A 71,610-nucleotide genomic window follows, 5' to 3' on the forward strand; every position below is an offset into this window, starting at 1 on the left:
ATACCAACGTTTTACCAATTTCTTAGCCTCTAAAGGCTGAAACAGACTCTTTCCGCGTTCAGGAAATCGCATGCGAGAGCCTATTCAAATACATTATATTTCTTCTCGCATCAATCGCTTGCGGGAGGTGCGTGCGATTGATGCGAGCGTGCTTCCATGTATTTGAATAGGCTCTCGCATGCGATTTCCTGACTGCGGAAAGAGTCTGTTTCAGGCTTTATACATTAGTAAGGTTTCATAATGCCAACAAAATACCAAACACATTAGGATTGAAATACCAAATACCAAGTTGGTATCGGTTTGGTATCGGAATACCAAAAAGTTGGTATCCGATTGACATCTCTAATAGGTATGAATGTTTTGAACTATCAAACCACATCCTAGAGCGTATGCTATGCAAAAAAAAAATGACGCATATAATTCCGCTCAACTAATTTGAGTAGGTCATTTATCCTTTTTTGTTCATTGATTTGATGATCATCTGAATCTGATGAATGTGTCACCGAGAGGGATTTTATTTTTGCGTTCCTGACACTCTATATGCGCATTTTCTGTGGTTCACTGTAAAGAATGACCATTAGATTTGCTATCTTTTGGACGTGGCCCAGGTCCACACCTTTTGGATTATAAAACACACAAGTTACAAGGGGAGGATCCAGGGAAGGGACTTAAGGGGTCAGAGCCCCTAGCCGAAAGAAGTGATGTGTTGACCTGCAGAGCCGGGCATTGTGTTGGAGTGCCACAATACAATAAACATCCCCATCAACCTAAACAAACATCAGAGGAGGGATGACAGATCTTCAATTTTCATTAAAGGCCCGCCAATCGTATAGCCTACATTTTGCCGCCCGTGGTAGCTAAACAACATGCCGCTCTCATACCATTGGCCCCTAGCCGAAGAAAACCTCGGATCTGCGCCTGCAAGTTACCATATAATTACATATGTGTACACGAATCTCTTTCACAAAAGAGACACTACAACGATGACATTGAAATTTAAACAGTATTTCATTCTCAAACTTATCAACACGCATTTCCATCACCAGACAAACGGTCGTCGGGTGTTTGTCCCATCCTACTGAAATTCGGAACATCAAAGCATCGCATATTCGCTGAGAATTTGTAACTCACTTGTGAACATGTAAGCTGTAACTGACTAGCTCTAATCTCACCGCTCAATTTCGCTGTTCTGGTCCCACATCTAAAGCTCATGTTTAATTGTTTACAGTAGTCTTGAGCTATATTCTGCAGTTAATATTTTTGTACTCGTCCACTTCTACCACTCACGCCTTTCGGCACAACACCACAGCCCAACCCGACCTCTGCGTCTGGGAACGTTCCACTCTGCTAAGTGCGTCCGGTCGGCGCCTCGGCCCGGCACTTTGACAGCAAGACAGTGTTCATTTACAGACGTCACAGCATTTCATTCACGTAACAGCCGTCCTAATGGGGCCTGATGGGAAAATGACAGGATCAGACGGTGACATTTATTAGACTTGATAGGTGGTGCATGTGGAGCAAATTTAGTCGGAATTCACATCATTGTATACAGTAAATAACACATGCTGTTTGGTGAACTCAAACTTGTTACGCGAGTTCTACATTGTGACATTGTAGTGATCTATACCGTGACGCCAATCCATGTGGAATGAAAGGACCCTTACATCATACGATGGGCACTTTACGGCCCCAACTATTGTATGTGTTTGTATATTTCTTTTTAAAATAGAAACTCCTATGCCTTTTCGTGCAACAACATATGAACTGATGGAACTTGATGAACCAACAAAGACCTGATGGTTTCATGTGGGACAAAATTCCTTTTGACTGAAGTGTCTCATATGCGTAGCGTATTCTTATATCCAAAGTAGCTTGAGAATTACATATACAATTAGCTAGCCAGCCTCTGCTGTAAGAATTCGCCGACCCAGCGATGACCCCTCTTGCGAAAGTCACACATGGTCACACCCGTTGAAATGCCGTTCCAGACATGACCGTAAATTATCTCATCACAACTGGAGCGTCACAGCTATCGTGACTTATTCAGCTCGGAAGAACACGAACACAAGCACGCCAAATTACCACTTGATTGGAAAATTTCTGCCCGAATTTGACGCACCGCTTCACCCGTTAGTGCTCCTATTTTTGGACAATAGAGTCCCAGTCGCGTGCAAATTGCCCCGTCACACAGCACGCAGTCCAGTGTTACGATTGAACTATTGGTGGCACGCGCGCAACGAATTCACGTGCGTGTGTCTCTTTTTACAGAGTCATCATATCCGGCGACCGGATTGACCCACAAAGAAGACGTCAACTGCCGTTTGTGGACCCTCGAGCGTGACCAGAACACGAAAACGAAGAAATTGGATTGGTTCGTCTTGCGTGGTGATTACTGGTGCTCACGCGAAGCGTTGACATCACAATCGACTCATGGATATTGTGTAGAAGAGAGGAGACGACACTTGTATTGGTAACTAACAACCAGTCTACGCAAAAACTTCATGCATGTTTCCCAAACTGTCATCGAAGCATTGCTAACCGTCAACCTCCTCAGCTTCATCTCATATTCCGTTACAGTATATCCATATACTGCTAGGAAGTTTTCTAAACTCACTCGTACGCAGTCATACAACGTTTTTTTTTCAATCACTTACTGATTCGACTGACCTAAAAAGAGAAGAGCGTAACCTGTGACAAAACAACTCAACTGGGGCATCGTCCGACCCTTGCAAAATAACCGGAACGTCATCGAAGCAGTTTTGTCACCAGAGGCCGCCCGCGGTGCGCCCGCCCATCGTCATCGGGGCGTCATCAAACGCCGGCGTCATCGAGCGGGCGACCACCGAATCAGACCGGGAAGGCAGCGTCGGCGTCGGCGGAGCGTGCCAGTCTGGGTCAGGACTCGGGGCGCGTGACGACGGAGAGCGTCCCGCGACGGGCACCAGTGAGTCGACAGCGCCGCGCCGCGACGGGTGCTCGACTGGTGAACAGTGGTGACTGGTGAGAGGTTGGTGGTGGCAAACAGTGGTGAGGAGATAGCGAGAGACGCGCTGGGGTGGAGAGGTTCATCAGAACGATACACAGAGTGGTGTGGTGAGAAGTAAAGCGAAACGATCGAACGGTGTAGATAGAAAGTGCGCGCTCTACTGAGAACGTAAAGTGAACGGTGTGAGGAGTCGCGTTCGTACGTTTTTACGATGCCCTAAAAAGGGCAATCTGTCGTGTTTTAAAGTGGTTCTGGGAAAAACAGTCAGTGTTAAAACACAAACAGCTAGATAGTGACGTGTGCCTATCCTGAACAGCTTTTTGAAAACTGACAATCGTAGGCAATGGAGCCTATGAGCCGGTGATCCAGTTCGCCCACCATGAGGGAGCCTAAGCTCCTATCTGACCCTTCTGGGTCATATGCTTCTGCCTATTATCCTGCTAGTGCCGACATCATGCGGCCTCACTACAGCCAAGACGACGATCGGCCGCCTTCGCCGCTGGACAAGGACGAGCGACGACTCGCGGGCCGGCGGCGGGTTGCTATAGAGACCGACGGCTGGAAAGGTGTCCTGAGGGATCCCCGCACCCGTCTGCGGATCCGACTCCGGCCCCGGTTGCGCGGCCCGCAGCCGCAGCCTCAGCCTCTCAGACAGCCCCCGCCGTGGGACTCTCCGTCCGCCTGGCGCCCCGACCTGCGTAGGGTATCGCTGGGGGCCGAGTCCGCCGGTGCGCCGATCCCCATGGACAGCGAGCAGCAGGAGGAGGTGTATGACAGCGTGCAGGAGATTCAACAGGAGAGCCGAGTGACAGGCAGTGATGACTTGAGTGTAAACGCCAACGCTGCGACACACGGGTACAGCGCTGCGCAGCCGCCACGAGTCTACGAAATGGACGCCTTCCAGACCAGGAAAGACGTGGCTGGGACGCAGGACTCTGCCGTCGCCGCCGACAGCTCTTACGCGAGCTATGAAGACGCCCCGAGTGGCTCCAGTAAAGGAAAATACCCAGCAGCACAACCGGGATCCAAATACGGTGCCCCGTCTAAGGATGCCGGGAAAGCAACTACCGCGAAACCGAGCAAGGAGAAAACCGAGGGGAAGTACCCCGCTGCGGTGCCCGGTTCGCACTACGGCGCTCCGTACGAGGACGAGGAGCCCTTGTGGGAGGAGCACCCTTGGGTGCAGCCTGTCACGCCTCTCCCTTTCGCCATTCACCCTCCGCGGCTGCATTTCCGGCCGCGTCCCGTCATCATTGACAGATGCAACTGCGCCACGTATAACACTCTCGGCGCCGCGGCCAGCTCGACCGCGATCATCCTGAACGCGGTGCTCTTCATTCTGCTAGCCATCGCCAATGCGGGAGTCGGGAGGAGTCAAGTGTCCGGGAGAGACAAGAGCAAGTACGAGGCACATTTGGGTGAAGCTGCGGCACAGGGCGTGATGGCTGCTCTGCCACCACTAAGTCCCGAGATTTCACACCAGGCGCTGAGGTTTGCGTGCGATCTGATGGGCTTCACGCAGCCCGATTACGGTGGCCACGAAAATTTTGTTTTGTCCAGGCCGACCGATCTAAACGCTGCGTTGCATAACATCACAAATGCTGCTCTAGGGGATGGCTTATACGGAACTCACCCACAAACGGTTGGTTCAGGTTATGGTACTTCTGGAGGTGTTCACGTGATACAGGGTGTGCCAGAAGAGAACCTGGTCATTCAAGAGAAGCCTGGAGGAGTACATGTGATCACCGCAGGAAGCAGTGTCAATATACAATCTCCTACATCTGGAGTTAATGTCCAAACTCCTTCCGGCAGCGATACTCGTCCAGAGCCAGACGTCTCGGTTCAAGTGTTAGGTGGAGGAACGACAAACACAAACATAAACTGCAATGGCCTCTGTATAGAAACGGCCGGCGGTGTAATCCCAGTGGAGACGGGTCCAGGTTCTTCCTCGGGCTCTTCCCAGACCGTTCCCACTCACTCGGGTCTTGTGACCATGACAAGCTTCCAACCCAGCGTGCCAGATGAGCAGACTGTCTCAAGTGGTGGAACCCAAAGGCCAACGGTGCCCCCAGGTGAGGTTCTAGCAGGCATAGCGACTTTGCCCGTAGCGCCGCAACCTCAGCCTCCAGGCATTGCCGGCTTGCCAGTGTTGCAAGGGATGGCTAATGTTGTGCTTGCAGGTGGACCTACAGACGGTGCCTCTGGCGAATCGGTCGTTTCTCCATCTACAGTGCCGACAGCGAGGCCGAGTCAAGGTCCTGGCGAGTCACCATCCTTGGTCGAGGATTTGCTGCAGAATCTTCTGTCTGCCACGGGCATAACAAATAGTATCAACCAAGTGACGCAACCTGGTGTAATCGGAACCTCTCCACCGCCACCCAATCGGGTTTCTACTCCATTACCGTCTCCTCCGGCTCCATCCCTCGCTCCATCACCACCTCTGCCATCTCTTCCTCAGGTTCCTCCACAACTGCCACCTGGAAGTCCGTCGAACCAGTCGCCTGACGTAACAGACAATATCATCAGCAACATCAACTGCCTGGTCTCCGAGATGGCTGAAGGAGGCGGACTGGGAGTCGTGGAGCGCCCATGCGTAGTACCCAGTCCGCCAGCGCCACCCTCCTCCGGAGCTGCAAGCCCAGAAGCCGCTACTCCTCCACCTCTTGTTCCTGTTCCCGATGGCCCTCCGCTATCACACGTTATCACCGATGGTATCATTACTATCAACAGTGATGGTGTGATGACGACCACTCACGTTGGAGAAGGGACGTGGTTCGAGCCAACGGAAGCTTCTGATCTCACGGCAGGTGCACTGCCGACAGGTAACGGAGATCAGACGTCGGAGGGAGGCGGTGGAGTTCCCGGAGATGGTGACATTCTCATCGATGACATCACTGGAGGCATCACAGATGTTCCCGAGAACGCCGAGTTGCCAGACTTTCCTCCAAATTTTGTCTTTGAGACTCTGGGAGGAGAGGATGGAGCCAATGAGAATGATGGGTTGATTGGTGCAAACATCACACCTGATAGCGTTAACATCAGCTCCACGATTGAGATCTTATCGACCCTCGGAACCGTAGAAGACATTGAAGAAATTCCATTGAAGGACGGTTACTTTGAACTGCACATTTATCCCACGCAGCCAGTGCCTTCACCAACGGCCAGTGAGCTGGAGTTCCGAGTTCCGCCGTTTACCATAGTCACGACGACGTACCCTTCTTTGGCGACAGTGTCGTCCGTGCGTGCCGCGTTGCCAGCGCCAGTGACAACCCTGCAGCTAACACCAGTCGCGACCAGATTCACAACGACCACAACGGCACCGACGTACGCTTCGAAACCTACGCCAAGTCCCATCGGGCCAACAACTTCCTGGGGAGATTTGATTGTTTTCAATGAACTTGGCTTCTGGAAACCGCCAGCCAAACGGCCATCCAGTTTATTGACGGTCAAAAGGCTGACACGGCGGCCGAGCAGCAACGTCTATCAGAGCAACTCACAACCAAGTGAGGGCAAGCCAAGCACGCCTCAGCCTAGCATCCTCTACAGCCTCAAACCAGAAGGTAGTGTGGAAGCGAGCCGACCAAGCGTGCCGAATAGCAATCCGTTCGCTGGTGAGCCAGAGCCAACAGAGCTCGCCGACATCTTCAGTCAGCTGGAGCCGAGTGCGCCCGTCGACGACAGCCCAGTAAACGTCATCAACATCCAGCAGATTGATCCAAGCATGCCCATGATGATGATGATGTCCGCGAGGCTTAACTACTCTGATTCACCAATCATCTCGGTATTGCCTAAACCGCCGTTCCTAGCACCGCAAAGGGTAACAGCAACAACGACAATCATAACAACAATCGGTAGAACGTCGACGTCTGACATAGGGTCTGAATCTGTGGGATCTGGATCTTCAGAATACATTCCGCCAGGCTCTGGTTCGGAAAGCTCAGCGTTTCCAAATCGTGGAAACCTTGTTGAAGGCTCACCAACAGAAGCCAACTCGCAACAAGAACTGTTCATTTCACTTCATGAAGAAAATGGTGGATCTCCCAATCACATTACAACTGGAGGCTTTGATACTCACTCTGGCGGCAGTGTTCCGTTTCAATCTATTTCGGACGTCCTTCCAGTGAGCAAGAAACCTGATCGCTTCTCAACATGGACTGATAACAGGCGTACTTCGACCACTGAAGCTCCGCATGTCTTGCAATCTGGCGGATGGCTGAATCTGTTCACAAAGCCGACAACCACTTCAACGATCAAGCCCAAGTTCAACAAATATGGCTTTTGGAAGCCCACACGGCGACCCATGGTGTTCAGCAGGGTGAAGTACAAGCAGAACCGCAAAGGAGGTTCTGCGAAACCCGGGTACCTCCTCAATAGACACAGAACAAAGGGAGAAGTCACGTCAACCACGACTAGGCAGCCAGCCACGCCACTACCGACTCGAAAACCAAGCACCTCAACGTACCCACCGAGAATAACGACGCTGGACATCACCAGTGCTGCTGCGGACGGGACACTACCAAACCTGATCATGTCGCTGTTCGGTACCACCAAAAGCCCGCATTTCAATGGTCCTGACCCGAATGGAATCTTTAAGCCTCACCAGCCTGCAACCAGGCCGTCGACCATTCCTTCGACTCCCAGCACCAGGAAACCTACGGTTACAATTCCTACTTTGCCTACTACAACCTCACGACCCGCACCCACACCCAAATTCAACAAGTACGGATTCTGGAAGCCGACAAAACGTCCGTACAACATGCTGATGCGACGGCTGAGGCAACGAATGAAAGATCGCACGAGGATGCCGTCGACGACAAAGGCTCCTGCACCTCCGCCCGTTGGCCCTCCAATATTACCGCCTCGGCGCTCCTACGTCAACGGCAACTTCAGGGCCTACCAGAAGCGGCCTGCTGGTTGGCGAGGCAGGCGGGATGCTCCCAGCCCGCCGCCTCAGCCAGTACCTTCATCTTCATCAGCATCTCAATCAGCATCAGAACCGGAACCGACACCAAGTCTCCCGGACCCACCAACAACATCGATTGACCTCCTCTTAGACAGCGTCGGCCGCAGCTTTGGCGCAGCGCCGGCAGGTGGCGTGCAGGCATCACCAGAAGCCCGCATGTTCCGGAATCAGTTCCGGCCGGGTGGCAGGTACCGTCGCCGGTTTTCCGGACGCTGCATCACTCGCTGCTGGCTGGGAACAGTGGGGATCCTGGGCGGAGTTGGCGGCCTAGCGGCTCTCTCCGTTCCTGTCTACCTCCTGCTCGTCGGCTCGCTAGGTGGAAGTGGCGCCGCAGGGGGAGTTTCAGGCGCAGCTGGCGCTGCCGCTGGAGCCGCTGCCGGTGGAGCTGCCGTCGGGGGAGTCGTATTCAACGAACCGATACCAGACCCGGTTACGGGTCCGGGTACGGGTACGGGTCCGATCCCGATCCCGCTACCGGTTCCGGATCCGATTCCACTGCCGATTCCGGATCCCATACCGCCGGATGTGCCCGACCCGAAGCCTCCGGGTGAGCCCGGAGACCCGAAACCTCCTGCGCCTCCGGACTCGGGCACTGGACAGCCACCGGGACCTCCAGAGGAGGAATCGGTGAAGCCGCCGGCCCCGCCGACCACCGATACAGGAGGACCGGGACCGTTCATTGAAGGTGAGGACACGGGATGCGCTTGGGGGAATCTAGGGGAGAGGAGGGATGGAAGAAGGCTTCCTTCCTATAAACTTCCTAATTTGCTAGCATTTTCACAGTGTAGGGAAGAAGAGGGATGTGGGATGGCTTCCTTGTAGTGGGCTTGCCGTCTTTCCCGTGACTGACTAGCCTTTTTTTGGACGATTAAGTTATTGTTTGCGTTGGTGGCCAGTACAGTATTTCGTGTCGTATCTGATCTATAGAGAGATTGCTGTAAATCATCCCGTCTTTTGACATCCATGCCGGAATCAAAGTTGTATGGCCAATATGCTTTCTGTAAGCATTTGCTGGGTTCTTTACGATATGCAGCCCTTTTGGAAATCTATCGGTATGTAAAGTTACTTGCAATATGAAAAGCTTTTTTGACTACATGGATAAAAAATTTCAGCCTTGGATTAATTCCCATTCAAAATGCGACCTATTGCCATCTTATAACTATAGATAACACAGAGCTGCAATTTTCATTCATCAATCCTATCAAAATGTTCTAATCGTTCAGGCAGCTGGACTGCTCGCGTGAATCAGCATAATTTCACGATGACAGCACATGCAGTAAAACAAAAGACGCGAGCTAGCGGCGTGATTAAATTGTCCGATGCTGCTCTGCGCACCAACAATGACGTATTATGCGGACGCAACGTCACAATTAAACCTTGTCCCTTTACGTCCTGAGCTCGAGGCGGAACAATGGCATTTGGTGTTTTGTAGCGTCTGGGCGGAGGCTCACCTGCTTTTTACAACACGCGGCTCGTGTCAGCTCGTTTCGTGCGTAAGCATCCGGTGCCGCTTTTTAGTCTAAGGAGCTATGCTCCTTGAAAGCACAGGAGAAGCCATTACAAGAGCTTTTAGTATTGTAGAATTCTACGTCAGGGTCAGGGCTGTAACCTACAGCCTGTAAGACCATTTTTGATAACTGCAAAATTAGTCAGTCTGACTTCACATAGGTTTTCTTATTGCATGATTATCGCGTAATAATCGTGCTCTTTATTGGCTCCTCGGTACGATTAAACGTTAAATACCCTGCAGTCTTCGTGATTAGGTTGGTAGGACTTTTTGCGGAACATGAGGCCATTGAAATCATTTAACATTCACGTTGCCCGCACAGTGTTTCATGCCAGTCAATTACTTGTTTACTTGACCAGTAAATGCTCTTCTCGGACAGCTCCGGGACATGGATGTCTCGCAAATGACACCGCGTTGCCTCATTTCTTTCTGTAACGCTCCATGTTTTCACCCTCACCAGGTCCTGACACGATCGCCACCACGTTTGTGAATGTGAACCCCGCGGACGGCCAGAATTTGGACGGCACTCCCAACGACGGCCAGTATGTGCCGCCGGAGACCACTGTGTTTGGGGAGCAGATTACCAGACCCAACAGGAGACCAGGTTAGAGGGAGGGAGGGAAGGGAGAGGGAGGGGGCAGGAGGGAGGGAGGGATAGGGAGAGGATAGGAGGGAGGGAGGGAGAGAGAGAGAGATAGATAGATAGATAGATAGATAGATAGAGAGAGAGAGAGCGCGAGAGAGGGAGGAAGGGAGAGAGGGAGAGAGAGAGAGAGAGAGAGAGAGAGAGAGAGAGAGAGAGAGCGAGAGCGAGAGCGAGAGCGAGAGCGAGAGCGAGAGAGGGAGGAAGGGAGAGAGAGAGAGAGAGAGAGAGAGAGAGAGAGGGAAGAAGAGAGAAGAGGAGTTTGACAGGGTGGACGGGAGGGAGAAATGGAGAGGCCAAGAATGTGAGTGGGGGATTGGATAAGAGGTTAATGATAGAATGCAAGTTATTTGTTGGGCAGAATGAAATGGTCGTATGATTAGCATTTGTTGTCATCATGCACAATATTTCCATTACTTTACGCATTTTTTTTTTTTTTTTTTTTTGTTACAAAGACTATACATGACTCTGATTTTAATTCATTGGATAATAGCTTTGACATTTGTAAATCATCTCCCTTTCTGAAAGGATAAAAGTCATAGCCTTGCGATTCGTATTACTCCGAGTCTATGGTCCCCACAACCGCATCGCTAAAGAACCTGTCTATGCTCACAGGCCCAGTGCATTGTTATAGCTCATTTCTTTCTTCCACAGCGCCGGTGGGAGTGATTGGCGTGCCGACCGAGCCGGACCGGATCAGTGCTGTGCTCGGTCAGAACTTTGGACCGGAGACGGCCGAGTGTAAAAACTACAAACTCTGCATACTGCACGCCAAGACTCAGGACACCACTAAAAGGTGAGGCCATGACTATAACGTACTCTGATCTCATTTCAGATACAAATCTGCTTCTTGGTAAAGAAACACGATATGGGACTCCACCCTGATATTTATTCAAATCGAGACTGCATTTCGGCATAGGAACACAACGTTTACTTTCTTGGTGAGATCATTGCTGAACAGAAGCATAACACTATCCTTCCTTATTCACCTCGCTTCCTTACCGCAAAACAAAAGACCTAACTGTGTGTGGCACGTCATCCTCAACCGTAAATTGATTTGGATAAACGGGGATCATATAACCCTGGACCACACTCAGTTAGCTCCACGTCTGCTCATAAAACGTCCGCACGTCTCCGCTCGTTCCGGTCGTTTTATGACATAACGCGCTTCCCGGCATCCAAATGGCGACACGAGACAGCCAAACCGCAGTGTTCCCATCATTTTCTTAGGCCGACCGTTGTTTGAATGCGTACGATTCGATGATAGCGGACGGAGTCTGAGCTGGGGTCTGGATCGTGGCTAAAAAGTGGCGGCATTTGTTTGAAAATTGATGACTCCATAGTAGGCCATTTTATCTTGTGCCACGGGAGTGCATGGTTAGATGTAAGGGATTTGCTATCTTTTGTGTGCGAGTATCTCCTCATAGTTATTGGATTCATCATCGTTCAAGGTGCTAAACCCTGTCCATATATTTCTTTAGAGAACACATTCTTTCCTCAGATACACCCACCCTTATCTTCAGATGAGCCCATCACTGTCTTGATACACCAGAGCTTTCTTGGTCTGGACCGTCCGTTCCTCACCTATCCCTCCCAATCATGCCACACCACCAATGTGTCATGGTTTTTGCAGGACACCCACCCTCTTACGGCTACACCCATGCCTCTCACGGTTACACCCTTCCTCCTCCCCCGCCCCGCCGTCTTCCCACCCGGTCTCTGGCGCCGCGGCGGTCTCCACTGCCCCGCCCGGTCCGCTCCGCGTGGAAACCGTCCCACTGAACGCGGCGCCAGTGCATCCGTGACGACCGCCGTCACACCCGTGACGGTGACGCTGCACCGTGACGGGCCGTCGTGACGGGACTCGTGACGGCGGTGGTGGTGCTGTACTGGGCGCGGTCGGTCGGTCGGTGGAAGGAAGTGTAACTCAAAGAGCAGGAACTTACATTAGAATTATCGGGCTGGTGTAAGGAGTGGATAGGTGTTTGATGGTCTGGGGCTCGATGAAGGGAATTTGGGATAGAGTAATAGACGTCCTGGCGAACTTTTCAAACAGAAAGATGATAGCAAACGAGATAATTGTGATGATATAAGTGTTAGGTGTCATTTAATTGATCCTCTTCTCGAGAAGATGCTTTTTTGTTTCTGATCAACCCAAACTGGAATAGGATGACGGAAGATGAAATTCAAACCGTGAGCCGGAGGCCGAGATATTTGGCATCCTCCTGACCACTTCTCGCACGTGCAAACCACCGCCGCCGTTTTGCGGCCTGCACCGGACACAATCTCCCACTGTATTCTCCGTCTGGCTGCACAAGAAGCTCACCCTGCCAATATCGGTCCCAGTTCCCACCCCTCCCATAACACGGACCGCCACGCGGCCACCGGACAACCACAGGCCTGCAATCGAAACCCGATCCTGCAACCGAGAGACGGTTACACAGTTCGGCACGAGTGGTTATCCAGCTTCTCGAGATGTGCTCTCAGCGGCCGTGGCACGGATTTGGACTCCAGAGATGCGCCCGCTGCGCTGTGGCGGTTCTGGGTATAGCTATACCGGTGCGGGAATGGATGGGAGCAGTTGGGTTTTTATGCGGAGAGTGGCGTAGAGAACTGGGCACGGGATTCTCTCGGGCGGGATGTGTGTTCCCAGCGCTATGGAGTGGATAAATGATTGTAGATGGGACGCTTCACTCGTTCTGTTTGTCTTGGTTGTTGGACATTTGTAGGGGTTTGTATTTGTGTGTCCTCGTACGGCCAACGAGGCTCGAGGTTGAAGTTGGCTGGTTGAAGTTCTTTTGTTGAAATTATAACAGCAAAACAGGTCTATAGAAACACACCTATGAATTCGCCTGCAGTTCATCTCACTCACTCAGTCTGTTGATGGAGCTTTGACTGCCTCTTTGCTTCTTTCTGCTTTTACCATCTGCTGCTTAACTCATTTGCTGGGTCCTAAAATTCAGGACGCTAGTTCAGACTCTAATTTGGTCTTCCGCTTGGTCTGTTGACCCAAACTCGCTCTGTTTCTTGATCTGTCTCTTTCTTGGCAGCGAAATTCGGCCTGCCTCTTGCTGGGTCGCCGTCTAATGCCCAGTCTTTGGTTTGCTCTGTTCCTCAGCCTGTTTCTCGGAATTCTAGCTCGGTCTGCCGCTTGCTCTGCTGTCCAGTCTTTCCGCAGCATACCGCGGCTCAGTCTGTGGCGCGTCTAACCACCCTTCTAACCGCCCTTCTAACCACGGCAGCCGTCAATCACCTGTGGAATAACCATGTGTCAGCCATCTCGGCAATAACGGCAGACGGACGCACACACAGAGACATTGGGAGATTACTGGTCCGTGACGGGAGACAAAACTGGCGCTGTGACGGGAGACAAAAGTAGCACTGAGGGATGCTTGTTAGGCAGTGAACGGAGGCAGTGAACGGGTTAGGGAGCGAGTGATAGATTATTGTAGTTTGGCGAAGTTTGTCTAGCCTGTTGAATGCTGGCTGATCCCGTAAGAACTGCAAGTTAACAAGTTGGGTACCTAAGATACCTTTCGTCCAGCGAGGACCGCTTTCATGGCGGTGATGTGCAAACTCTCAATGTTCATCGTAATAAGACGCTTAGGTACCAAACTTGTTTGTTGAAATCGTCCGAATTAACCGCGCAACGTTGACAGCCTCGTCATTAGATCATCAGGTCTTTCGTCATTTACTCCTCAGGACCTTTTCACACAACAATGTTTACGTGATAGGCATAGCAAGTATGACACCACTCTTCTTCCAATTTTCACACCGCTTCTAGCATAAGAAATTGCGCCGCCCGGGAATCGAACCCGGAGCCTCAGAATGGGAATCTGAGATGTTACCAGTACACCAGCGGCGCTGCCGGGACGGGTCAGGTCAGGTCGGGTCACCAAAGTTCTCTAAGGGCATCGCCCGTTTCCATGCCACATTAGCATGACCCATACACGCCCTCATATTCCACAAGCAAGTCTCGTCAATTGACATTTTCCACCCTTCACCCATTTACACCTTTAACTGTCTCTATGCCGTTCCCTCCTCTTCCACGAACCGATCACGGTACCATGACCCACAAGTCACGTGACATGGTCCGTACGCTCCGGACAAGCCACCCGACTCCGCCTGTTAACGCCGTTCATAGTCACGTGACACGACCAGTACACCCCGTACGCAGTCACGTGATGGGGTGAGGCTAAACTCGGTCGTGTGTCACGGCTTCTGAGCAGAGTTCCCACGGCTTGAGCGGCGGCGGCGGCGGTGGCGGCGGTATAGCAGTGGCAGTCAGTGGCTTTGGCGGTGGCCCGGGCCGTGGCGGAGGATGTGCGGGCGGTGGCGGGGCGGGGGCGGGCTGGGCGGCAGCGGTGGTGGTTTCGGGCGGCGGAATTCGGTGTGGGGCAGTGACGCTAGCGGTGATGATGCTGTCCCGGGTTTGCGATATGCGATGTGCAATATGCGATATGCATATTGTATGTCATTGTCAGGTGTCAAGTCGAATTAATTCGTATTTCAAGTCGAATGCATGCGTAGGTGCAATGAATATAGCGCAAGCCGAAATTGAAGCTCTAATGATGTGATGCTGAGTTAACAGTTCCGCCTTTTCATGTTGCATATCCATCGCAACGTCCCAAACCACCTTTCTGGATCTGCTGTGCCTTTTTATATGACCCGCTGAACCTCCCCTTCCCTCTCTCCGAGTTCACTTTCCCCCAGCAGCGTACTGTAATCGTCCCGTGAGCGCTCCTCAGATAATTAGTAACAAATAGACCGGATCGACGACGGGACAGACCCGTCCAAAATCATGGCCAAACCGGCTTGGGCAGGCGACATAATGAGGCGTTTTAATTAGTCGCTGTCACGATGGACAGAGTGGGGTTTCGGGTGCCGGTGAATGTGATTATTTGGACGGTAGTTAACTGGAAGTGGACGCCTGTGTTAGCGGGGGCCCATTTGATGCTCTATTTGCGTGGTTAATGTTGACAGCGATAGTGACAGGGGAAGGGTCGGTACGGGTGTGAAGAGTTGTAATGTGTCCAGGCAGCGCTGGGTCGGTGTCGCTTTAACCTATAGGCTGCGGAGGGTGTACGGAGTCGGGGCAGTTTTGACACACCTCGCTGATGACAGAGTGGGTGAAACGTATTCATAATGAGCCTAATTCTTGAGCGCTCGGTGTAAGGGCTCTGGAGCGAGTGCACCAAATCGGCACGCAGCGCAGGGCTAAAAACGGTGCCTATATGGCAAGACATCACTGGGTGTCACTGCGGATATGTGTAAATGTGATAGAAATGAAATGTGAATAGTTATCAGGTTCACGGTACACGGTTACGATTGCGGCTTAGATTTATTAAATTATGCTACAAAATTAGAAGACCTTCGTGGATTATGATCAGCTTTAGGGTAGTTATTCACTACGGTTAACTTTTTAGCCTTTATCGTGTCCTTTTCTTTTTTCTCCCTTTTCATAGGATGCAAAGAACGTCTGGACTGAAATGTGTTCCGTTTGCAAATTACAAACGGCTGTAGGGCTTCCACCTATGACGTCACGTTAACACCAAAGACATCACCATAATGTTCAGTGTCCTGTCTCGCTACTTCGGCCACCGGGACAGACCAAACGACTTGTAGCTCGTAGACATCAAAACTACGCGACACGACAGACTGTTACAAATGACGTAGTAGGGCGCACCGTGACCTCTTTGCTCGTCGTGGTACGCGACTCTGTGGAAAATGGCAACGTTTGTCGGCTTGGCACCCCGCTGGATGTGAAAGCTACGGTTTGATACTACTCTTGATAGAGTTGACCCAATTTTGAACGGCTGTACGATAGTATTGCATAAAGTTATGTGCAGTTTTTGTCAATTTTTCATGCACCGGTGATGCCCGCCGTTTAACCCTATTAGTGGCAGGGGGGGGGGGGCTGTTTTCGACCCCCCCCCCCTTGATATCTCGAGATCTAACGGGCCGATTTTCAAAATTCAAACGGCATTCGATTTTGCTCAACGAGATCTACATTTCTAAAAAAATAAAATTAAAAAATGTCGATAGGGGGGGGGGGTAGAGGGGGGGGGGGGGTAAAAACGGGCAAATTGCAGATACATTTTAGACTGTTTATCACGGCCAGGTTTCTGAACCAATCTTAACGCAACTTTTGCCGATCGATAGAGAATGAACCAGGAATTCACATGGATCCTAAAAATATGCATTTTCAAAAATCATAGGCGGATACAGATCATTGAGATTGGGGGTACACAAAAAGTATAGTAAATAAGGTTTTAGTTGGTACTGTTTCTAAAAAGGGTGGCAATGGTCTTGTTATGTTACAATTTTCTTATGAGAGAACGACTAAAATTGTATTGGTCATGCATAGGCGGTGTCAGGGCACCTATGTTGGGAGGTAAAAAATAACCCCCCTTTTTGGACGCCTGGATCCGCCTATTATAGCAAAAACGTGTCAAAAGAGGATGCACAATAACTTTGTATATGTTATCACATGATACCTTTCATTCACTGTTCGTAAAACTGGTGCAGCATCGTGATCTTCGCCCAAATGACTCGCTTCACGAATAGGACCCCCCAATTCCCAGTGCTCTGGAGCCGCCCCTGGTAAAGTTATGAACTTGAAAGTTTCAGGGAATGTGCCCAATTTAGTTTTAGCAAAAGTCAGAAAATTTCAGCATCGTAGCTTCAGCAGTTTCGGAGATATTCCCGAAAAACCTGAGGGGTGGATAAAAACAACCCCCCTGCCACTAATAGGGTTAACCCTCGCCGGCCGAGGGTGGGGGGCGGGTGCCGCCCCCCCATAGGGTTTTTTCGCGATAGCTCCGAACACGCTGGCGATAGAGAGCTGAAACTTGGCATACCTGACCTTTGATCCAAGCCGCATCTTTTGACACCAACCGCATTTTTGGGTCAGGTCAGGTCACTGACCTATGACGTCATAAGTGAACCTCTGCACGGTCTTCAGATGTCGCAACTTCGCAACGCCCTCACTGCCAGAGGAGATGTCACAGGGAAATGAAACTTGCAGGATCTAGTATCCATTATGAGTCCCACAACTTGTATATCTCGGATTTTTCTTAAAGGTCATATGAGGTCAGGTCATTTTCGTGACCTCACCATTATAAGTCAATGGGGAAAAATGAAAACTGCTATTCTGGCGCCGGCAACGATCTCCAACTATCTCAAGCACACAGAATCGTGATTTGATGCACTCCTTGCAAGGTTAGATGCGTCACTTTTGCAATGTTGACCTTGCGTGACGTCATTTATGACGTCATCAAGGTCATATTAGTTTTTCGTCAATAACTCTTGATCAAATTGAGCTAGCGAGTCGGGAAAGCCACCAATGGACTCAGGAAGACCTGCCGAATCGAATGATATGCGACATGACCTCTTTCGACCAACTTCGTGACCTGGGGGTGCTGACCTGACCTTGACCTGAGGTCAACACCCCAAGTTGACCTGACCCGGACAAAAAGTATATCATTCGACGCGCCTGAGCGAGACAAACACGATGCTGCCAAAATCGGCGCTCTGCGGCCGTTTTTTGCGAAGTTATTCACCAAAAACTGAACCGTACCTTGGGGCACTTGACCTGACCTCAAAGGTCACCGGTTGACCTAGGACCTTAAAATCGGGTACCAATCTCTGCGTCTCGTAACGGCGCACACGCTCGTTTTTTCCGCGACGCGCTAGCTCCACCAGGGGCGAAACGGCGAGGGGGGGTCGTACCCGCCCCCCCCCCCCCTCGGCCGGCGCGTATGTAGAAAACCAATAGGTCCGGCGAGGGTTAATGTGTGATTCGTTATATGTGATAAATAATAATACTTATTTATGATAATGATGTTTCGATTTGAGGCAAAACTCAAGTTGTTTTGTCAGTCTATCGCAGCGGCAATATGCTCTTGTCACCATCGTCAGGGAGAGCGAAGCTCCAACTCGATTCATTCGCGCTAATGGCTATCAAATATAGTAGGGATGCGATGTGAAAAACTGCGCCACCCGGGAATCGAACCCGGAGCCTCAGAATGGGAATCTGAGATGTTACCAGTACACCAGCGGCGCTGATTGGGCGGGTCAGGTCGGGTCAGGTCGGGTCACTGGCTCCGTGTCACCTCCAGCCTTTGTTCGCGTATGTCCAGCATCCAGTTTTGTAATTAGAGCTAATGGGTGTTTTGTGCGACACTGCTCTTTAAATTCCTCCCAAAAAGCTTTACGTTGTAAAATATTGTAATTTGTCATTCCATTTTCAATTTTGTTTGAGAAATGGTAGGTATGGGATATTTTAGAACCTATAAGAGAAGGTTTTTATGTTGGCGCCTTGACCCAGCGGGGTTCGACATGTGATGATTGACATGTTAGGAAGAAAACCGTCACTTATGAAGGGAATTACCCTACCGCTCTCTATTTCGCTGAAGAGGCGGCGATGAAAGTGGGGGTGATTACCCAATCACCGGATGACATTTTGTCCTAGTCTCCCTTTCAATGAGTCAAGTGAGCTTTTCTATGTGATTCATTCCACTCTATGCCCGGTTGACTTGGTTAGAACAGACAGGGTTGTGTTGAAACCTCCTTCACACACATTGCGTTTCTGATGCGTAGAGTACCTAATTGTGTGAGGACCAGTGTTTTTGTTTTGCGGCTGTAGGCTTAACGTGGGAATTCTGAGTCACGCATGGTGACAGCTCTGGTTTAGGTAGGTACTCCCGATGGTATGGTGATTTCATGTTACATTATTTTAATTGCAAAGTCTCGCTAATAGTTTACGAGCATTGTGATTCAATTGTGTTAGCTGGACTCGTCTAGAACAGAAGCTTTGCCTTTCTTTCATCCGACGTTTTAAGCCCTTTCCCGCGACAGCCATTGAGAGTGTATCTCCATTTATTTCCACTTCAACGCTCCCAGTCAACTAAAATAAGGCCAAGTCACACGCCCATGTAAATTTTCGCACGACTACTAACCAAATGCCTCACAGTCACATCAGTCGCATTCCAAATATCAATCAGTCATTTAAACACAAACCTCTAATCATTAACCACATTATTCTTTATCAATCGCTCTTCACGTCAACCAGGATATTAATCGGATCTCACGCGAAAATACCATCCTCCATCAAATTTCCCCCACTGAGTTCAATTTCCGGTTCAGTTTACGTTCCGTTTTATTCTCACGCTCAGTCAAAGTCGCTGGGCCGAATGACAACCCCCCATTTAATTTGCGCGCGGTAGCGAACGGTGACCATTTTCTTATTATAGAAATATGCTGAAGGATATCAGCAGTCCAATTGAAATAAAAAAACGTCCATGAAGACAACTCAAAATGCCATCTTTTCATCCTTGTTTCTTCTTCTGACTTTTTCTTCATCTGCATGTGCGACTCATTCCCGGCTCGGTAGTTGCGGCGTTGACGTCACTCATGCGTGCCGTCACTGCCCGCGGCCCGCTGTGACGTCACTAACCGTAAGCTCGCTCGCACTAGACGCACGCACGATGGGTCATTCACGGTGCGTGAAGACGCACAATCTACTCTTACCGCGCTGTCTGCGTGGAGTCTATTCCGTGAACGAAGTCACGTCACGAGAAGTCCATTCACGTCACGTGATGCTGCGTAACGACACGTGATGCTGCGTAACGTCACGTAACGCTGCGTAACGCTATCTCGAGTCAGACTGTTTCACTGGGATGGTTGTCTTAATTACGGTGGATGACGGAAGAGATGTGGGATATGCGTGGATGAACCTTAGGACGCACCGCACTGTTTGCGATGCGGCTTTTGAATTCGCAGATTTGGGATAGTTTAATGGAAACAACTCAGAATTGGACTTATAAGGTGTGGCGAGCGGGGGTCTTGCTACATAAAACGCTTTAAATAATTACTTTGTTCTTGAGGCTACGCAAAAGAATCGTAATGCTGCTTGCAAATCATGACTTGTTTTCTGGGCTTAAAAGTTTCAAGTTCAGATTCTGTATGTGATCTACGTATTTTGATTACCGATTTTTTTCTGCCAACTTTAATAATTGTGCTTCTTATTATGGTGCATTCCACAAGCTCATGTCCTTATGTACGCCTCCTGCACAGGTACTTCATCGTTTGACATCATCAACACTTCCGTGTTCATTTATCATGCTGTTAAGAAACTCGGACTGTAACGATCAGCAGATAGAAGTGCATAACTCAGTTATGCAGTACGCTTCGCAGTGACACACTGCACAGCACAATGATCAATAAAAATTCACGATTTGATTCATGCTGTTTGATCAAAAACGTTTGGTAGCAAATACCTTTGGTAACCTCACGGCGTTACTGAGCTGACACCCAATAAGCTTCAGGCTTTCAGAAAGAAGCCTAAGTGCGTCCCTTCATATTACCAGCTTTTAAACGAAATGTTTCGCTTAATGTTTTTGGTTAAAGCATTGTTTCAATGAACAGTTACTTGTCCGCCTTTGTAATTTGATAGCAAAGGAATAACGGTTGACTTTGTTACTGGAAAAAGACACCGTATGCTTTATCCTTCGTTTTGTCACTGCCATGAACTCCCAAAGCGGGCCGACCGCATTCCATAAAACGACACCTAATGTACCCTGTTGTCAGCGCCGACTGCAGGCGGCCCGGGTCAAACAGTCGTCATTTGTGGGTCCTTTTTATGATGATGACTCGTGCTGGGCGGTCTTTGCCACGTGTCTGACTTCCCTACAACGAGTATCCGGCTCAGAAGCAGTTGTTTATTGTCCGAGGAGCGCTGTGGGGCGGCTGAACAGGCCCAGTTTTTTTTTGTGCTCGGGTCTTCAGGAGGTAATTTGTGTCGTTTGTGAACGCATTGTGGTTATAATGGTTTACTTACCGGTACGCTGGTGGTTTGGGAGGTCGTTTCAAGTCGGGTGTGGTTAGGGGTTCAGGAGCTGGCTCTGAATGATAGACCACTGTGTGTGTGGTATTTTTGTTCCGACGGGCTTTGTGATATTTACCACTGTTTGGCTGCTTTTATTGCAGGGTTGATGTAAATATCATGGATCAGCAAAAGTGACACATTTTTACAATATTTACAAACGCCTTTTTCAGCGTTATATTAATTTTACGGGATCGTCTATAAATATCATACAGATACCTACTGATAAACTAAATACCTTTTACCATGCACATTTAACCAAATACTTTACAGAATTTCATGTGTATGAATATTTTTGTCATTTCTTTGTTTTTTATTTACATCTCGTTTATTCCCTCGACAAATTGCGATCAAACACTCCTTTGATATCATTTCCTTTAACAGCTTGTGCACGTTTCTCACACGGTATTTAGTCAGTCATCTTTTGATAGGTAATGGGTCTTTGTCTTCTCACGCTGACCATTATCGCTACTAGTTAGAAGCTCTAACTATGCCCATTAACGGGTGATAACGTATCACACAGGTGGCACGCAAAACACTCGAATGAGACAGCATCATGTTCAATTAAAGACGCGAGCGCTTGTAATTTTGGAGCCATTGTATGGTGATTCAATGAATCCATTAGTGAACCCATCGCTGGATGTTTGTAACTAACCTGTGATAAATGTAGCTGTAGACGCTGGAAAACTGTACATTGATTGACCACGAATTAGCTTGAGATTTTCGGGAAAATTTGTGATGGGTAATATGCACCTGAGCTGCACCAACGAGGCGTGCTGAGCACAATGCTGCGCCACCCGGAAATCAAACCCGGCGCCTCAGAATGGGAATCTGAGATGTTACCAGTACACCAGCGGCGCTGATAGGGCGGGTCAGGTCAGGTCGGGTCAACCGAGGTCACCGTGTTCTCGAACACGGCATCTTGCTTATTTTGGGTTCTCATTTGCTTCCTTGCTGAAGTTTGAGTTTTGATTGTTTGAGATGGATGGCATGATGATGATTGCACACAGTTCTTGGATGGATAAGAATTACAGGTGATTAATTGTAAACAAATCCACCAATTATCAACATAAGTTCTCGTATTTTCTTGACATTTGATGCCATTAGAGAAACTCCACAGACAGTTTACATCCGACGCTTGCTTCATCCTTATTACCTTTCGGGTGTCTCCACCCCTGATGATTATACCCCACTTCACTACCGACAGCTACCTACCAGTATGTAGTTGACTCTCGGCGGTTTTTGGTCTGTGCCCGTATTGAAAACCATCTGTCGCCCCCGGCAGCGCCACTGGCGGCAGAAGTCGGTACCGCTAGTTAGTGTCTTTACTCACGCGTAGCGCTGCGGTCGCTCTCCTGACATTGAGCTCCGCCCAGCCGTGTAACCCATTTGGGACGGAAAACGGGACGGCTCACCTATCCGTGCTTCTATCCTCAGGATACTGAAATCCTTCTCCTCCAAGCCGCAACCGCCCTCCGGGCTGGACAGGCAACTTTATCTCATGCGGGCTGCTCCCTTGGAGCGGCACCGCTGCTCCTGAGGGAGCGCACCCCGTAGCCGGGTGCAGTGAGTGCCTTGGGGCTGGGTGGCCTGTCCTCTGGACGGGCTCAGCCCCGGCGACTCACTAGGGTGCCTGCCCAGACCAATGTCTCCCCCTAATTCCTATTATCCTTCCGGCTCTGCAATGGTCTTGTCGACCGAAAGGGCCTAACCCAACAAAACAAAAACAAACAAACAAACGGGACGGCTCACCGTTCCGTGTTTCTATCCTCAGGATACTGAAATCCTTTTCCTCAACGCCGCAACCCCCCTCCGGGCTGGACAGGCAACTTTATCTCATGCGGGCTGCTCCCTTGGAGCGGCACCGCTGCTCCTGAGGGAGCGCACCCCGTAGCCGGGTGCAGTGAGTGCCTTGGGGCTGGGTGGCCTGTCCTCTGGACGGGCTCAGCCCCGGCGACTCACTAGGGTGCCTGCCCAGACCAATGTCTCCCCCTAATTCCTATCATCCTTCCGGCTCTGCAATGGTCTTGTCGACCGAAAGGGCCTAACCCAACAAATCATCAAAAGGGACGGCTCACCGTTCCGTGCTTCTATCCTCAGGATACTGAAATCCTACTCCTCCGCACCGCAACCCCTCTCCGGGCTGGACAGGCAATTTTATCTCTTGCGGGCTGCTCCCTTGGAGCGGCACCGCTGCTCCCGAGGGAGCGCACCCCGTAGCCGGGTGCAGTGAGTGCCTTGGGGCTGGGTGGCCTGTCCTCTGGACGGGCTCAGCCCTGGCGACTCACTAGGGTGCCTGCCCAGTCATGTCTCCCCCTATATCCTATCATCCTCCCGGCCCTGAAATGGTCTCATTGGACCGAAAGAGCCTAACCCAACAAAACAAATAAACGGGACGGCTGCCGAGCCGCGCTGGCACAGCGGAGAGGCGGGATAAGAAGGGGGTGGAGGTGGAGATGGGATGGGGAGTGGAGGGGTGGGATTGAAAAAGGGTTGAGTTGGAGATATTGCTACATGTTTGGAAAAGGCTGACTGCTTGGACTTGCGAATAGAGGCATATGCTGGGAGACAGCAGCGGCATTTATTTTGAAATGACACTTGTGCCAGATATAACTTCACTCTCTATCCTTTCTGTCCTCGAAAAAAAAATTGATGTAGTACCTTGCCCGGACTGATGGACACCTCACCAGACAACCAGTAGAGGACTGCCCCGAATAGAGCATACCCCCGAGATGGCTGGCTGGGCGGCTAGTGGCCTAAATGCTATAAACCTATCTCAATTAGGTGGGCTCATCCGCTGAGGCGCACGAGTCAGCGGTACATCCAGCATGGCGTGTGTTTGTCGTGTGTCCATCCCAATCTGCGTTTGCTGAAAGTTGTTTCTCGTGCTTTTTTTGTTGGGTTAGGCCCTTTCGGTCGACAAGACCATTGCAGAGCCGGAAGGATGATAGGAATTAGGGGGAGACATTAGTCTGGGCAGGCACCCTAGTGAGTCGCCGGGGCTAAGCCCGTCCAGAGGACAGGCCACCCAGCCCCAAGGCACTCACTGCACCCGGCTACGGGGTGCGCTCCCTCGGGAGCAGCGGTGCCGCTCCAAGGGAGCAGCCCGCATGAGATAAAGTTGCCTGTCCAGCCCGGAGGGGGGTTGCGGCTTGGAGGAGAAGGATTTCAGTATCCTGAGGATAGAAGCACAGATAGGTGTCGTGCTTTTACCGCTGAAGCGAATGAGAACGTCTCATAATCTCTCTTACCGTGTCCTCTCTTTGTTTTGCCGACAGGAAGCCCCCGCGCTGGTTCTTTACCACCTACCTGTACGAGGGAAGTTTCGCCAGTCTCTGCCAACAGATGGCGCGCAAACCGACCGTGCAGCTCTGCCGAAAACTGTTCCCCCACTGCGTCAACACCACCAAGTTTGGATTCGGCTACTGATCTTCGCGGAACTGGAACTTGGAAGGGAAAGAAGAATGAGAAGAAAGTCGGCGAACGAGGGTGATATCGAGTGTAATAAAAGTGATTTAGCCAAGGGTTAACTCATAGAAGCCAAGAAGCTTTGAGCTACAGAGGGAAATCGTGCGTAGAAATCGCGATCGAGGTGCAAGCTGTGATAGTGGCACGTGCTGCCATCTGTGGTGACTTTGAGAAGCAGTAGTTTATCTGGTTCCGTGTGGTGGAGTCAGGTTACTGAGGTCCGGTGTGCGGCAAATCACTGGACTTCCTGCTTTTATTGGAACTTTGCCAGGCTTTGCAGGATTTACAGTTCTTGTAATGCGTGATGTAGCTCGCATTTTGTCGTATACGGTGAATGCCAGGCACGCTGATCAGCGAGGGAATCATGCAGTGGGCTTATTGGTAAGCACAGGGCACAATGCTTCTGAAGCATGTATGTCGTTTGTGGCTTCTTTTGCTCTCGTACGGCTCAGGCGACAATCATGCGAGCTAAGCTACTATGTGGGTTTGCAAATCATGCCTTACGGAACGAATTTGGAATAATATTTAAGTAACATTCGTACCGGTTATATTGCGAATTGTTCGTGGCCAAGTGTTGCGATTGCCACGTACGAATGAGCTTACGTAGTTCAGTGCGACTATAAAATCTAGCTGAGGTTTTCTCCTGCTACGGATCATCCCCTATGGACGCCACGTGGTTATGGAAAATAATGGATAGATTTTCCGTAAACGCGCGTGCCTTTTTGTAAATAGCTGCGTAGTTTGCAATTTGCATGTGCGATAAACGTGTTGTGATATCGCACACTCTGCGTCGAGGAAAGAGATTTGCGAAATAATGCAAGAGTCGCCAGGAACTTCATAGCGCTGGCTCGATTTTGGCCTCTAAGGCCGCAAAGTTGTCTGTTGTATGTGTGCGTGTGGTAGCGTGTTGTTTTTGTTTATTTATTGCTATTTATTTTGTAATTGCGAGTGTACTGTCAGACCTTTTTATGCAGCGTCTCTTTTAGGCTGATGCGCTGCAATTTCATAATAAAATTTGCGTGATTATTGTGAACTTATTACATTGCCTAAGCCTTAACTCATCTCTGCCTTAGATGCAAGCTGCTTTGAAATATTTTATTTATGATTTTATTTCTATATGTAACGATGAAGGGTCTTGATAATGCTATTGATTCTCCACAAATAAGAACTAATCGCTCTTCCTCACGATAATCGTAAAGTTCGACCGTCCTAGCTTATGCACTGTACCCTTAACCTACATCATGATCAACTTTCTCCTTTCTCAACGCAACGGCCAACACTTGGATCCAGCGTCTCCCGAAAACCGACGACGATGACGACGACGACCTTCTCGTTACCCTTTTGATCGTCAGGCTTGTGGGCGTACGACTCACACGGTTTCTCAAAACCCGGGCCGTTCTGTCTATGAGCCATACCTAGCGCAGGACGAGCGCCCTCGTGAGCAGCTCTTCTGGTTAGGTTGGCCATACCACATCTAATGTGTGTAGGATTCATGTTCAATGGCGTCTAGGGGAGATATTAGAGGCTGAAGTTTATTAAAACGCTGTTGATGACTCGAACGGACCTTTCTTCCCTGTATAGTCTTCATCTTCCTTGAACAGAGTCTGCAGGGCCGATAACTTGGCGAGGACCGTTCGTGCCACACTGACACACTCTGACACAGACTGCTACCTCATGACACGGATTGTGTCACTTGACTCGACACTGAGCAGCCACAAACGCCTGATACTCGCTGCACCATTACCTCTGAGCACGGCTTACATCGCTAATTGTCCAGTGACCAGCCACCACAGCCTGTGTTACATATAAACAGAGTGGTACAAATGTACTCGCTACTCGCTCCCAGCCCGGGCAATGCTTAACTGCAACACATCAATTGCAGCTTGGAGTGACTTAAGTGAGCTCAGCTCATGTTCACTGCATGCCTAGTCCATACGCGGACAGGTTTCGTGTGATGACGTAACATTTGCATCACTTCCTCTGTGTGTAAAGTATTGCATACGGGCCAGTCTCCTGTGATGACGTCATTCTGATGTCACATCCTCTGCGTGAAGCATGCAGGGGCGGTGGAAGAGCCACGTTCTAGCGGAGGAGGGACTAAGATGGTCGGTCGTCTCCGATCCCTGTAATTTATCTTTTTCTAGGCTTCTGATCCTTGATGCTCAATTCCCTGTCGCCCTGGTTTTCAGTTATGTTCTCTGACCTGCACCGTAAAACAATGTAGAACATGACCTATACGCGGCCGTTTATTAATTTCAAGGCGATATTGTCAAACATTTGATAAATGAGACAAAACATGACAAAACGTACATCACGGCCATTACGCTAAAAAAGTGATTGACAAGCGATGAGATCCCACCAGCATAAGCAATACGACTATCGCCTCTGAGTGCCGTTTTACAAAAAGCATTGGCACCACTATGACACGCAATACGCATGACGCACCCACACCTTTCCTATCCACATACCTAGGTATATACAAAGCGTACTTACACCGACAAAAAGACCTGGGCTGTCGCCGCAAACACCTTCTTCCACAGCTTGTTTGACTCGACACCCCGGCGCTGGCACATGTTCCGCATGCTGGCACCAGCACCTTCTCTTAGATTAGTACGCACCAACCTCCCTTGGCATCTCCGCCCTTGCCTTCATCAGGCTGGGAGGGGTGCTTGTCGCATGGTTTCGTGTGTCCCGAGCCGTCGCGTCTATGGTTGAGCCCTTTGCAAGACGGGTGAAGGGCATGGCTGGACAAGTTGAGACTTCTGTTGGCTTTGCTGGCTTCCAGAGCGCGCTTAGCATCCATGGTTTAGAGGCAAGTTAAATTCACCACCCGGAAGATTGCTAGAGGATGGATTCCTCCTCTCTACACATACAAAGCACGGCGTTCTTTTAGATGAGCCTTCAGTCCTTCAGGGTTGATGGGCTTGCACGGTAGGTACGCGGCTCGTGATACACGTTGGCAAGGACGTTGTTGACGCGGGTCGCCTCTGAGCGTGTCCCAGCGAGACACGAAGCGTACCACTCCCAGCTCCGACCACTTATCGACCACCTCTCAGCGAGATCTGAACTAGCATCAGCAGCCTTATAAACATGTAAATATCATATCTTGACGTCACTTCCTCTGTGTGATGAATGCTGCATAGAGGTCAGTCTCGGGTGATAGCGTCACTCTGGTGTTACTTCCTCTGCGTAAGGCATGCAGGGGCGATGGAAGAGCCACATTCTAGCGGAGGAGGGACTGAGATGCTCGTCTCCAACCCCTCTAATTTATCTTTTTCTAGGCTTCTTATCCATGATGCTCAATTCCCTGTCGATCTGGTTTTCAGTTATCTGCTCTGACCTGCACCGTAAAACAATGTAGAACATGACCTATACGCGACCGTTTATTAATTTCAAGGCGATATTGTTGATAAATGAGACAAAACATGACAAAAATGTACATGACGGCCATTACGCTTAAAAGCCCAGCCCATTGACAAGCGACGAGGACACAACCAACACGGTTAACATCTTTGCGTGTTTTTACCAAGAGCATTGATATAAATGGCACGTATCAAATCAACACCCTACGCATATGCATCCCTACAAAGAAAGCCGGCGTGTCTCCATAAACATACCTATTGCAGTAGAAGCTTCTTTATACAGCTTGAGACAGACTAAATGGTCTACACCCCGGCGCAGGCTAATTTTGTGTCCGCATGCTGGCACTATCACCATCGCTCAACCAGTCTGCACTGGTCAGTCAGTCTCATAATCAGTCTCAGCCAGTCTCAGAGCCTTCGCAGGGAAGACGGCCGCGATGGTGGCTGCCGGTGCCCCTCGCCGACCTTGCCTCCAGCTGGCTTGATGGGGTGCTTCTCGCATGGTTTCTTAAAGCCCGAGCCGTGCTGTCGATGGTTGAACCCTTTACAAGAGGGGTCAAAGTCGCTGGGAACTCTGAATTTGCTGGCTTCCAGCGCGCGCTTTATTGCCTCGGCATCCATGGTTTAGAAGCAAGTTGGAGCTGAGAATAGGCACCCTGGAGAAGATTGCTTGATGAACTATTCTTCCTCTCTTTACAAAGCTCGGCGCTCTTAGAGATGAGCTGTCAGAGTTGATGAGCTCTCACGGTATACGAGTCGTGTTACACTCGACTCTGAGCGTGTCACTTCCAGCTCCGACCACTTCCCAGCCAGCTCTGAACGAGGTCTGAACTTGCACCGGCGGATGTCTGCGTTATAAACAGAGCGCTCGTCGTCTACGGCGCACAAGCAGTGTGCACTGTGCGCGCATACGTCACGCAGGTTTATCCGACGGGGAAGCACCTTCACCACAGTGCAAGTGAGACGAGACGGGATTGGTGGAAGCTGCATCTCGCACCAATGTGCCATCAGTGCCAGCCGTCGCGGGGTTCCCCGTGGGTTCCCCGCAGCGTCGATGTCGACGGGATGGGGGTGGGGAGGGGGAGGGGAGAGTCGAAACCGACGACACTGGTGCTGAGAAAGGTGTGGGATTTGTGGTGGCGGTGTGCAGTGAGAGACTGGGACTTGTGGTTTGAGAGAGAGAGAGAGAGAGAGAGAGAGAGAGAGAGAGAGAGAGAGAGAGAGAGAGAGAGAGAGAGAGAGAGAGAGAGAGAGAGAGAGAAAGAGAGAGAGAGAAGAGAGAGAGTCGGGAAAGAGAGAGAAAGAGAGAGAGAAAAAAAATTGAGAGAGAGAGAGAGAGAGAGAGAGAGAGAGAGAGAGAGAGAGAGAGAGAGAGAGAGAGAGAGAGAGAGAGAGAGAGAGAGAGAGAGAGAGAGAGAGAGAGAGAGAGAGAGAGAGACCCCTTCCAGTCGGCAGTCCCGCCTCTTTCGGTGCACAAACCAGTGGGCTGAATTAAAAATAAAAACCATCAATTTAAATATAATTCACTTTTCATGAGCCGTATCAGTATGACTCGCCACCTTCCAACCCCCCTCTCCACGTGTTCTGGACGCGCCCCTGTCGCCAGATGGTTCACTTGTTTGGCTTCTTGCCAGCGCAGCCTCAAGGTCACGGGTACGGGCCTGTTTATTGTGGGCCGGCCAACGAGTGACTGGGATCGTGGTCCATTCTTGCCGGTTCTCTCTGTAGCGTGTGTGATCTGATCTAAGAAGTGTCATCTATTGAGTCACGGCTAAGCCACCTGCCGGTGACGTCATCATTGTCAGCTGGCCGGTGTCGTTGGGTGGCAGTGAGGTCTCGCGTCATCGGTGAATAGAGTTAGGTGAGTGCCAGGGGCGGAGTGGGCGGTGTCATCTTCGGGGGTGCTGACACGGTTAGGGGGGGGGGGGGGCGCTGTTCCAAATCCAGCTCTAGCTATGGGGTGTAGAGATAACAAAAATCGTCCCTGGCTTGATATTGGAGAATATCAGGCATTATGTAATAGTTCAATCCTCGTCAGATTGTATTTCAAATTTAATTCCACAGCAGGGCCTATTTTAACATGTTAACTGGGGGGGGGGGGGGCAAATGCCCCCACACTCAATAGCATTGCCCCCCCAGTCGTCGAGATTTGCCCACTATAAAAATGGGCATAAAGGAACAGGGTGACAAACATATGTACTACTGTGACTTGTTTTGCAATGGATGTCAAATGAGTCAGTCTGCAAGTAATGACCAGTGGTGGATCCAAGGGTGGGTCATATGGGTCATGACCCCCCGCCCCCTTGGGGCCCGGGGACACCACAGACCTGCCAGGGGCACCACAGGCCTGTTGGGAGCACCATCGACCTAGCAAGAGCACCTAGATCTGCCAGGGGCACCACAGACCTGCCAGGGGCCCCACCGACCTCGCAGGGGCACCTTGGGCCTGTCAGGGGCACCACGGGCCTGTCGGGGGCACCTCAGGCTTGTCAGGGCCAAGGGACACCACAGTCCTTTCAGGGGCACCACAGGCCTGTCAGGGGCACCAGAGGCCTAGCAGGGACACCACATGCCTGGCAGGGGCACCACCGGCCTCGCAGGGACACCACCTGCCTCGCAAGGGTATCATGGGCCTGTCAGGGGCACCACGGGCCTGTCGTTGGAACTATAGGCTTGTCAGGGGCACCACAGTTCTTTCAAATGCACCGGCGGCCTAGCACCATGGCACCATGTTTGGCCGGGATCGCGATTCGGCGTATGTCGCCTCGCATTAGCCGCGCGTTTGCAGTCTTTTCGTGGTTTCAAACGTTCAAACATGGGAAATGATGTTGCTCCCATGCATTAGGGTGGGTGTCAAGGTCACCGGAAGGTCAGGTCAGGTCATTTACCTTTGATGACCTGGGCTCACATTTTCGAGTTTTATATGTTTCTAGGCTAGTTTTTGGAGCTGTATTCGAATTTAGCAACCATTTGACCGTTTACGAAGTAGTTTTGGTGCCTTCGCAACATGTTACGAAGCTGTCAGAGGTGGTTGCCACCTACTACGAATACGCGGCAAAACCCCTGGTTGACCTGACCTGACCTGACCTGACCTGGCCTAAATGCATGAAGACATCATCTATGATCATAACTAACATGATATTCGTGATCAGCACCCCGGAAAAACCATAGCAGCCACCCTTTACGACGCTCTAACAGGTCCCGATTTTCCCGACTTTTGAGTCATTGACCTGACCTGGAAGGTCAACCGATGACCTAGGACCTTAAAATTGGGTATCATCGGTTTCCTTTCATCACGGGCAACACGGTCGTTTCTAGCTCGATCAGGGGCGAAACGGCAAGGGGAAGGGGTCCAACGGACCCCCCCCCCCTAATATTCGTTCGCAGCTGGAAACACCAATACGGGCGAGGGTTAATGGATTATTAAAGACAATTTTTCAGGTTGCCCCCCCCCCCAGTCAAATTCCCTTAAAATAGGCTCTGTTCCACAGAGAAGCAACAGAGCGGTGGTGAATGGTAGAAAAGAGTCCACCCATTGCCTCATTTATGTGCCCTCGCACGCAGCATTATGAATGGCTCAGTATGAAATGTAACTGACTCTTATTTGCCGAACGGAAAACATTGCTAAGCGGAATTTCCTTATTTTTTCCATAATACATATGTTTGGGTTTCCTTTTTTCGTTTAAACCGTTGGGTTTGCATTGCATTCACGACATCAGTATGCATCACCGTTCCGTTTCCAACTGTGTTGAATGCCTGTCTTGTTTACCGTCCCTTTCGCCTCTTCCCAGTGGCGCGGGAACCGGGGGGGGGGGGGGCTAGCGGGGGCTGAGCCCCTCCAACTTTTCGGCTGGGGGGGCTCGTAATGTATTTGAGCCCCCCAGCTGGAGGAATCGAAATAGGAAATCTACCAAATTCCAAAATAATTTCATAGATTCATACATAGGCGCGGAAACCGGGGTAGAGGGCAGTGGGGGCCTGACTTTTCATGAGGTCAGGAACCGTTGAGGCAGCTTGTCCTCCCCAAATTAGGGGTTGTGGGTCACAAAGGAAGAAAGCATGTAAGTGAAAAATCCACCTCTTTCACTGGCTCGGCAACTCATTTGGCAAATTAAAACCTTTATTCCAGGTTGCCAAAACGGTAGTTTCTTCACTCAGCTGAGACGGAATACCTGACTTTTTTGCAAATATTTTCGTTTTTTTTTTGTTGAAAAGGCCAAGGTCTGAAAAATAAGTGGCCTAAAACCGGTGAGAAAACTAGATTTGGGGGTACCCTAGGTTGATCTCTATTATGGTTCAGCCCCCCCAGTCTGGAAGAAGTTCCCGAGCCACTGCGGCTCTTCCGGTCTTACTTGCCGCCTTGCCGGTAGCTACCTGACGCCAATGATATTGGTCACCACTGGATCACCAGAAGGAAGAGCTAGAAACCGCCATGTCGGAAGTTTTAAGACCTTTGTGCCATGTGGGCCCAAAAGATTTCGTTCTCATTCCCAAATTTATGCCCCGGCACCTGGGACCTCTCCCATCCTTTGTGATAAAACCGGGGGTCCATGTAGGGCAGGGGTCGCAGCAACACACACTTAATTAACTGCAGACTTATTAATAGGGTTTTAAGTCAAACATTTTAACAAATCATTTTTTTCAGTAGCCCAAACACATGGTTTTCTGGGTGGTTATTCTAAAAGCCGGTTCTCTGGGCTGAGTTTTATTCTCGGGGACCAGGACCGTAAATAAAAATTTCAACTTTACTCACAACTCACCAGCCACCCATTTACAACTCTGACCGTAACTTTGGGTGCTGCCTCTGCGTCGCGAAAAGCGTGTCAATCGTTTGGCATCTGCCACCGTGGACCAGGCCTGTCAGTCCAATTCAGTTATACGCGGCCATAGCCTCAGCTGACAGCTATAGTCTGATGCCCATATTCATATCCAAATTAGGTACTTGATACGTGCTAGAAAATCTTTGTGCATAAACTTCCGGTTTCCAGGTACAGAGGTGTAGGACTGGTCTGGTACACTGTACCGATATTGTAACACTAACGCCAATCGTTGAGGTGGTGCCAAACTCACCTACCGGCCGAGATGAGTCATCGTCCCGTCACACCGGTTTGTCTAGCTCGGCCCAGAGCCTGGCCCGGTCTGCGTGCGGACGCGGGGGTTCCCTCATCTTCGTCAGTCAGTGTGTACGGTACAGAGGACTGGACCGCCGCACAGGCAAATGTCACGCCACTGTCTGCTGATCAGATCGATTTCATCATCAGGAGTTCCCCATCGCGTTCTGGAAATTAGCGACACGCTTACGCACCTTCAGAACCACAATCGCTCCTGCTCGCTGTATGTGTAATATCTTTTGGTATAATGAAAACTTAGCTATATGGACAGTTTCGTGACATGGTATAGGCTATTTTAGTATAGGTATGTTTCTTGAGAGATTCTTCGGAATGCCATAAAGCTGGGTGGTATTGCATGGGAGTGAAGACAAATGAGCCTCGACGCGTTGTTCAAAGGATATCCTTCAAGCCGATGATATTATTTCACTTCCAGTGAGCATCGATTGATCTTTATTGCCGCCTGTTAATACGAACAAAGCGAATTTTGTAATATGAGGAATCAGACATGTTTGCGTAGGGACTCTGTAACCGGAACGTCTGGTATTTAGAATTTTGTCGTCATCTTTGTTTGCATATAGGTGTGAAAGGAAGTTTAAATGTATTTCTTGTTTCTGGACAACGTGGATCATTTTATTCAATCATTTTTGCAATATCTGTTTAAGAGTTTAGACAAAATCCGTAGACCTTGATCAAACATTTTTGATGAGTTAGTTGCAAAAGTGACTTGCGACACTAATAACCTGGTTACCGACGGCTGATATCGGTACCAATTCTTTTGCGCTAATGCACAATCACACATTTTCATTGATGAAAAACTCAAGTGGTGTGTGAGCCGACTGTCTGGCCGTTGGATACTAATTTTATCAGTGACGTCGCGCTGTATTGCCTGATGTTGCTAGATATGACGTCATATCATGACTATCTTATCCGTTATCGTTATGGGCGCGGTAGCTGATTATTTGGTAATGCAGTGAAGATATGTCATATTAACATGCAAGAATGAATTCAATAGATAATCGTATATCTTTTATCAAAGAGCTCTTGTTGGAGTGGTAGTAAGTGTTGTATGAATGGGGATATGTCACCACGTAAATCACCCGCTCCTTGGAACATGAACGAGGAAAATGTGGCGACGACCTCTGCTCTTTATGACCCAGTGCCCTGTGCCCTGTGTCAAAGGTGAATAATTTCCGATGCGGGGATTCTGGAGTGCCGAAGGCTGAGTGGGAGCCTTCCCCTCCCACAGACAAAGAGTCCCCCCCCCCCCTGCCACCCCCCCCCATGCAAAGTGGCAGTGAAACAGCGACGAGGGGCGTCGTTTCGACAGTCCCGTGAGTCCCTTGAGTCAGAGTCGTGGCGGGCGCACCACTGCACTGGTGGCGGGTACTTTGTCCTTCAGTGCCATCTACCAGCTTCCTGGAGCGCCTTCAGATGTTCCTTGAGCGTGGAGGTGCCCACTTCGAGCACATGCGCAAATAAAAGAGAGAGACGTACGTACACATCCCATTTTTGAAATGACGATCGCAACGTCAGTAACGGTTCCTTTGAAACTTTTCCATAAAATAGGTATCGTATAATTTGTCAAACGATTTTTGAAGTTGTGGAAGTTTCTTCTTCGTATTTTTTTTACCACTTTCCAAAAATTACTGCTGAAAAGTTCGATCCAAATTATCACCGGTGAACCGGACGCGGGCAAGGGGTGGTGGGTCCGTGGTGTCATTCGCAACAAGCACTGCTTGGCGGGGCACCCGGGCCCATAGCCACCCATTCATCCATTCGGACAAAATTTCTTAAAAAAAAGTGGCTCATATTTTTGGCCCACGCTGTATATAGAGTCTTGGTAGCTAGCTACCGGCCCGTGACGTCACTGCTAATAATGTATAATTTACTAAATTCATGACAGTGCGCTGATTTTAAGGCCTCCGAGCGTCCGCCGGACGATACCTATATGAAGCATCATGTTTACATCGAATTGGACCCTCCCACCTTCAAAACAGTTAATGAATTGGCATACAAGTGATGTATGTACCGTGGTTTAGAAAAAGCAAACTAAATGAATATTTACCAAATTTCACCGGAAATCCTCCCGGTAAGTACTGCGGCGAGCCTGTGGCGGGGCCATACGGCTGCATTTGGACGTGGGCCGCAGGACGCGGTCTGGAGTCTGTACAGTGTGCTGATGCCGACGCTCGGGGGGCTGGGGCGGACAACTGCACTGCGGCTCCTCCTGGCTTTGGCCGCGGGCCGATGCTGTGTGGCCGCTTCCGGTCGCGCTAGGCGTCCCAGTCGGCGCGGCGTGGCGTCGTCTGACTCATGGGGGCCTCTTGACTGTCGGCGGCGACCGGCCTCCGCCCGCTGGGGACTGTGGCGGCCAATGGCGGGAACTGTGGCGGGGACTGTGGCGGCAAAGTTAGCGGCCACTGGCCGCGGTCTGGATGGTATGCGGTAGCCTGAAAAGAAGAAAAAAATGCCATCTTGATCGACTGGCACTGCCCAACATTAGGTATTTTATAAACCTCTAACATTAAAGGGACTATCCCACCTTTAACATGGGGTTTGAGTTGAGATAGCCAAGTTTGCGGCGAGGTTCAGAAACCACTATCTATCTAGGTTGCAACCCCCGCGGCCTCTTGGTGTTGAAGAAATTCGTTCCCTTCATTTGAAAATGGGCCTTGTACAAGGCCCTATCTTCAACATGGAGCGACCGTTAGTGTGACGTCACCTCGTTTAGTCGTTCTGATTTAAATGGGTTTGTTCGTTAAAAAATCGCTTAAAACCTGGTCTGAACTTTGTTGTTGTGCCAGTACAGAGTAAAAAGAATCAGCTTTATGACAGTAATGTGGCCTGGGGAGGGAGGTAATTTTGGCTGTGACGTCACATATTTGAAAGTTTGTGTTTGGAATATGGGAAGCCTAAGATGTTTAATGAAAAATAAATGCCAGAACCGTGTTCCTGGTCATCCAATCTATAAAGTCGGGCACAATTTAAGTGGTTTTAACAATATTTTAGAAGGTGGGATAGTCCCTTTAATTGTCCGTATTCTAACATGTGTGATGTGAATCCTTTTCCAACCTTTCCTGTTGAACAGTGCCATCGAGCAGTACGGGATGTGATTGTTCTGAAATGCTGTACCAAACCCGGTACCAAATACCAATATGATTCAATAAATACATTACCGGCGTGACCCCGGACAAGTCAAAAATATTCACAGGTTTTTGAGACATTTGACTTTTATTTTTGTTTCTTTGTTTTTTTTTTGGGGGGGGAGGCTCCGCTGTTCCTCTGACGCCCTTTGGAAGCATTCATTTAAAAAGTGTGACCGATGTTGCGCGCAAGGCCGTATGTCACCACAATTGTCTTTTAGCAAGGCATAGACCTCTGTACACCATAGACCTCTGTACAGGTGTACAGAGGTCTATGAGCAAGGTTTTAGTATAAATCGCTAGGTCTGCGCTGACGTCACAAAGTCTAAGGGGGCATTCAAAATGCATTAGCCCCTTAGAATCTGATAACTGCACACTTTGAAATTAAATATCTCCGAATTAAAACAATCATCGATGTTGTGAGTGCCCAAACCGGTAAGTGCAAGCCAGGGACCTCAATTTGGCTATCTCAACTCAAAACTAATATTAACTTTAATATTAAAATATACTATATATCATAATATCAATTATAATATCAAAATTTAGAGGTAGAGGTGATTTAGAGGTATAATGTTAAGGTGGGCTGGCCACCTTAACCCTATTCCGGGCGGGCTCTGAAAGGTTCGATTCTGGGCGGGGGGCCTTTTCGGCCCCCTTCAGATCTCAAAAGCTACACATCGTTGCGACAAACGGCAAACGGCGTTTGATAGGTCGTTTAAAGATCTACAACTTTTACGTAAAACATTTTCAGGTCAGGTCAATATTGAGGTCACCAGAGGTCATCAACGATAAAATGTTTTGGAATTAGTTACCTATACAACTTTTAAACTAAGACACATAGAGACATAAAATTAATACATTTTTTGTTGCTATCGTCGAGGCGATGCGAAATAAGTATGCGATGACCTTCACAGGTCAATTTGAAATTTGACCCGAGGTCAAGGTCAGGTCATTCATCAATGAGGTTGTGGGGTATGGTCATGCCACATACCAAACGACGCGCCTTGACCAGGCGAGCAGTTTGGTACCACTTACAAGTCTTTAGCACCATCACGTCGTGATTTATTGACAGAAACACGATTTATGACGTCACATGACCTCAGATGACCTTTCCCGGTCCCCCTGTCAATTAGCGGCACCAGGATCATCACCGATGAGATAATATACCATAATACTGAAAGCATTAGGTGGTTTTGACTCGTTTACACGAAGCAGGAGGCGTTTCAATATTTTCCCATAGGCCTGCAATGTAAAGGTCACCAGTCTGGCCTGACGTCAGGTCACAGATATAAAAATAATGAGATATACAAATTGCACATACTGGTACCCTAACTAAAACCTGAAGAGAAGAAATTGATAAGTCAAAAACTCTAGCTCTGGCGTGATTGCAAACTTTTCTGAGGTGGGGTCACCAAACCACCTCTGGTGACCTGACCTGACCTGACCCGGCAACTTTTTTGTCAAAATGTGCGCAATGAATGTTAAGAAGAAGTCACCGAGTATGAGCTTTCAGTCTTGCGGCGTTTGGCAATGGCACAAGAAAACCCTGAAGGGGGGCCTTAAAGCCCCCCCCCCCGCCCGGAATAGGGTTAAAGTTCAAACTTTAGTACGAGGTAACTGGACGGATAGGCCCGCGAGCCAAATGAATTAGAGGTGCCGCCAGGCGAGCCAAATGAAGCATGTTATCGTTTATGTTTTATCCAGTGACTTTGGAGTCGTCTGAAAAGCTCCACTTTTTAGAAGTCCAAGCTGCCAGTTCTCTGGACTTCTTGTTTGGAAAATGCCGGCTTCGCCTCTCCTTGTGATCGGATATCATTTGTTTTCTTTACCGACATCATCAATATGTCGAGGGGTTGCGCCGGTGGGATTTGCATTGATTGGCGGCGAGTTTAGAGTTGGGCTCAGCCAGTACACACGGCCGGCCAGCGGTCCCGGGGAGTCCCACAGAGTCCGAACCGCTCACAGATAAGGCGATTCTTCCGGCCGATGACTAGACAATGACAATGTCCAGGTGTTCCAGAGCGTTCCAGGCATCTAGACTGTTCCAGGATGATGTGCCAGTTCGCGCACAGTGCGAGGCTCTTTAGTCACGGGTCGCACCCCATGGTGCTCCCCTGTGGTGGATGTTTATGATTAAACGGTGCATTCGACTCGTGCACTGACCATCAATCGTATTGCAAAATGAGCAGTTCACCCTGTCATCCTGAAATACCCGGCGTTTCGATATCTGTCAGCAGTAGGATGCCTTTGGTGCCTTCAGTGGTCACAGGGTGCCTTCGCCAGTGAGTATACGTCAAGATGAATAAATAAATACGGAGTTACAAATAGGCATCATAGAGCTAAAACACTTCACAAATTGCCCACTGCTTGTTTGTTCCCTGCTGCTTATGCTCGTTGACTTCGACTTAAATGGTGTTCAAACGTGTTCAAAACATCTTTCGTCTCGTCTATGTAGTAGTTTGTAGATGGCCTTATCCACCACAGTTGCTGAATAAATGAATGAATGAATAAATAAATCACATAGTGCATGCTACACTTTCAATGCAAGTAAATGGACATAAATAGATGAATGACAATGAATGAATGGTTGCGACCGGTTGAAAGTGAAATGAAATGAGTCGATAAAATGAATGAATGCAAATAAATGCACCGTGAATTTCCTTCATTGTGATATTCTCTGAGCCCTCTCCGATAACGGTAGAGTATGCAACATGCATTATACAGTGCGTTCTGTCGGGGGTTACCTGCACAGTAGCTGGTATTAGCATAGAGCATATCTAGATTAGGCTGGGGTTCACGTGTGTCATGTGGGCCCCATACGATGTACTGTTGCCAAACGCCTGAGGCGCAGGTCTGTATCTCAAAACGGCGCGAATTGGCACATCATCCTGGAACAGTCTAGTTGCCTGGAACATTCTGGAGCACCTGGACATTGTCTAGTCATCGGCCAGACGTAACACGGTATCTGTGAGCGGTCCGGACTCTGCAGGAACTCCCCGGGACCCGCGCTGGCCCGCCGTGTGTACTGGCTGAGCCCAACTCTGAACTCGCCGCCAATCAATGCAAATCCCACCGGCGCGATCCCGCGCGTGGTGGCGAGTCACACAGCGAGCGGTACTCGCTGGCCGCAGGGAACGCTGACGCATGACTTCCAGGTAATTTCACCGTGATGTCATGCTTTTCTTGCTTCCGATCGAGTGCTTTTACCGGTTTTCAGGAAAGACAATGTGCTGTAATGCCACTAGGTTCTCAGCGCGTGCTTTGAGCCTGGTGGTTCCCCTCGCGTTGGAGGTAGAAAGATGGGCTTTGGCCTTTGTGCGAGCGGAATCAAGGGTTCTGCGACGGTTTTTTATATCAGTTCTGAATAAAAAAGAAATTAAACTGGATCAAAGCAATTTAAACTGGAATTGCTGGAATCAAAGTAAGGTGTTTGTTATGCAAGTCACGAAACTGTCCTTGCTAAGCCTTAGTGATACCTACGTAACAGGAGCTTCGATGTGTTCCCAAGTCTCATGGTACCCTGCCATTTAGTACACCGTACGTATGGTACGGTGTACACATATGGCGGGGCGTTGTAAGGCTAAGTGTGAGGCTAAAGTGTGTAGCTTAAGTGTATGCACTGCCAGCGAGCACCAAGGCTGGGAAATTTCGAGTCCACCCCCGGTCTGGAAAGACCAGCGTGTTTTCCGCGCACGGTTTGGACGCCGCTAAGCTCTGATTGTGGGCCGGGCCGTGGCACACTGCAGCACTGTCGCCGCCGGCTTACGCTAGAGTGGAACGAATTTCATCACATTCCCATTTTCCTAATATGGTTTTGGTCAGGGAGGTTCGAAGGCGTTGCGCCGGGTGGCGCGTGGTATTACGTCACTGACGTGCTGTGTGACGTCAGCGGGCGGACCCGGGATTCCCAGGCCACAGCGGAGCGGCCGCACCGCCAAATAGCCCCCCCCCGCCCCTCCCCTCCCACCGGCCGGCGTGTTTCGTTTTTCCAACCAAGGACAGGCGCTACCCGGCGATGCTTCTTTCCAACCAAACCAAACCAAACCAAACCTAACCGAACTTATGCTTACCTGACCTGACCTACAACCCACCACCTATAACCAACAATTTGCAACCTAACACAACCTAAAACCTACAACGGGCCAAAATTTCCGCGGATGGCCGGCTGCGAACCCCAGGCCTACATGTCACAAGGCGAGTTCCCTACTATCCTACTCACCAGTATAACGCCTTTTGGGGCGACTAACGGAGCGAGCGAGAGGGTGGGCCTTGCACGTGCGAAATTGTGAGGGGGTACCTCCAACTGACTTGTGCACGGCACCCTACTAAACGGTCTCTAGCGATGTGCCAAATTTGGGCACAATCGGCCCAGCCGTTCTCGAGATCTGGAAGCGGCACCCTGCACGTGCGCACGTGCAAAATGGGTCCCAACTGACTTGTGCACGGCACCCTACTAACCGGTCCCTAACTGTGTACCAAATTTGAGCGCAATCGGTCGAGCCGTTCTCGAGATCTGGAAACGACCCCTGCACGTGCGCACGTGCAGCAGCACCCCAACTCTGGCACATGGATATGCAGTGTCTAGTGGGTGCCTACCTACATGCCAACTTTCAGCGCAATCGGCCAAGTAGTTACCGAGATATTGCAACAATTACAAAACTGACACCTCTTCGTTTTGCACGTGGCACGTGCATAAGGGGTCACCCACATGCATCGGGAATAGTCCAATACTTGGTAGAAGGAATGAAGCTACCCTACAAAATTTACCGCATGTAAATCGGTCAAGTGGTTGCTGAGATATAAGCCTTGCAAAAGCGTGACCACGGCCGGCCGGCCGGCCGCTCATACTCAGAAATTTCCGTTAATCTAAGGAAAGACTACGCTCGCTTCGCTCGCTCCGTAACTAGACCACGCATCCAGATGGTTGCAGTGATGTGTAAGCCAGTTCTTAATGACGCAATGGGTTATTCTTCGGGTAGCGCTTTGTTTTGTTTGTTTTGTTGGGTTATACCCCTTTGGTCTGACAAGACCATTTCAAAGCCGAAAGGATGTAGGGAATTAGGGGGAGACATTGGTCCCGGTAGGCACCCTAATGAGTCGCCGGGGCTGCCTGACAGGCCGACCAGCCCCCCGCCCCCCCCCCGTACCCACTGCACCCGGCTACGGGTGCGCTCCCTTGAGAGCAGCTCCAAGTGAGCAGCCCGCATGAGATAAAGGTGCCTGTCCAGCCCGGACCGAGGGTTGCGGCGTGGAGGAGAAGGATTTGAACGTCCTGAGGATGGGAACGACGGACGGATGGGGTAGCGCCTCTCCTGGGTTGGAAAAAACGAATTAAGCCTCCCCGCCGCCCCTTCCCCCGCTGAAACAGCTGTTTAATCAGCTGACGTCTGGAGGTGCTGCTTTTGGGGAAACGGCACACCTCGAGTGAAATGAACAATGACTCGACTTTCTACGATAAAAGCCAACCATGGGCATCATTTTTCATCTCCGCTGAATGACGCTGGATGAGTGATACCGTTTTCATTACTTGCTGATTTTCATCCTGCATCGGGTCATCGTTTAATCCATTGTTGATAGTCTAGCTAGTCATTTACCGGGAGTCTGGAGATCAAACAAAGCACATCTCCACGGTGGATCTGCGGGCCGCGCGCCGCTGCCGCGCGGCGGCGCTGGCTGACGTATCACTCTGGGAAACCAGCAGCGTGCGAACAGCCGGCCCAGTGTACGCTCAGACCTGATCGGAGTTGGACGTGTGTGCTGATAAGCGACCAGACAGGAAGGCGGGATCTCAGAGGCGAGTGGCGTTTCAGACAGAGAAACGTGTAGCGAAGTGGGAGCCGTTGCATCACACAGGTGTGGTTTTTGACTGCGGCCGGCGCCTCCCATTTCAGAGGCGCTGGCTGGTGATCGGAGACTAGAGCAAATTCGCTGACGAGCCGCTGAGATAAACAGAGAACGGCTGACCACCGAGAGACCCGGAAATAAACTCAAAGGCGCTAACCAGTGCGAGCGACAGAGTTCAACGCGAATATACGCTGACGAAACGAGGTGCGCAGCTGAGGTGCTAACAACTGACAGAGCTGAGAACTCAGAAGACGCCGCCTAACCAAGCGTGATGGCGCTGGGCAGAGAGCTCGACCTGCCCGCTGGCCTGGAGCCGGGCCCGGAGCGGCGTTCCGGCGAGGTTTCTCGGGTGCGCAGTGATGGCATGAATCACCGCCGCCGGGGAGACGCATTCGTGCGCGATTGTGACCAACATGACGCGCCGGTGCCGGCGTGGAGCTACAAAAAGCCGAAGCCGAAAAAGTCGTCTTCTACATCTTCGTCCGGGTCAGCTTCTCCGGCGCTGTCTTCTTCGGCGTCTTTTTCTTCTGGGTCAACTTCACCGGCTCCGTCTTCAGCATCCTCTTCAGCTTCGTCGTCGTCTTCGGAACCGCCCGCGTCGACAGGAAAATGGCGCTGGTTTTGGGATGTTTTCTCCCGGCAGTTCTTGAGGAGGAAGGAGGTGGTGGTGGAAGTGACTGAAGAAGAGGAAGTAGTATACGAGGAGGAAGTGGTGGAGGGGAAGGAGGAAGTGGTGGAGGGGATGGAGGTAGGAAGAAGTGATGAGGTAGTAAAGGTGGAGGAGGTGTTGAAGGTAGAAGAGGTTATGGAAGTGGAGGAGGTTTTGAAATCTGGGGAGATGCTGCTGAGGGTTGATGAAGTTCTGGAAGTGGAGGAGAAAATAGTGACGGTGGATGAGGTGCTTTCTATCCAGTGATGTCCTAGGACCTCAGTTATCCAGTGCGATGGACTAAAAGAGGCGTCGCCGGCTTAGTTTGGAGCGCCGAAAACAGTAACTGCTGGGAGGATTCATGATTGAAACGTGTGTTTGAAGTTCGGGCATGATGGTTTTTGTTGAGGTCCAGAAAGTCGCATGGGCTATTTTTCTGCAGCTGCATCGAAACCTGAACTCTGTCAAACGGGTATGTTAGAGCAGCTGTAGTTTCCACTCAATAAATTACTAGTCGCCTGTTTGTGATCTCTGCAAAGTGCCCAATTAGCAGCTGACCTTGACATCGAACTGCTTAGCGGAATACACCGGTTCTGTACCTTTATTGACATCAGCTGATGCATGTTGACTGCTGTAAGATGTGGGATGCATGGATTAGCTTATAAGATGGGCGCTGGTGCTTGGAAATGACATAAACGTTGTTTTGGGGGGGGGGGGGGGCACAAGCTATGTTTGCTAAGCATAAAGTTATATTTTGTTTGCATTGAATGTTGTCGCTGAGCGTGTGTGCGTGCGTCTATGTTGAACAGGAATTATCACTGTCTGGTGCAAATCTCATGGAGATGGGGATGTTCCAAAGCGTCTTTCTCGGGGTCTGCTATGCAGTGCCTCACAAATGTCTGCATAATGTAAGCGTGAGAAGCACGTCTAGGCTACTTGTAAGTTATTTTGATTTGTGTGTTCAGCTCTTGACATGTGTGTTTGCTTTAATCTGCATGTTATGTTTAAGGCCACAAAAAATAATAGACCCGCTTTGCTATCTTTGCTTGACCGAAATACATAATATCTTTTATTCGATCCGTGTCTATGGGCCTATGGCTGATTTTCATGATCAATCAACTCAACGTTTTTTCTCTCTAGTGACTTATGCGCTTGCGCATGAGAGCCTTGATTCGGTTAAGAAGATTTCATTTTATTAGCGCATGAGAAATTCGTAAGATTAGTTAATGCGTGCAGTTAACGTGAACGAACCCTGGCGAAATCTGCACGGGGGTGTTTCGTTTTAACACCCCCGTGCAGGGGTGCACGCAGAGGTCGATAAAATGCTTGGAGTTGCTCCAACGAACATCTTGGTCCCACCACTGTCTCCAACTTAGCCCTCGCCTGGCGGGGGGGGGGGGGGAGCAGCCTCCCTAAGTTTTTTTCGCGAATAGCGTAAAAGTTGGTGTCGCTTAGCGCCGCAAAATTTGGCACAACGTCTGGGAATGAGCCTTTTGCTACCTATCCTGAAAATTCACTGCCATCCGCCGCGTCGGCACACCGGTACCTATCTCCTCACCTTCTCCCCACACGGCCTTGACTCCCCAACTCACACCATCACACTGATCACACTACTGCATACGGTGACCGGTCGCACGGTGGATCTGAATGCCTACGTTTGCGCGCCAAAGTCTGAAAGAAACAACTAACGATTATCATCAGCTTAGAGATGTTGAAATTTAGCATTTTAAAGCTTCTAATTCAAAAGTTTATATCTGTGCTTTAACGCACTTGTCCGTATTGATTGAGAAAAGAGCGGACTTTTTATCGTATTACCTAATGCGAAGTAACGCAATCGAAGTGTGATTTCGGTCCACTGTGCGTTTTCAGGCGCGCTCGATAAAACGCCCAGGCCTGGAGAAAGTTGGAAGGGTGATTTTCTGATCCTCCTTACCACAAAATGACCCTAAGCGAAAAAATGCCCGCAGGGCGCTGCCAACGCGTGCCAGCGGCCCTGCTAGTAAGGGCGAAAATCAATGTATGTGTATGCGGAGCACACCCTTAGCGCTATGATGGCTCCTTGGAGACACCTGGAGAATCCTGTCCCGGCAGAAGGGTCAGGTCCCTCGCAGACGGCGCGGCACGGCGAGAGCTCAGCGGGTGGCCTAGCCGGAAAGAGGATAAAAATAGCCGACTGGCCCGACCCAGCGAGGGGTGACCGAAGGGTGACCAGGAGTGAATGAGGGAACATACACGCGGTACTTACCGAGCAGCCGATAACAGCACCGGACGATTAGAAAGTCATAAGTCAATGCTGTATTTTAGGCGTAAGGAAGCATCCATGTAGACGGGCGGACTGTCTCCAGCTCTTCGAAGCATTGCTATTATCTTGCTCCAACGGGCGTTGGCACGTTGGAAGTTTTATCGACCACTGGGTGCACGGGGTGTTTCTAGATACATAAGGTGGATTGAGTCTCTCTCCCTTCCCTCTCTCTCTCTCCCTCTCTCTCTCTCTCCCTCCCTCTCTCTCTCTCTCTCTCTCTCTCTCTCTCTCTCTCTCTCTCTCTCTCTCTCTCTGCCCCTCACTCTCTCACTCTTCCCCTCCCTCTCTTTCTTTCTCTCCCTCTATCTTCTCTTTCCCTCTCTTCCATCCCTCTCTTTCTCCTCTTTTTCTCCCTCCCTCTCTCTCTCTCTTTCCCTCTCTCTCCATCCCCTTCCTCCCTTGCTCCCTGTCTCCCTTCTTCACTTCTCACTCTCTCTCTCTTCCTCTTTCTCTTTCCCTCTCTCCATATTTCTCCCTCCATCACTTTCTCTTTCTTTTTTCCTTCTCTCCTCTCCCCCTCTCTGTCTCTCTCTCCTCCCCTCTTTCCTCCGTTCCGTCCGGCCACAATCGTGTCACGGGTGCCTTGTGCCATGCGGCTGCTAATCGGTTTTATCGTAAGTTTTGGGACGATAGCGCCTTCACGCCAGTCTGTCGACGCCGCGGTAAAACGACGATATCGACTAGGAAATGCCCCAAATCGACCCACGCTCGCCTGGCGAGGCGACCTTGGACCCAAATTCTGCGAGACGCTTTAAAGTATACTGCGTAGTCAGCCGTATCTTCTTCTGCGCGTGATTTCTGCAGTCTCTCTCTCTCCCTTACCTTTTTCTCTGTCTCATTCCCGCTCTCCCTTTCTTGCCATCCCTCCCTCTCTTTTTTTCTGTTTTCTTTATTTCTCATTCGTTTTCTCTACCTTTCTCTCTCTCTCTCTCTCTCTCTCTCTCTCTCTCTCTCTCTCTCTCTCTCTCTCTCTCTCTCTCTCTCTCTCTCTCTCTCTCTCTCTCTCTCTCTCTCTCTCTCTCTCTCTCTATCTTTCTCTCTCTCTCTCTCTCTCTCTCTCTCTCTCTCTCTCTCTCTCTCTCTCTCTTTCTCCCTCTCCCGCTCAAAAGTCATAACTTCTATACACAAGTCGAGAGCACAGCTGTATCGATGTGTCTGTGATTTCATGATTCGGCCTCTCATGAGACGGAAGGCGCGGGCGGTTGGGAGAGCGGGCTGAATCACCCGACTTGTTCTCGTAACGATGACAGTCGACAATAAGTGTGATCGCCGGAATAGGGAGTCAGGCTCCAACAAACACCCGAGCTTGGCGAGAAGTGGGTCTACACGTTCCGATGCTGGGCTGTCCCGGCTGTTAGAGTACCGCTGTGTGTTCAAGATAGCAGCTTTAAGCGGACGGAAGATGTGGGCTGGCTGTGGCTATGTCACGTGTTACTTGTAGTACCGTAGTCGTTACCACATCGGGTGCCGGTGGACGCAGGACTTGTTCCCTACAAACCAATGTAGGAAGCGGAAGAAGACATCGGATTCATGCATCATACATGTTTTTGTATGTTTGCAACGATCACTTTTTCCTTGTAACGAAGCAGATAATAAATAAAACATGAATACCATATCGTTCTGTTACATTACATCCAAAGCAAATGTGCCCATTCTGGAGGTCAATTCCTGTTTTGCACAGACCGTCATTGAATAATGAATATGTAGTTCCTGTATCCGATGCAAACGGCACGATCGGTCACTGCACTCCAATGTATGTACTTCCGGTCCGCCGTGGAGGGGCCGTCGGTATTCCGCCCTCCGCCGGAAGTGGAACTTCCGGTTACCGTCACCAGACGACCGGCTTGGCCCCGTCCACGGAGGAAGTTGCCAGGCAAATCCAAACGTCACATATATTACTAGAAAAGGGGATCTTTATGACAATGGTTTATGGAATCGAATTGCTTCATTCATTTTTGAAGAAATGGTGTAGCGTTCTGAGATGATCGCATATGTAAGTTAATAATTTCATACTTCTTTTGTGATAAAGGAGCATGCTCTTTTCAAGGTGTTAGGTGCACGTTGTTTTGTCAGTGGAATTTTAGTCGTCCAATTAATTATTTTGTGTTTTGATCCCCAAGTCTTCAAATCACAGCATTTAATGGCACAAACAATCGCATTTCAGTGTCTAGTCAGGTAAACAATATCGTATATCATTGACAAGTAAGGCAGACAATGTACTTCAGTTTTTAGTTAGACAAACACTCTTTTCGTACCCGGCGGTGAAGCCTCTTTTTCGCTGAGGGCCGCTGAGTGACGTCAAATAGCTTGCCCGTTCCTCGTGTATAAGCCCACGTCAGCCCACTTGCGTTCTTTGACAAAGTGCCTAGTAACAAAGTACCATTTTTTGCCGTCTCACTGACATTCATCCGGCATATTACATATCCTTTACTGATTACTCACAAAAAGAAATACCCCTCTTTTTACCGGACTCCCAGAATTTGCCATCTCGAGCAGAAATATCTGCAACAGTCGAACTCGAGTTAGATAACGATCCATCAATCCAAACACAGGGGCGGGCGGCGGCCACTATTTACAGCGCCTTATAAACACTGGTAGTGACTAGTGGAATAAGTGGGAGTATGGGGTTTTCCTTCATTGGAGAGTGGTAAGTACCTACAAGTGGGGGAGTTTGCGAGTGTTCTCTATTTATTATAGGTCGGCGGCGGAACAGCTATGTTTCTCCTTGTCCGGGACGGGAGAGTAGTAGTTGGGTCTCACCATCGGCATCGCACGAACATGAATCGTTGTCAGTCGACCTACCTGTCCATCGTTTTTCATTGAACCACAATGACTGATGGCCCCGTTTGATGTGGTGTGGCTCACTCGTCGGCCGCCCAGGCACCAGCTGGGAGGTCCGCCGTACCGTCCTGTTCTTCCCGGGTAGAGTACAGTGTACAAAGTACAGTCCCGGGGAGAGTAACAAATACAGGGGAACGGGACGGGGCGGGGTGTTTATTTGATACTGGTGACTGCAGTGTGCAGTCGGGTACATGGGTGATACAGCGGTGGCGTTGACAAGGGTTAAATGCCAGAGACAGAGGCGACAGTCAGTGGTCAGAGGTCAGACAGGTCATAGGTGACACAGAGGTCAGATATGGAGGCGACAGAGGTCCGGTTTAGTCATGGCTTGATAAAACATAAACGCCGACTCGAGAGTCCGATTCTATTGACGCCTGGCTCTGATATTCGTGAAAAGTTTATTATGTTGAGAAACGGAATTTATTGTTTACTGTGACGAAGCCACTTCATTCCGCATTCCTTTCCAGTTACCATACTGCATGCATAGACATGAGATGAAAACCGAGGCTCCCGGCCTCTTGTTGCTACGTCCCTGTGGCTTGTCTGCCGATAATGCCAACGCATTACCTAACATATAACCGAAATTAGCATTTTCCTCTGACCTCTCACGCCTATATCTTCATCCATAGGCGCGGGAATCACGGGGGAATCGGGGCAGCCTACTCCTCCAGCTCCTACAGCTCTAAGTTGTGTGGGCGCTGCCCCCACAACTTTTCATAGGGCCAAAAACCGACAACCGTTGGGGCAGCTTGTCCTCCCCAAATTAGGGATTGTGGATCACAATGGAAAACTGAATGAAAAAAAATTACACTAAAAAGAATTTTCCCTGACTTTCCCTGACTTGACAGCTAAGGCAGAATGTCTCACTTACCTATTTTGCATATGTCGTTTTTTTTTAGAAGGTCAAGGGGTGAAAAATAAGTGGCCTAAAACCGCTGAGAAAGCTAGATTTGCGGGTACGGTACCTTAGGTTCCGGGAAGTATCATGTGTGCCTCCCCCGCCTGAAAGTAGTTCCTGCGCCACTGTCTTCTCGATGTTCCCTGTGATCAGTGTCCCTAAAATTCCGCCATTTTGTCCCACAGTGACATCACAATGGCGTCATCTGCCGCGGATCTGGAGCAGCAATACTCGCCATCGGCCTGGGTGCAACGGGTGGCGCCCTCCGAGGTTGTGCGGCTCTTCGCCGAAGCTGTAACTGCGGCTGCACAGAGGGCGCGCGCGTCGCTGCCGTGTGAGCTCGACATTCGGTACGGAGACGGGCCGGAGCAGCGGTACAGTGTGCTGGGTACGAATGTACCCGACGACGCTCCGCTGGCGGTGTTCATACACGGAGGGTACTGGCAGGTGAGGTATACTTTTGTACCATAATTAACGGGATCGCGTTTGATGGATAAAAGAAGCGTGGGGGGAGACACCTCAAGTTGTGTTGGCTCTTGCATGGTCTAGTGGGCTCAGGCGGGCCGCTGAGTAATGCCCCTGACTTGCAGACCCGATTTGTGCCATTACGGTTATGATAGCTCATTGTGTTATTGTATGTATTAATCCTTCGTAGAGTACATCCGTTGGGCGCTGGCCGCAATTAACTTGATAAGCTCGATAAGAGGCAGCCAGGCGCTCAGTAGTCATTGGCAGGCAGTAGTCTTTTTCGAGTCTCAGACTGTTAGACTCGAAAAAAGAGCCCCGTAGTGTCGAACTTTATGGATTGTCCTGCGTTAGTTCCTAGCTCAATGTATCACGGTTAGTGACGAACTATAACTGTACATTATGATACTACTCACCTGGTAGTTTTTATATTTGGTATACTGAGCTGTCTTAGATAGACCTTATGCGTGGTGGCTCGTTGGCTTAGCAAAAACAATGGGCACCAACATCAGTTTTTATTTCAATTATCACCGCGTTGCTTGGAGAAGATAACGAAACGAGAACAAGCCTAAAAAGTCGCCATTCGATCAACTAACGAGCACCATGCCTTTCATTAACGCGCTAGGCGGGCCGAACCCCCGACTGCTCCGGTCTCTGGTCTGTCTGAGCGTCTGAACTTGTCCACGCAATGATGTACCACCTTTGACTAGCTTCGTTACAGATGAAGATACCCTTATAGCAGGAACTGTCCACGATTGAATCACCATCAGACATCATTGCTTTCAGCTAGGCTTTTCACAGCTGGTAAAGCCCTTACAACAGGAGCTGTCAGCTGAGCAGTTTGAATCAGCACAACTCACCTAACCGTAATGAACAGAAGTTCAACGAGACGGTGTTATTTTCCTTCTTCGGGAGTCCCCAGACTACGCGCCCTCGAGTGTTGGTTGTCAAGCTCAACAAGTGGCATTGGTACTCACTACTCAGCGCTGCTTGATGAGCGATTTGACTTATCGGGGCGTCCTTTATATTGTAGTTCAACGTATTGTTTGATGCAAACAATTCCTAAGTCCCCGAGATTAGGTGAAGTGTCTGGGGCTTTTTCATACTGCTGGTAGATACCCGACGAATATGCCATTGTCATATGACATACCATGTATGACGAATAAGGCGTTTGATGCATAATCGCCCACTCTTGACTAACGTAGATTTTGATATAACGTCATAAATAACCAGAATCGCCCGATATTTCTTGGAATCTGGTAGGCTGATTCTGCGAGCAAACTAGTTATCTCTTCATAGCGCTGGATAGCTGGCGATCGGCACTTTGATATGGGTGAGGCCAAATGCCCCAAATATCCCCCTGCATTCGTCAGGGCCCGATTGGACTTATTGTAATCGGGCGGATCCGACTTTAATTTAATCTGAAGCTGTCAGTGGCAAATATGTGGAATTATAACGATTTGGTACAATGTCTTGGATGGCGACATTAACTCGTTTAACACATGACGGCGTGGAGATAACTGCCAACGAATCGAATCGAACTCTAATATTGATATATTTCAATGAATCCACCATTCTTTGACCCTGAATTTCCCCTGTCGGGCCCAAAAGGGTCGAACAAAAAAAAAAAAGAAGTATACGGGTTATCTAGCAGCTTTTCCATGTTGGACTCTCGGCCGGCTTAGAATTGATGATCGTATCAACTTCCACATTTCAGTGAAGCTGAACTACTGTGAAATGCCGCGAGCATATATTAACCGTGAATGATGCGAGTCAAAGGCTTTTTTTATAAACTCAGACTGAATGCGTTGCGGTTTTACGTCGAAATGGTGATGGCTCTTGTGGGTGGCCAAGTAAGGGAATTAGCTGGGCAGATGAAGCGCGCAGAAAATGTCCCGTTACTCTTCTCGTGATAATTTCTATCAGGCCATGCAGGTGCGCTATACCCTGAATGGTCGCACACTTTGTAGCGTGTTGAATGACACTAATGCACTTAGGTACCGCCTGCTCAGCGCAAATGGCAAATCTATCGATAAAGTAAGATACTAGCAATATGACAGACGGTATTAAATGTATGTTGTGACTGGCATGGCTTCTATGTATTGCGTTATTGGAAACTGACTGACCTCAGTTATCACTACAGTGTGCCATTTGAGAACTGCTGTTCTTGCTTCCCCGGTGAAAAAAACAATGCAGTGGGCCGCACTACATGCATTATGCATGCTCGTATCGTACTCGTATATAATATCACCGTTTTTAATGAAGGCCTGCAGGAAGCCGCCGTCGCATTCATTAAGGATGAAATGGTGACGTGCTAGGCGCTAGCCGAATATATGTACTGTGCACTATTGGCAATGTTTGATGGATATTAGCCGTTTTCACGGCGGCCATCTGGTACACATTTGGTGCACATCTGGTACAGATAAGGTGCAGATCTGGTCAAATCAGGTTCAGTGTGTCTCTTAGCAGCTATCAGCTAAGGTTGCACTAATTGCTTATATGCCTTCTTTGTCATATTATCAGAGAGCATCATCGATTAAAACACTGAAATAAATTCACAAAATGAAGATATTTGCTGTAAAAGAAATTAGGTGCAGATTTGGTCAAATCGGGTGCATTCGCCGGATAGCCCGTCGTGAAAACCGCTATTATCCAAATAACATTTCCATGTCGCATTTTCAATTATCATGCCGGCAGCGTTTACAGCTTACGTTCATACGCCGCGTTATATTATCACGTGGAAACCTAAACGAAAACACCAGCCTGTCGGCTGTCGACACACAAGCTGAGCTTTTCTGCGCCGACCAATAACTAGAAAATGTGTCCAACAGTATCGGCTGTTGTGTTGGCAGGAAATGGATCTGGCCTCGTCTGACGGCGTGGCACTCGGCTTCCACCGACTGGGATGGCGGACGGTCACCGTGGGTTACGACCTGGCGCCGGCCGTCACCTTAGATGAGATTGTGGCACAGGTGAGTCGACTCAGTGCACTCAGAGGGTATTGGGATTCTCCTCGGCGAAGAAAGGACACTGACTGGTCAGTGTTACTCGAATAACGTTAAACCGGCAGTTCTTATAGGTAGCTGTATTAAAAGGCTTTAATGTTTTGTTCAATTTCGCCGTAGGTTGGAATCGATTAATTTATTTTGAGTAGCGGCGGAACACCTTCAATTAGGGGGGAGGGGGCACTGCCGACTTTTGGTCCCATTCTTTCCATGCAACGCCCATAGGACTAATGTTGAAATGCGAAAATCAAAGGGGGGCACGGTGCCCCGGTGCCCTCCCCGGTCCGCCGCCTATGAAAATATATCAGTTGATTCGGAAGTGTTGTGTTCTGGAGCGTCAATGGTGGCCACATAATCTATTATCCAACTGTTATACCAGCCGCTATAATATGTAATACGAGTGGAGTTGCAAGTTTCAACACATTTCCTGAATAAGCATCGCACAATCAGCACAGGCTGGCGAGAACTCTGTGGCCTTCATGGATCTCTTCTCAGTAAATTTGGTTTGTTCACAAATATGTCAAAACTTAAAGTGTCATCGCCCCCGCATCAACGCCAATCAATTCTCCGGGCTGTTCTCGAGTCTTGTAAAAGAACCTGATTGGATGTTTGTTAATATTACATGATTTAATTGTTCTATGTTTTAGTAATAGCTTGTCTGGCTCCTTCGGCATAGTAGGTTAGATGCTCCCCGTCACAAATCCACTTTGCAAGTCACACGGGATTCCAACTCCTCGTCATCATCTTCAACCGAAACATTTCCGTCTATGGAGGAGGCATCGCTGTGGATTCCGCATTCCAAAGAACTCTCGTTCAGTATACCCGACAAATATCCTGCACCTCTTGCAAGATTGGCCAGGCTCCTGTCTCCTCTCGTATCTTCAGTTCCTGCATTTCCCGGGATCAACATCAGATCATATAGTACTGAGTTCACCGGGATCCTACATCAGGACGCCCATCTGACCGATACCGTGCATCGCCAGGTGCGTACTGTCGGCCGCCGCATCCTGCAGATGGCGCTGGATCTGCGCAGTCGCGCCGTCCTCCTGTTCGGCCACTCAGCTGGCGCGCAGCTAGTCGCCATGCTACTCGCTGATTGGTCGACCCTGGGCGACAGCGAGCGTCCGCCAATCGTAGCTGCCGTACACATCTCGGGCGTGTTCGACTTGGAGCCGCTTCTGCACACGAGCGTCAACGAGAAGGTTGGAATGGACGGCGCATGCGCACAGCGCAACAGTCCGATGCGACATGTTGGTGCCGTGACCCGGATTTCCCGGGCGCGGCATCTGGTACTGGTCGGGGAGCACGACTCGCCAGAGTTTCGCAGACAGGCAAGAGAGTATGCGTCCGCGCTTAAAGATGCCAAGTGTGATGCGACTTGTCATATTCTACCTACAAGGGATCATTTTGACATGTGCGAAGCGTTGGCAGATGCTGACTCTGATGTCATGAAGCTGGTAAAGGAAAATCTGAAGGATCTGATAAACTAAAGACCACTGCCGGCTATACCTGGTGGGTCATGTTCTTGCCATAAGTGGGTGCTCTATTCATTTCTTACATGCTCACCTTTTTACACTCATTGCCATTATAATCGAAGCATTTTTACCATCGGTTGGTGTTGGTATGTATGAATACGTCCATGTATCCTGGTTGAATCCTCCAGAGCACTCGTCAGCCAGCCCTCCCTTGATTGTATCTCCGTAGAATAGTCGTGGTAGTGTCGTAGCTTAACCCTATTCCTGGCGGGGGGGGGGGGGCTCAGGACTCCTGCGAAGCTTAATGCTAAATATTAGCGGCCGGCCGCCGTGGGAACGTTTTTGTACGACTTATATCTCCGCAGCCACTGGACCGATACACTTGCGGTTTTTTTGTATGGGGTAGCGTATACCCTTCTTAGAAGTATTTTACTATGGACGATGCATGCGGGTGACCCCCCACTGCACGTGACACGTGTAAAACAGAGGCTCCTGAGTCAGGAGCCTCTCCCCTGAGGTTTTTTGGTTATATCTCCCAAACGCTTTGAGCTAGGAAGCTCAAATTTTCTGACTTTTTCTAAAAGGCCTTTACGCAACATTTCTGAAAATTTTGAGTTGATCTGACCTCAGGTCAGGTCACCAGAGGCGGTTTGGTGACCCTACCTCAGAAAAGTTTGCAATCACGCCAGAGCTAGAGTTTTTGACCGATCAATTTCTTCTCTATAGGCTTTAGTAAGGGTACCAGTATGTACAATTTGTATGTCTCAGAATTTTCATATCTGTAACCTGAGGTCAGGCCAGACTCGTGACCTTTACATTGCAAGCCTATGGGGAAATATTGAAACGCCTCCTGCTTCGTGTAAACGAGTCAAAACCACCCAGTTCTTTCAGTATTACGGAAGATTATCTCATCGGTGATGATCCTGGTGCCGCTAATTGACAGGGGCACCGGCGAGGTTCATCTGAGGTCATGTGACGTCATAAATCGTTTTTCTGTCAATTAATCACGACATGATGGTGCTAAAGACTTGTAAGTGGTACCAAACTGCTCGCCTGGTCAAGGCGCGTCGTTTGGTATGCAGCATGACCATACCCCACAACCTCATTGATGAATGGCCTGACCTTGACCTCAGGTCAAATTTTAAATTGACCTGTGAAGGTTATCACATACTTATTTCGCATCGCCTCGGCGAGAGCAACAAAAAATGTATTGGTTTTATGTCTCTATGTTTCTTAGTTTAAAAGTTATATAGGTAACTAATTCCAAAACACTTTATCGTTGATGACCTCTGGTGACCTCAATATTGACCTGACCTGAAAATGTTTAATGTAAAAGTTGTAGATCTTTAAACGACCTATCAAACGCCGTTCGCCGTTTGTCGCTGCGATGTGTAGTTTTTGAGATCTGAAGGGGGGCCGAATCGCCCCCCCCCCCCGCCAGTTTCTTGTCCCGGCGGAGCCCGCCAGGAATAGGGTTAAAAGACTTTGAACCACACATATCCAGGGGGCTTATTTGTTATAGATACACTATTCGCATTGTGAAGATGTACGGCTCTCGCGAGATTAAGCGATAGGTTTTGCACTTTTACATTTCCGGTTATATCTCAGAAACTAATCGATCTACGATGAAGCCATTTTACACAATCATGGCCGGCTTGTGAACCAACAAGTCGATCGCATCTTCAACACTTGGAAGTTAAAGACGACGAAGATATAACCTGAAGTACATACACTAAATTTTCTAGGCGCAAAACCTACCGCTAAAACCCGCGAGACCTGTACTTAGCATATCTCCTGTAGCGCTCAAATGCATGTCGCATTATAGTGGTTATGTAACTGAGAAGTCAGAAGACGTTCGACAATACAATGCCGGCTTTGTTTGTCATATTAAGTCAGCTAAAAAATTTGACACTCATTTAGTGCAGCAAGAAGGGAGGGGGCAAGTACAAAGACCTCCTGCTGTTAGCAAAGAAACTGCAAGCTACATTTCGGTATCATGTACATATTTTCGGTATCATGACAGTCTATCCAGATACCCATAGTCCATACGCAATGCGCAGGATGCAGTTTATGGCCAGCAACCACCTGAAAGTTAATACTAGGTCATGAATGGTCACTAGAAAGTAGAAGCTAGTTTGTATATGTACATGTTGGAATGATGAAGCACAAACAACTTTAAAATGACTGTCGGATACGCTCTTCGTACAGACCTTTGAGTTGTGCACAGATACCTATGCTCGAAATGTCGAAGCAGAGAAAAATGCGGCCGTTGATTACCTTCAGTGGCCTATAATTGACCTCCCTTAATTGTACGAGTATCTCGGTAGGATAGAAGATTGAACAATGACCTGGATTTCGTTAGAAGTACTGGTTGAGAGCTATAATCGACTTTTTTGCATTTTTATCTTCATAAGTTTTTTTTTTAGATAATCGGCTGTTGCCAAAAACGTCCCCACCCCCGCGCACAAACTCACGCAACATGGCTAGTTTGACTGAGGAATCTAGGCGGTGCGCGGGCGGATGCGGTGCCGTAGCCACATACCTTAGACGCTATTATTCCTTCCCGGTTGAGCAATGCGTTTTAGTATCTAAATTCTAAACCTTTCGGAACACAGTTGTGTACACCGTTCCAGTCTGTTCAAGTATTCATCTACATAACACCGAAGTCGTTTTATTCTGCACAGAAATCACCGAGTTCGTGAAAGTGCTCGACATTGGACGATGAATATTGAACCAGTATAACGCCTTATGGGGCGATTAACGGAGCGAGCGAGAGGGTGGGCCTTGCACGTGCGAAATTGCGAGGGGGTACCTCCAACTGACTTGTGCGCGGCACCCTACTAACCGGTCTCTAGCGATATGCCAAATTTGAGCACAATCGGCTCAGCCGTTCTCGAGATCTGGAAGCGGCACCCTGCACGTGCGCACGTGCAAAATGGGTCCCAACTGACTTGTGCACGGCACCCTACTAACTGCTCCGTAACCGTGTACCAAATTTGAACGCAATCGGTCCAGCCGTTCTCGAAATCTGGAATCGACTCCTGCACGTGCGCACGTGCAGCAGCACCCCAACTCTGGCACATGGATATGCATTGCCTAGTGGGTGCCTACCTACATGCCAACTTTCAGCGCAATCGGCCCAGTAGTTACCGAGATATTGAGTTACCGAGATATTGCAACAATTACAAAAGTGACACCTCTTCGTTTTGCACGTGGCACGTGCATAAGGGGTCACCCACATGCATCGGGAATAGTCCAATACTTGGAAGAAGGAATGAAGCTACCCTACAAAAATTACCGCATGTAAATCGGTCAAGTGGTTGCTGAGATATAAGCGTCGCAGAATCGTGACCACGGCCGGCCGGCCGGCCGCTCATACAAAATAAATAAATATGTATTTTTTTTTTAAATTCAAAATTCGCAAAAATATGTCATGATTTCGTTACGCCATTATCGCCAGCTCAAATAAGCAAGGATCAAATGTCTTGCTGAAATGTGTTGCCCGGATCTTCAAGTTTTGTTATACACATGTATCAGTGCCTCATGTCAAACCGGGCGCACCCCACACGCTGTTTTCAATATGAACCCCTTTTCGGCGGATGCACGTATCACCTAGAGATTACACGTAAGGGTTCATTCGCACGCACGTGTTATAAGTGAACACGGACGGCCTTTGCAATCACTATCATCAGCCGAGAAAGATTCTTGGCTGTCTTCCTGTAGTCCTTGGACTTCAGATATCCCACAGGTAACGGCCGATGGGGCTGACACCAAGTGAATGGGTCGACCAGGGGGTAAGGGTCCTCCTGCTCAAGAAACGGGCCCTAGCATTTCGTTTAGGCACCGGAGTGCAATTTTCGAAGCGTGGACTTGAACCCATCCTACCCGTGCGCATGTCTGCAGCGTTTTGACCATTGTCTTGCCCCGAGTTGCCCCACATTTCTCGCTTAACCTTCCAGGCGGTGGGGGGGGGGCAATTTTTTGCCCCCCCCCCTTTACTTTTTTCGATATATCTCGAGAACCGCTGCGCCGATCGTCACCAAACTTTCAGTACCCTCCCGGGAGCAGCTAGCGCACATGGTGACCAAAAATTTTTCCAAAGGCCATGATAGGTTGGCCGCTAATGACGTAAGAGTGACGTCATTTTTGCCATTTTCGACCCAAAAAAAGGTTTCGCGGGAAGAGCTGTCAGGCCTACAGCTTTAGAGATACAGAAAAATGTTTTAGACATAAAAGGTGTAGAATCAAAAGGGCTACAAAACTACTATTTCGGTTTTTCGAATTTTTCGAATTTTGACCCCCAAAAATCAAAAAATAGATTTTTTGAATATAATAGCCAAAAAATCCAAAAAGTTTTTTGAATTTCGAAAAAAACGGAATATATGTGATAGTCCCTACCGCCTTCTATCTACATACCAAATTTGAGATCGATACCTCGTTTTTTGGCCAAGTTATAGCGAAAAAACTGTTCAAAATTGATGACGTCAAATTTTCAAACTCAATTTTTGGCAATTCTAGACCTCGTAGCGCAAAACAAAGACCACCATTAGACTCCCCGTGACAAGCTGCATCGAATCGATACCCATTTTGTGCAAAAATATCAACTTTGAAATTTGACCTTTTTTGACCTGACCTTGACCTGACCTCCACCAGAAAGTGACCTAAACCGTGCCTGATGCTCTTATAACCAACACCATTGAGTTGGAAATGAAAAACTGGCCATAAAACATGCATCACATAACCTTAGTAAAGTTGGGCTCATGTGGTGACCCTTGGTGACCTTTGGTGACCTGACCTGTGACCTGACCTGGTATGACCAGTGACCTCTAATAGCAACATATGTACTAGACAACTGACGCCTTATCGCTGATTTTCGACAAAATGCGTTTTACTCGGTGTTATAGCGCTTTCCCTAGAAGCCCTGTGAACGGTGAAACATTTTATCTTTGACCTGACCTGTGACGTCATCGGTGACCCCGAGGTCAATGAAATTTGGTTTCCCTCGACAAATTTGACAGGGCTATCAAACGCCGTTTGAATTTTTCGGATCCGTCCAGTAGTTTCGGAGATACGGGGGGGGGGGGCAAAAAAGAGCCCCCCCCCCACCGCGTGGAAGGTGGCTGGTAGGCCCACCGCCTGCCGGGTTAAACTTCTAGAGCACTCCCACGCAGCAGTTTTCAGCGGCAATGTTGGTGTTTCAATTTGAAGTCTTAAGAAGAAGGCCTCGCGGCACCATGAGCGTCTATCGCAAATCAAGCAATGACCTTCGCACTGTGGAGCTGGTGTTCTTACCTAGCCTTTGAGGGTGGCATATCTACCCAAACCGTTTGTTCTGGCCGTCGGCGCCTCCATGAAGGTGGATGTGTGCTTCACTGGTTGACCGGGCGTGGCCGGTGAGCGGTGCTCAGAATTGATTTGGGTTTTTATCCTCGAAGCAAAGTAAATTCTTAGCCCTTTTCTACCCTAAATAGCACCTATTGATTCCTGACCTTGTAGGGTATAATCCCCATGTCATTATCAATAATATAATGAGACATGTTGGACCGCACCCCGCATCTTGCGCGAGCTCGCAGATGGTCAGGGAAGGCATCTCGTTGACCAAATGGGTGATCTCTTTGTAGTTTAAATGACTATAAATAATTCTTTTTCTCGGACTTTCAAGGGTTCATTCGATTTCTAACGATCACTTTGGTAGTAAGTTGCATGTGCAGTAAAAAATCGCCTTACAAGGGGTGCAGCGGAGGCATCAAAGCATGCACCGAACTGTTGTAGCACGGAAACTACGGGCATCGAATCCAAGTGCTTTTTGGCGATATTTGTTTTTCGCTCTGTGCAAGGCAAGATTTTTAATATTATAAATTAAAATGCATATGAAAGAAAACTTGAAAATGTCCTCTGTCAAATGGGCATAAATACGTGCACGTGCGTTCAAGCAATTTTTCCTACAAAGCGATTAGAATCATGACATATTTTCGCGAACACCCTGTACTCAGAAATTTCCGTTATTCTACGTAAGACTCCGCTCGCTTCGCTCGCTCCGTAATAACCCAGTGGGTCAATAGAAGCATTGCTGTGACATGGTTTGCTACACAGTACACAGATTAGTGTTCATTTTTAAATTACGCTTGGAATAGATGCACACCGCTTGTTTACACACGAAAAGTTACAAGCCTGATGGATATGCGGTGACTCGACTCTTAATTAGGTAGGTTTATACGCTACACTCGCCTGCGCTGGCTTATCGCTATGTAGTTGAATTGCTTCCACGACCCAGCGTCAGGTAATAGACGTTATTGCTATCACATTCGTCACTAAAATGACTTGAATTGCATGGCTAGGTCAGGGTTGGGCCGGGTCACCCGCTATGATCCAGCCGGTTTATCCGTTCACCAGATACGCAGCTCTTTATATTATGTGTGTGATTTAACAGCTCACTGTGACAAACCAATTATATAATCGACACAATTTGACATGTCCGAGAACGCATTCTTTTTACGAGACTGCGATCGCGTTGCTGGTATCGTTTTAGCAGTAAGAAGGTTATCAGAATCACCCAAACATCCTGTAGACCTCAACATAATAATGGCACCGCGATGAAATGTCTTTGTGGGTGTTGACTTAATAGTACAGCCCACCGCTAAAGTAATGTAGGGCTTTACCAATCTCAACGGTTGGCTCTGACTGGCGATTGTTTAATGCGGAGTGATCGGAAAGAAGATGTAAATTGCTTAACCCTCGCCGGCCGAGGGGGGGGGGGCGGGTGTCGCCCCCCCCATAGGGTTTTTTCGCGATAGCTCCGAACACGCTGGCGATAGAGAGCTGAAACTTGGCATACCTGACCTTTGATCCAAGCCGGATCTTTTGACACCAACCGCATTTTTGGGTCAGGTCAGGTCACTGACCTATGACGTCATAAGTGAACCTCTGCACGGTCTTCAGATGTCGCAACTTCGCAACGCCCTCACTGCCAGAGGAGATGTCACAGGGAAATGAAACTTGCAGGATCTAGTATCCATTATGAGTCTCACAATTTGTATATCTCGGATTTTTCCTAAAGGTCATATGAGGTCAGGTCATTTTCGTGACCTCACCATTATAAGTCAATGGGGAAAAATTCAAACTGCTATTCTGGAGCCGGGAACGATCTCCAACTATCTCAAGCACACAGAATCGTGATTTGATGCACTCCTTGCAAGGTTAGATGCGTCACTTTTGCAATGTTGACCTTGTGTGACGTCATTTATGACGTCATCAAGGTCATTTTAGTTTTTCGTCAATAACTCTTGATCAAATTGAGCTAGCGAGTCGAGAAAGCTACCAATGGACTCAGGAAGGCCTGCCGAATCGAATGATATGCGACATGACCTCTTTCGACCAGTTTCGTGACCTTGGGGTGCTGACCTGACCTTGACCTGAGGTCAACACCCCAAGTTGACCTGACCCGGACACAAAGTATATCATTCGACGCGCCTGGACGAGGCGAACACGATGCTGCCAAAATCGGCGCTCTGCGGCCATTTTTTGCGAAGTTATTCACCAAAAACTGAACCGTACCTTGGGGCACTTGACCTGACCTCAGAGGTCAACGGTTGACCTAGGACCTTAAAATCGGGTACCAATCTCTGCGTCTCGTAACGGCGCACACGCTCGTTTTTTTTTCCGCGACGCGCTAGCTCCACCAGGGGCGAAACGGCGAGGGGGGGGGGGTCGTACCCGCCCCCCCCCCCTCGGCCGGCGCGTATGTAGAAAACCAATAGGTCCGGCGAGGGTTAAGTTGCAGCTGCAAGGGTGACGATACATATAAGCTACATTCACAGTTCCATTGTAGTCTGGCTAATCGCTCCTAAGCTTCAGAAGCAGAACATACCCATGACTGAAACCGCACATTACTTCTGCTGTGGACTGTACATACGTAACTCCCGATATTGATCAGTACAACGTTCCCGGAGCCGGTCCCGTAGCTCAGTTGGTAGAGCGTTGGACTCCGCGTGGTGAGAGCACGCGTTCCCGGTTACAACAGTCCGGGTTCGAAGCGCGACGGGTGCTTGACATTTATGGGCCTCCTGACAGGTATGGTTGCGGTTGGTGGCAGGCCGTAGCCAGGTGAAGTCAGTGAGGGGACCGGCCGTGCGCGGCTATGTGCGCACGTTAAACTTTGGACTCTAAATTCTGCCATAGAACTGGAATTGCGCGATCGGAGGGTAGAGGACAGGGTCACCGCAACAAGTTTCGCTTAGCGGTGGCTCTGTCCTTGTGAATCCTTCCCATCAAAAGATTCGGACTAAACTAAAAAAAAAAAACGTTTCCTTATGCATGCATCTGGTTAGATCGGATTGTGTCCATAAATAGGTTACCAATTACCATGTCCGTTGGTGTTTACTGCTAAGGCAATACAACATAGCTGACGAAAACGGCAAAAGAGCGTAGAACGGCCGCGCGTGGCTTGCCCTGCCCTCTCACCGCTCGAAGCGCGCGCCCTTCCTAAGGACACTCGGGGTGATGGCAGCGTCTCAGCTGACACAGAGGGTAGTACGGGTAGAGCGTGCACGGCACGTCGTTCCACGTGCCGCCTGTGCCGAGGATGACGCAGTCCTCGGTGCCGCCGTAGTCGTTGGGCTCTCCCGGCGTCCACCAGGCCGCGCGGGGTGCTCCTGGATCGCCGGTGTTGCACGGCTCGTCGGCACCAACAAAGGTGCCCTGCAGGGCTGCGTCGGTGAAACCCAGCAGCGGCTCAGGGTTCACCAGGGCTGCGTCCTTGGCGCACTGGTTTTCGGCTTCGGTGCGAGGTGCGGCCAGGTGGGCGCCCAGTGCGGCGCACGCGATTACCGCGTCGGCGTAGAGAAGCCTGGTGGGGAGACATTTCAGACATCGGCCGGCACAGCGGCTGAAGCCGGCCGGACAGGCGCAGGGGTCGGTAGTGCTTCCTGTGAACGGGGAACGTGACAGTCAGACGGGTATATGTAAACCTAAGTGGGATCGAATGCTCGGTATGAATTCGTCTTGGAATGCCTGAATTAGGTATAACTTTCCGCAGCGCCGCAGCAATCACCGATGGGGTTTTTATGCAGTTGAGGCGGATTATGAAGCAAAGCAGGCATGCAAAGCTTGACCCGCGCCTCCTGAAGTGAGGGTGGGTCTGCCCCAATCCACTTTGCCTAAATGCGTTAAGCCAGCGACAGCAAACTTTCAGTACTTTATTATACATCAGCCTGACATGTTGCCCAGAATTTTGAGGGAATTTTGTCGGATTTTTTTTTTACGAAATGACGTTCTATTCGCGTCATGTTACGCCATTTTCACTTTAAACAAAACTGTAAAACTTAAAACGCATTCTTACATTTCAGTTATGGAGGAATCAAAACGTGACAAAAAGCGTATGTAGTTTCATGTCGTGATGCGTATTACTGAAAAGCTCAGCGGGACGCGGGTTAGCTAACGCCGCGCCTAGGGGACAGCTTTGCGACAGTTCAGTTTCGGGCATAAGCTAGGGAATAATGGACGCATGCTGATGGATACAAGGCGGTCTGCCAACTAGGTACCATAATCCGTGGTTGTATTGGGCATGTGGCGGACTTGTGCCCCCATTGTCATCTTTGGTAGAGACATTCCTGGCCATCTGAAACTTCTCATCACGCCTGAAACCATCTGAAGTGGCACTGGTTTTACTGAAAAGCCACCCAAAAGCTGGCATGTTCCCATAGAGGAATTTGCCCAATTACAACTGCTCAAAATTCCCATTGAGAATTTTGAGTAGTTTTTTTTTGCCATAACTCATGTCGCATGTAAACGCATGTAAAAACCATAACGCCATAACGCATGTAAAAACAGGCCAATAGTTACGAGATATCAACTGAAAGGAGGCCGTTTCGCCCCCCCCCCCCCTCCCCGGTCCCGGGCGCGGGTTAACCCGCGCCCTGCTGGGGGTCCTGGATTTCCACGCCCTGCTGGGGGGGGGGGGTGTTTGAACACCCCCCCTTGTAACTCGGCTCCTGGGCCACGTAGCGATACGCAGAAGCCGGCGTTCGAAAGAGCGTAAAAAATAATGACGAAATCACTTCGGTCAATTTTTTGGTCAGGTCAAAGGTCAGGTCACCAGAGGTCATTGAAGGCAAAATTTCGCCGATTTCCAGGTCGAATGTCGAAAATTTCCAAGAAGCCAACGCATAACTCGGGAACCAATAGAGCTACAGCGCCGCGGAAAAGCGCATTCGATAGCCCTATTAACGCCCTTTCTGAGTAATTCTCTCAGATTTGACCTAACGTCAACGGTTTTGCCTGCAGGGGGCAAAAACTGCAAAAATAACCGATTTTTTCGGAAACAGTTTTTCTGCAATAACTTTTGACCCAAGCCTTGTACGAGCTTACTGTTACCGGCATCGTGTTCCTCTCGTCAAGACGCATCGAATGAACTATAACTTGACCTTGAAAGGTCAACTTGAAAATTTGACCTCAGGTCAAGGTCATGACCTGACCGGAAAGGGTCATGTTGCATATCAGTCGATCCGTATAGTCGAGCTGAACACATCTAAGGCGTTTTCATCGCTCTAGCATGCCTCTATCAAAAGTTATTTGCGAAAAACTGTTAGATACCATTCGTGACCTAAGATGACCTCAGGGCACAAACAAGGGTCACAGACACCATTTTCATGTTCAGTGTGTCTAAACCACTTGTAATTCGGTGTTTGGGAGTGTTTATAATGTCTTTCGTCCAAAAGAGGCGCATTTCAATTTTCTCCCATTGACTTATAATGGGGAGGTCGCAAAATTGACCTGACCTTAGGTCATCGATATCAAAATTCTGAGATATACATTTTGTACATGCTATTGCCCTTAGCAATCGCTGAAAGTTTCAAAGCGATCGGTCACTCGGTGTAGCTATGACAGACATTGAAACTTTTTATGAGGTGAGGTCACTTCAAGTGACCTGGTGACCTGACCTTGAATGACCTTGGTCTGAAATTTTCACAACATGTGTAGAATTGATGTATGATAAGGTGTACCAAAAACGGCGGCGCTCCGCGCCGCCGTTTTTGAGATATTCGCGAAAAACCACAAGGGGGGGTGTTCAAACACCCCCCCCCCCAGCAGGGCGCGGGTTAATAATGGCACTGCTTACCTTTTCCCATGAAGGAGTCAAGGACAGCGCAAGACTGGGTTGATAGAAATTTAGGATTTGTAAGGAAGGTAAGAAAAGGTGTCATGCTTTGAAAACCGGCCGCATATTTGCGCAATACACCTAATTGGGCAATGTAGGCAGTATGTGCATACACCAGTCTGATTTCTAATCCGTCACACAGTCATTTGTTCGCCATTTTGCCGTACATGGCGGCCATTTTACCGCCATTTTGTTCCGTACATAAACCAGAGACGGATCTTTAACCTGGTCATATAACCGAACAAGGCCTCCCCTTGTCTCGCTAGGCACTGACACCTTATTTGACCCGTAACGCGATCGCTGAAGCTGAACGAGGGTAATTTCCTTCACGTCGCCAGAAATTAGCTGGTGACAGACAAGACACCGGTATTGTGCTGGTGCCGTGGTCTCTCTCTCTCTCTCTCTCTCTCTCTCTCTCTCTCTCTCTCTCTCTCTCTCTCTCTCTCTCTCTCTCTCTCTCTCTCTCTCTCTCTCTCTCTCTCTCTCTCTCTCTCTCTCTCTCTCTCTGTCTTACCTCACAAATATACCTACATGTGCATGCGCAACTCAGCACGTACACAAGACGACGAAGCACGTGCACACGTGCACAGGAGTGTATATCAGAGGCGTGTACATTTTTTACTTTGCTCACCTGGGCAGGCATCTCTCGGCTGGAAGCGGTAGCTGGGCGGTCCTGCCGTTTCCCCATCCACCGACAGCGGCTCCCCGTCCCACGTGCCATCCAAACACGGCTCCTCGCCACGGTACAGGTGACACGTGCCGTTATCGTGGCGCGTGAACGCACGGCAGAACCACGGCTGACCGCTGCACTGAGCCGAGCACGCGGCCGAGCTGGGAGACAGTACCACGGCGTCTGGGGGGCTGACGATGGTCCCGCTCTGACGACGGTAGGTGTCGGCGCTGACGAGCACAGACCTGCTCAGTGAGGCCGCAGTGAGAAATAGGAGTGTCCCGAAGGAGGGTTCCATGACGCTCTTCCACGCGCCGGAGCGATGCCGGGCGGGGACTCAGGCACCCAGGTGGTTAAAGTGGAGCTGTTTCGGGATGGTCGGGCGATCGACTACCACTTGGGACTGCGGTAAGGTGAGTGGCGCGGGCTCGTCGCCACCGGATGCCTCCGGTTGCCACGCGATGGACCTTCTGTTTTGGTGAGGAGGACGGGACGGTTACCTACCTCGGCTTTCCGGTCAATATGGGGTGTTCCGCGAAGTCGACCTACGCTATTACCTTGCGAGTGGCTCATAAGCACACTGTCCTGTCGCAATCAACGCGGAGTAATTAATCGAAACACGATCATTGCAGCTTGTGCATATTCCTTAACGCGTCGGCGGTCGAAGGATGCGTGCGAGCAGTTGTGATACCTACATGATTTGCATATTTGATATTAGCGGTCAAGTCAGCCGTATCTGTCTTAACACGTTTAACGCTTAACCCGCGCCCCACTGGGGTCTGTGTATAACACGCCCTACTGGGGGGGGGGGCTATTCATAGCCCCCCCCCTCCTAACTCCGAAACTACTGGGCCGATCGTCAAAATTCAAACGGCGTCTGATAGCCCCGGAAAAACTGTCGAGCGAAACCTAATTTCATTGACCTCGAGGTCACCGATGACGTCACAGGTCAGGTCAAAGTAAAAATTATTAGCATTTTGGCTTGTTCACATTTTGGGCTCTGGCCGCCGTCTTACAAGTCAGATCAGGCTCATTTTTGGTTTCCACACTCGTGAACAGATGCTCTAGATACCTTGAGGGTACCAAACTTGTACTTTGATTTTCAGGTCAGGGTCAGGTCATCACAGGTCACGAAAATAGTATACCATGCGTCGGTCACGTGACACATGTTTTATGGTCCATTTAGGCCATAGATTTCGAATTTGATGTCGTCTGTGTCATTCGAGGTCATTTTGAGTCGAATTTAGCTTAGGTCAGGTCACTTTCAGGTCAATAAAGGTCAAATTTTGAAGTTAAAATTTTTCAACAAAAAAGGTGTCTATTGGATGCAGTTTGAGCTCAGGAACACGATAGTGCCATTTATATTGGTGTACGATGTCAAATACGTGCTGAAAAATTGATTTGAAAAATTAATAATTGTGAATTTTTTGTAATAATGCGTATAACTTGGCCATTTTTGACGATATTTAGCTAAAACTTCCTAGAGTTAGTCATTATCATGCGTTCTGTCACATATATTCCGTTTTTTTTTTGAAAAGTCAAAAAATTTTGGATAAAAATATAAAAATATAAATGTTGAAAATTGTTATAAAAATTTTCGTAATTTTCAAAATTTTGAAAATCCGAGATAGCAGTTTGATAGCGCAGTCAATTCTGAGTCCTTTCATGCAAAGAAATTGGATCTAGCTTAAAAACTGAGCTTTTGGGAGCGATTGCCGTGGTTCAATGTTTTGCGTCGAAATCGGACGAACATGACGTCACTCTGACGTCATTTCCGGCCAACCTATGGTAGCTACGAACTTCAAATGTTGACACAAGGTGTCAAATTGATGCAGCCGAAGGTGCTGAAAGTGTGGCGTCGATCCGTCAAGCGGTTTGGAAGTTATTGCAGAAAAACGGGAGCGGGGCTATAAATAGCCCCCCCCCCCCAGTGGGGCGCGGGTTAAATGCCACCTGTCTCTGGTTTTTACCCATGATTACCAGCCACCTCTGGAAATCAGAACGTGAGCAGCAAGCATTGTGTTTAGCGTTGTTTCTGGTCTTTGAAATATTGTCATTCAAATTAATGGTACCCACCAATGGCAAGAGTTCTTTCTGTTGCCGCTTGCTGCCTTTGACCTTAGATCGACCTATATGCACTTAAATTACTTCACATATGAAATATTGGGATTAAATATGTTTTACATATTAAGAATTAACTATCACATTACTACAGCAGTATCAGTAGGTATCAGTAATACCCACAGTGATATATTGCCTGTACGTCATTGATACGACGTATATAGACAATGACACGACCGTAGTTAACTCGTCGGCCGTCGCCATATGTAGCGCGGGGTGGATGAACTCTGCTTCGATGTCGGAGCAGTGGAAACGCGATTCCTCCCTCCTACCCCAAAGCTATTTTCCACTGAATGGGGAGCACCAGCAGCCACCCACCAGGTCATTTTATAGGCCTGTCGAAGTCTGCTAGTGTACATACATGCAGCCATTCTCGGAATGATATGTTCTATTTCATATATATATATATATATATATATATATATATATATATATATATATATATATATATATATATATATATATATATATATATATATATATATATATATCTGTATATTTCGGAAGCAGATTGTTTTTGATGCATTGATCATTGAATAAAACAGCGGCTTCAGCATTGATTATTTTCTTCGTTGTGCTCTCGATGTTACGAATCACTTTTTTACCGATGGCTCTGTGCTTAGCAAGCAAAGATCCTAAAGTCATGATGACAAGTAAAGTGAAGTAGCGCATGTTGATATATTGGGTAAACTCAACGTTTCATCTCTCATGAGACATTATCAAGAGTGAATATACAATTTGTTAATGGTGAGAACATGGTGCTTATCAAGTTATCCCAGACATGTTTGCCCGTATCATATAATATATCGCAATATAATCTCACTTCGCTCGATGAACTACAGTCCTAAATACACAAGGGGTGGAGACTTCCATTTCGCGTCTAGCTAGACGCGTCTAAGTCATAGACGCGTCTAGCTGAACGGCGGCTGTGTCTATCTGGCGACAGCTAAATTTAGACGCGTCTGGCTTGGAAGTCTCCGTCCAACAGTTAGACGCCAAGTTAGACGCCAACTTGGACGTCTGCTCAGTTAGACGCCAGTTGGACGCCAGTGGAAGTCTCCACCCAAGATTGTCACAAATCTGTCACCTTATAATAGCAAAAAGTGCAATGATTTTATACGCTCGTGAAGAGTGTGCAACAGAATCTACAGTTGGCTGATACGCATCCCGCTAAGTAAACTACGAGACATATCGTGCATAGGAATACCGGACATATTTACAATGCAATATTGAACTCGACACTTACAAATACACACACATACTCACATATCTACAGTCTTTCACAACGTCGCTGTCATCCTACGTTCACCGCGGTCCTATCACTTGGCCTTCATAAAGCGTGAGCGTTCCTCGTGCATTGATATATATATATATATATATATATATATATATATATATATATATATATATATATATATATATATATATATATATATATATATATATATATATATATATATATATATATATATATATCAATTTATTTATGTTTTCTGTATTTGTTGCTTTTGATGCACGTGCACTCGAAATTTCGTTCTTTTTCAGGTGCGACACGATGAGTACATATATTTTGGTTTCCAGTGTCATTGAACCGCTCATTCTCGCAGCAACATAGACGGCGGAACGGGGAGGGCACCGGGGCACCGTGCGCCCCTTTGATTTTGGTATCATAACATTAGCTCTATGGGCGTTGCATGGAAAGAATGGGACCAAAAGTCGGCAGTGCCCCCCCCCCCCCCTTAATTGAAGGTGTTCCGCCGCTACTGGCAACATAGACGGCGGAACGGGGAGGGCACCGGGGCACCGTGCCCCCTTTGATTTTGGTATCATAACATTAGCTCTATGGGCGTTGCATGGAAAGAATGGGACCAAAAGTCGGCAGTGCCCCCCCCCCCCCTTAATTGAAGGTGTTCCGCCGCTATACTGTGCAGCAGCACCGCTAGCAAATGGCGTCGCAGCTTGTACTTTTTCACTGTGAAAGATGTCATTAGTATTTCCACAGAACTGAATACGAGCAGTCAGTATTACTCATGTGACACGCCGCATTAGCCTTGACTTACAGTACCCGGGTGGTGTTGGTAATTTACAGAGTAGGCACTGCTGTGAGCGGACTGCATTCCAGAGGCCGCTTTAACATCAGGACCGCTTCTAAGGTGAAAGCTCCTTTTACGTCTAAGCATGGTTGTACTGATTGCGCGCAAGCTAGAAGGATTGACGAGACCGGCTAGAAGGATTGCCTACCATGGTGTCAATTGCGGTCTTAGTTTGCACGTGCACACGTGCAGTGCAGGGGACAATATCGACACCTTTTTTTAACCCCACATTTGTTCTCCGGTGAATTTCAGACAAGTTGGTTAGAGACCTTCAAAAAAGGTACAATCACTCGATTTTTCTCAAATTTGTCTGTCTTGGCAGATAAAGCAATACCAGAACAAGCCTACGAACACACATATTTGAGCAGGATCGGACGATTGGACACTTTTAAAAGATCTTTCGTGCCTCCCGGAAATTCACAGGAGAGCAGATGTGGGGTTTAAAAAAAGGTGTCTATATTGCGCTTGCTCATTTGTAACTCCCAACGCGTCTTACTGGCTTTAGTCTTTAGGATACAATTGCCCTCGAAAGCGTGGGCATGTGATTTGCATAGCACGATAATGTAACGGATGACAGAACATGTGTTGCAGATTAGGGACCTATACTTGAACACGAAACCAGAGAGGAAGTTTTTCTTCGCCTTATTATCACGGGGTCTAAATTATATAATTGAAAATCTTATGGGTCATTTGATGCTAATTGTGCTTGCTGACTGGTTCCCATGGCAACTTACATCGACAGAAAACCTAAAAATAAGCTTAACCCTCGCCGGCACAGGGGGGGGGGGTGATGCAACCCCCCCCCTAAGGTTTTTCGCGAATAACTCGCGTAAAAAGCGGCCGATCGCGACGAAACTTACAGTACCCTCGCATTGATCAATTTTACACCTACCCTAAAAATTTCATGACCCTGACCCCAATGACCTTTGACCTGTGACCTCTTTTCTGTGACCATGTTTGGCCGAAATCGCGGTTCGGCGCATGTCGGCTCGCATTAGCCGCGCGTTTGCAAGCTTTTCGTGGTTTCGAACGTTCAAACATGTGATTTGATGTTGCTCCCATGCATTAGGGTGGGTGTCAAGGTCACCTGAAGGTCAGGTCAGGTCATTGACCTTTGGTGACCTCGGGTGACCTCGGTTCACTTTTTCGAGTTTTACATGTTTCTAGGCTAGTTTTTGGAGCTGAATTCGAATTTAGCAACCATTTGAACATTTACGAAGCAGTTTTGGTGCCTTCGTAACATGTTACGAAGCTGTCCGAGGCGGTTGACACGTATTACGAATACCCGTCACAACCCCTACCGGTTGACCTGACCTGACCTGACGTGACCTGGTCTAAATGCTTAAAGACATCATCTCTGATCAAAACTAACATGATATTCGTGATCAGCACCCCGGAAAACCACATAGCAGCCACACTTTACGACTTCCTAACAGGTCCCGATTTTCCCGGTTTTCGGGTCATTGACCTGACCTGGAAGGTCACCCGATGACCTAGGACCTTAAAATTGGGTATCATCGGCTTCCTCTCGTGACGGGCAACACGCTCGTTTTTTTCCGCGAAGCTCTAGCTTGATCAGGGGCCAAACGCGAGGGGGGGTCGTACCACCCCCCCCCCCCCCTTGTGCCGTCGAAGGACTCAAAATGGCCTGTGCCGGCGAGGGTTAAGACTGCAACGTCTCTGTAGCTATTTCTCCGAAAACCACATTTTTAGGTACTAGTAAGAGGTCTTTGGGGCCGACAAATGGAGCGAGCGCGAACGCCACGGGCCCAGCCGTTTTAGATGTGTGGAAGCGACCACGTGTGCACGTGGCGTAGATAGCCCTAACCGCAATGCATGTAAATCCTTTTCCGGGTGGGTCCTAACGATATGCAAAGTTTCAGCGCAATGAGCCCAATAACCGCTGTCCGATGGGATATTTTAATGGAGAGCAGATTAATGCCTCTTCGTTTTGCACGTGACACCCGTGGTGGTGCCTACCCACGTGCATCGAGAGAAGTCCTGCTCGCGCGACTGCTCGCCAG

At 49.0% G+C, this 71,610-nt stretch overlaps 3 protein-coding genes and 2 non-coding genes across 5 annotated transcripts; 3 read left to right on the forward strand and 2 right to left on the reverse strand.

The window, feature by feature from the left end:
- The first annotated feature begins 4,296 nt into the window (after positions 1–4,296).
- On the forward strand, positions 4,297–25,443 carry LOC122366993 (mucin-2-like). Its single transcript, XM_043339729.1, has 4 exons — positions 4,297–8,634; positions 9,917–10,060; positions 10,754–10,895; positions 24,263–25,443. The coding sequence occupies exons 1-4, from the start codon at positions 4,428–4,430 to the stop codon at positions 24,411–24,413; spliced, it is 4,644 nt and encodes a 1,547-aa protein (XP_043195664.1). The 5' UTR covers positions 4,297–4,427; the 3' UTR covers positions 24,414–25,443.
- Trnag-ccc lies at positions 13,894–13,964 on the reverse strand. The gene has a single exon. It is a non-coding gene; the product is annotated as a tRNA-Gly (tRNA).
- Positions 18,093–18,163, reverse strand: Trnag-ccc. The gene has a single exon. It is a non-coding gene; the product is annotated as a tRNA-Gly (tRNA).
- A 4,023-nt stretch (positions 25,444–29,466) lies between the features above and the next one.
- LOC122366999 (kynurenine formamidase-like) lies at positions 29,467–53,680 on the forward strand. Its single transcript, XM_043339734.1, has 4 exons — positions 29,467–29,675; positions 48,788–49,049; positions 51,920–52,039; positions 53,056–53,680. The coding sequence occupies exons 2-4, from the start codon at positions 48,798–48,800 to the stop codon at positions 53,560–53,562; spliced, it is 879 nt and encodes a 292-aa protein (XP_043195669.1). The 5' UTR covers positions 29,467–29,675; positions 48,788–48,797; the 3' UTR covers positions 53,563–53,680.
- LOC122366994 lies at positions 42,184–42,828 on the forward strand. The gene is made up of 2 exons (XM_043339730.1): positions 42,184–42,261; positions 42,556–42,828. The coding sequence occupies exons 1-2, from the start codon at positions 42,184–42,186 to the stop codon at positions 42,826–42,828; spliced, it is 351 nt and encodes a 116-aa protein (XP_043195665.1).
- Positions 53,681–71,610: the final 17,930 nt, after the last annotated feature.

The sequence above is a fragment of the Amphibalanus amphitrite genome, unplaced genomic scaffold (genome assembly GCF_019059575.1).
Source record: "Amphibalanus amphitrite isolate SeventyFive unplaced genomic scaffold, NRLGWU_Aamphi_draft 000844F_arrow, whole genome shotgun sequence".
Lineage (NCBI taxonomy): Eukaryota > Metazoa > Arthropoda > Thecostraca > Balanomorpha > Balanidae > Amphibalanus > Amphibalanus amphitrite.

Coding starts and splice junctions, on each gene's coding strand:
- LOC122366993 (XM_043339729.1), top strand. CDS start 4,428: ATGGCTGCTCTGCCACCACTAAGTCCCGAGATTTCACACCAGGCGCTG. Junction 8,635..9,916: donor ACCGGGACCGTTCATTGAAG/GTGAGGACACGG, acceptor CACCCTCACCAG/GTCCTGACACGATCGCCACC. Junction 10,896..24,262: donor ACTCAGGACACCACTAAAAG/GTGAGGCCATGA, acceptor TTTTGCCGACAG/GAAGCCCCCGCGCTGGTTCT.
- LOC122366994 (XM_043339730.1), top strand. CDS start 42,184: ATGGCGCTGGGCAGAGAGCTCGACCTGCCCGCTGGCCTGGAGCCGGGC. Junction 42,262..42,555: donor GTTCCGGCGAGGTTTCTCGG/GTGCGCAGTGAT, acceptor TTCTCCCGGCAG/TTCTTGAGGAGGAAGGAGGT.
- LOC122366999 (XM_043339734.1), top strand. CDS start 48,798: ATGGCGTCATCTGCCGCGGATCTGGAGCAGCAATACTCGCCATCGGCC. Junction 49,050..51,919: donor TACACGGAGGGTACTGGCAG/GTGAGGTATACT, acceptor TTGTGTTGGCAG/GAAATGGATCTGGCCTCGTC. Junction 52,040..53,055: donor TAGATGAGATTGTGGCACAG/GTGAGTCGACTC, acceptor GTGCATCGCCAG/GTGCGTACTGTCGGCCGCCG.